The following is a 62,527-nucleotide window of genomic DNA, read 5'->3' on the forward strand; positions in this document are numbered from 1 at the left end:
TAAATACCCCATATGTGGACATAAAGTGCTCTGCGGGCACACTACAATGCTCAGAAGAGAAGGAGCGCCATTGGGATTTTGGAGAGAGAATGTTTCTGGAATTAAAGGCCATGTTTGTTTACAAAGCACCCATGTTGCCAGAACAGTGGACCCCCCCCCCACATGTGACCCCATTTTGGAAACTAAACCCCCCCATGGAATGTAATAAGGGGTACAGTGAGCATTTACGCCCCACAGGTGTCTGACAGATTTTTTGAACAGTGGTCCATGAAAATGAAAAATTTTATTTTTCATCTGCACAGCCCACTATTCCAAAGATCTGTCAAATGCCAGTGGGGTGTAAATGCTCACTGCCCCCCTTATTAAATTCTTTGAGGGGTGTAGTTTCCAAAATGGGGTCACATGTGGGAGGGTCCACTGTTCTGGCAACACGGGGGCTTTGTAAATGCACATGGGCCCCCGACTTCCATTCCAAACAAATTCTCTCTCAAAAAGCTCAATGGGGCTCCTTCTCTTCTGAGCATTGTAGTTCGCCCACAGAGCACTTTATGTCCACATATGGGGTATTTCCATACTCAGAAGAAACAGGGTTAAAAATTTTGGGAGGCTTTTTCTCCTATTACCCCTTGTGAAAATAAAAAATTTTGGTTAACACCAGCATTTTTGTGAAAAAATCTAATTTTTCCTTTTTACGTCCAAATTTTGTGGAAATTTGTCAAACACCTGAGGTGTTAAAGGGGTTATCCAGCATAAGGTGATTTTAGTACGTACTTGGCAGGCAGTAATGGACATGCTTAGGAAGGATCTGCGCTTGTCTTGGGCTAAATGGCTATGCTGTAAGATTACCATAACACTGTGGCTAGCTTTCTGTGAACTTGTATTTCCTGTTTAAAGTTTTCTTGTTTGCCTACAAATCCCATGATTCCATTTTCCTCCTTCCCACACATCAGCTACTCCACCCAGACCTGTGGTCTTCAATCAGGGTGCCTACAGCTGTTGCAATAGTTGCAGATTGATCGCTCCACCCATTGAAGCAGACAGGCTCCCTGTCATCAGCTGACTAGTGATGTCAGGTCTCGGCCTCATTGCAAGCTGGGAAAAATCCGAGACAACAGTCATTTTGTATGCTGGTAAAAATAAATATTGGGGTGAAAATCACAGAAGAATTGTGAGAAAACCGTCACACACAGATACAGACATTATATTATGAACTGAAGCATAGTCAACTAAAAGAAATTCCTGGAATACTCCTTTAAGGCTCACTGTGCCCATTGTTACGTGCCTTGAGGGGTGTAGTTTCCAAAATAGTATGCCATGTGTTATTTTTTTTTTTTTTTTGCTGTTCTGGCACCATAGTGGCTTCCTAAATGTGACATGCCCCCCAAAAACCATTTCAGCAAAATTTGAGCATTGTAGCGCGCCCGCCGTGCACTTGATGTCCATATGGGGTATTTCCATACTCAGAATAGATGGGGTTACAAATTTTGGGGGGCATTTTCTCCTATTACCCCTTGTAAAAATGTAAAATTTGGGGAAAAAAAGCAGCATTTTAGTGAAAAAAAAAATCATTTACACATCCAAATTTAACGAAACGTCGTCAAACACCTGTTGGGTGTTAAGGCTCACCGTACCCCTTGTTACGTGCCTTGAGGGGTGTAGTTTCCAAAATGGTATGCCATGTGGGGGGTTTTCTGCTGTTCTGACACCATAGGGGCTTCCTAAATGTGACATGTCCCCCAAAAACCATTTCAGCGAAATTCACTCTCCAAAATCCCATTGTCGCTCCTTCCCTTCTGATCCCTCTAGTGCACCCACAGAGCACTTGACATACACATGAGGTATTTCCTTACTCGAGAGAAATTGGGTTACAAATATTGGGGGGCTTTTTGTCCTATTACCCCTTGTAAAAATTCAAAAACTGGGTCTAAAAGAACATGCGAGTGTAAAAAATGAAGATTTTGAATTCTCTCCTTCACTTTGCTGCTATTCCTGTGAAACACCTAAAGGGTTAACACACTTACTGAATGTCATTTTGAATACTATACTATAATTTGAGGGGTGCAGTTTTTATAATGGGGTCATTTGTGGGGTATTTCTAATATGAACACCCCTCAAATCCACTTCAAACCTGAACTGGCCCCTGAAAAATTCCGATTTTGAAAATTTTGTGAAAATTGGAAAATTGCTGCTGAATTTTGAAGCCCTCTGATGTCTTCTAAAAGTAAAAACTCGTCACTTTTATGATGCAGATATAAAGTAGACATATTGTATATGTGAATCAATACGTAATTTATTTGGAATGTCTGTTTCCTTACAAGCAGAGAGCTTCAAAGTTAGACAAATGCTAAATTTAAAATTTTGTCATCAAATTTTGGAATTTTTCACAAAGAAATGATGCAAGTATCGACGAAAATTTACCACTAACATAAAATAGAATCAGAATGAAAGGTAAAAGCATCCCAGAGTTATTAATGCTTAAAGTGACAGTGGTCAGATGTGCAAAAAATGGCCGGGTCCTACAGTGAAAATTGGCTGGGTCCTTAACCCCTTAAGGACCAAGGACGTACCGGTACGTCCTTGGTCCTGCTCTTCTGATATAACGCGGGGTTACACAGTAACCCCGCGTCATATCATGGCGGGCCCGGCGTCATAGTGAAGCCGGGACCCGCCTCTAATAGCGCGCAGCGCCGATCGTGGCTAAAAGTGAAAGTGAAAGTTCCCGGCTAGCTCAGTGGGGCTGTTCGGGATAGCCGCGGCTAATCGCGGCATCCCGAACAGCTGACAGGACAGCGGGAGGGCCCCTTCCTGCCTCCTCGCTGTCCGATCGCCGAATGACTGCTCAGTGCCTGAGATCCAGGTTTTCTTATGAGAAACCAGTGATCAATGATAAAGATCAGTGTGTGCAGTGTTATAGGTCCCTATGGGATAACAATGATCAGTATAAGAGATCAGTGTGTGCAGTGTTATAGGTCCCTATGGGACCTATAACACTGCAAAAAAAAAGTGAAAAAAAAAGTGAATAAAGATCATTTAACTCCTCCCCTATTAAAAGTTTGAATCACCCCCCTTTTCCAATAAAAAAAAAAAACAGTGTAAATAAAAATAAACATATGTGGTATCACCGCGTGCGGAAATGTCCGAATTATAAAAATATATCATTAATTAAACCGCTCGGTCAATGGCGTGCGCGCAAAAAAATTCCAAAGTCCAAAATAGTGCATTTTTGGTCACTTTTTATATCATTTAAAAATGAATAAAAAGTGATCAATAAGTCCTATCAATGCAAAAATGGTACCGTTAAAAACTTCAGATCACGTCGCAAAAAATGAGCGCTCATACCGCCCCATACACGGAAAAATAAAAAAGTTATAGGGGTCAGAAGATGACAATTTTAAACGTATTAATTTTCCTGCATGTAGTTATGATTTTTTCCAGAAGTCCAACAAAATCAAACCAATATAAGTAGGGTATCATTTTAATCGTATGGACCTACAGAATAAAGATAAGGTGTCATTTTTACCGAAAAATTTACTACGTAGAAACGGAAGCCCCCAAAAGTTACAAAACAGCGTTTTTTTTTTCAATTTTGTCGCACAATGATTTTTTTTCCCGCTTCACCATAGATTTTTGGGCAAAATGACTGACGTAATTACAAAGTAGAATTGGTGGCGCAAAAAATAAGCAATCATATGGATTTTTAGGTGTAAATTTGAAAGAGTTATGATTTTTTAAAGGCAAGGAGCAAAAAACGAAAATGCAAAAACGGAAAAACCTCCGGTCCTTAAGGGGTTAAAGGAGTAGTCCAGTGGTGACCCAGTGGTGAACAACTTATCCCCTATCCTAAGGATAAGGGATAAGTTTGAGATCACGGGGGGTCTGACCGCTGGGGCCCCCTTCGATCTCCTGTACGGAGCCCCGACAGCCCACGGGAAGGGGGTGTGTCGACCTCCGCACGAAGCGTCGGCCGACACGCCCCCTCAATACAACTCTATGGCAGAGCCGAAGCGCTGCCTTCAGCAATCTCCGGCTCTGCCATAGAGATGTATTGAGGGGGCGTGTGGGCCGCCGCTTCGTGCGGGGTTCGACACCCGCTATCTGGCCGGAGAGCCTGGCCCCCGTACAGAGAGATCACAGGGGGCCCCAGCGGTCGGACCCCCCGCGATCTCAAACTTATCCCCTATCCTTAGGATAGGGGATACATTTTTCACCACTGGACTACCCCTTTAACCCCTTCACGACCACGAACGTAAATGTACGTCCTGGTTTGGCGGGACTTCCCGCACCAGGACTTACATTTACGTCCTGTGTATGACCATGGCAGGTATTGCTGCTTGCATAAATGTCCGAACTATAAAAATATATCATTAATTAAACCGCACGGTCAATGGTGTATACTTAAAAAAATTCTAAATTCCAAATTGCGTATTTTTGGTCATTTTGTATACCCAAAATGTATGAAAAGCAATCAAAAAGTCTCATCAAAACAAAAATGGAACAGATAAAAACTACAGATCACAGCGCAAAAGATAAGCCCTCATACCGCCCTGTATGCAGAAAAATAATAAACTTATGGGGGTCACAAGATGACAATTTTACACATACTAATTTTGGTGCATGTAGTTTTATAATTTTTTTAAAGTAGTAAAATTAAATAAATCCTATATTAATTAGGAATCATTGTAACCGTATGGACCTACAGAATAAAGATAAGGTGTCATTTTTACCAAAAAGTGCACTGCATAGAAACGGAAGCCGCAAAAAATTACAAAATGGCGTTTTTTTCAGTTTTGTCCCACAAATAATTTTTTTTGGTCTCGCTGTAGATTTTGTGGTGAAATGATAGATATCATTACAATGTAAAATTGGTGGCACAAAAAACAAGCCTCATATGGGTCTGTAGGTGGAAAACTGAAAAAGCCAGAAATTTTCCAGTTTTTCACAATATTTTGGAGTTTTTCACAAAAAAATGCTGCATGTCTTATATAAAGTACATTATGTCGCGAAAGAACAATCTCAAAATCGCTCTGCTTAGAAAAAGCGTTCTAAAGTTATTACCATTTAAAGAGATACATGTCAAATAAAAAAGAGCCGGTCATTAGGGTAAAAAGAGGGTCCGTCCTTAACCCCTTAAGGACGCAGGGTTTTTCCGTTTTTGCATTTTCATTTTTTCCTCATCACCTTCTAAAAATCATAACGCTTTAAATTTTGCACATAAAATTCCATATTATGGCTTATTTTTTGCGCCACCAATTCTACTATGTAATGGCATTAGTCATTTTACCCAAAAATCTACGGCGAAGCGGAAAAAAAAATTGTGCGACAAAATCAAAGAAATTTTTTTATTTTGTAACTTTTGGGGGCTTCCGTCTCTACGCAGTGCATATTTCGGTAAAAATTACACCTTATCATTATTCTGTAGGTCCATACGGTTAAAATGATCCCCTACTTATATAGGTTTGATTTTGTCGGACTTCTGAATCATAACTACATGCAGGAAAATTTATACATTTAAAATTCTCATCTTCTGACCCCTATAACTTTTTTATTTTTCCGCGTATGGGCCGGTATGAGGGCTCATTTTTTGCGCCGTGATCTGAAGTTTTTAGCGGTACCATTTTTGCATTGATAGGACTTATTGATCGCTTTTTATAAATTTTTTCATGATATAAAAAGTGACCAAAAATGCACTATTTCGGACTTTGGAATTTTTTTGCGCGTACGCCATTGACCGAGCGGTTTAATTAATGATATATTTTTATAGTTCGGACATTTCCGCACGCGGTGATACCACATATGTTTACTTTTATTTTTAGTAACACAGTTTTTTTTTTTTTTATGGGAAAAGGGGGGTGATTCAAACTTTTAATAGGGAAGGGGTTAAATGACCTTTGTTAACTTTTTTTTAAACTTTTTTTGCAGTGTTATAGCTCCCATAGGGACCTATAACACTGCACACACTGATCTCTTATACTGATCATTGTTATCCCATAGGGACCTATAACACTGCACACACTGATCTCTTATACTGATCATTGTTATCCCATAGGGACCTATAACACTGCACACACTGATCTCTTATACTGATCATTGTTATCCCATAGGGACCTATAACACTGCACACACTGATCTTATACTGATCATTATTATACCATAGGAAACTATAACCCTGCACACACTGATCTCTTATACTGATCATTATTATCCCATAGGGGACTATAACACTGCACACACTGATCTCTTATACTGATCATTGTTATCCCATAGGAGACTATAACACTGCACACACTGATCTCTTATACTGATCATTATTATCCCATAGGAGACTATAACACTGCACACACTGATCTCTTATACTGATCATTATTATCCCATAGGGGACTATAACACTGCACACACTGATCTCTTATACTGATCATTGTTATCCCATAGCAAACTATAACACTGCACACACTGATCTCTTATGCTGATCCCTGCAAAGCCATAGTTTTGCATGGATCAGCGAGATAGGGGCTTGATTGCTCAAGCCTGTAGCTCAGGCTTGGAACAATCAAACGACAATCGGACACGACGGAGACAGGTAAGGGGACCTCCGCTCGCGTCCTAGCTGATCGGAACATTGCGATGTGCCGATCAGCCCGACTGAGCTGCGGGGAAGCGTTTACTTTCATTTTTAGACGCGGTGATCAACTTTGATCGCTGCGTCTAAAGGGTTAATAACGAGCGGTGCCGCATGCTATTAGCCCAGGGTCACGGCTATCGTCAGCAGCCGGGACCGACCCGGTGTGATGCGGGGTAACACCGAGACCCCGTTTTAAACACCGGGACCGGGCGAGGGGCGTACAGGTACGCCCTTTGTCCTGAAGGAGTTAAGGGGTTAAAGAAGTACTCCGGTGGAAATTATTATCAACTGGTGCCAGAAAGTTAAACAGATTTGTAAATTACTTCTATTTAAAAATCTTAATCCTTCCAGTACTCATCAGCTGCTGTATGCTTCACAGGAAGTTCTTTTCTTTTTGAATTTCCTTTCTGTCTGACAACAGTGCTCTCTGCTGACACCTCTGTCTATGTCAGGAACTGTCCCGAGTAGGAGAAAATCCCCATAGAAAACCTCTCCTGCTCTAGACAGTTCCTGATATGGACAGTGGTGTCAGCAGAGAACACTGTGGTCAGACAGAAAAGAACTACACAACTTCCTGTGGAGCATACAGGAGCTGATTTTTTAATAGAAGTAATTTACAAATCTGTTTAACTTTCTGGCACCAGTTAATTTAAAAGAAAAAAAAGTTTTCCACCGGAGTACCCCTTTAAGGAGTTAAACCTTTTAGACAGCATCGGGACTTTCTCAGATTTTTTTTTCCATTCAGCTTTGCATCAAACTGGAAAGGGTTTCATACACCTTAACCCCTTAAGGACCAGGCCATTTTATACCTTAAGGACCGGAGCGTTTTTTGCAATTCTGACCACTGTCACTTTAAACATTAATAACTCTGGGATGCTTTTAGTTATCATTCTGATTCCGAGATTGTTTTTTCGTGACATATTCTACTTTAACTTAGTGGTAAAATTTTATGGTAACTTGCATCCTTTCTTGGTGAAAAATCCCAAAATTTGATGAAAAAAATGAAAATTTTGAATTTTTCTAACTTTGAAGCTCTCTGCTTGTAAGGAAAATGGATATTCAAAATAAAACATTTTTGGGTTCACATATACAATATGTCTACTTTATGTTTGCATCATAAAATTTATGAGTTTTTACTTTTGGAAGACACCAGAGGGCTTCAAAGTTCAGCAGCAATTTGGAAGTTTTTCACAAAATTTTCAAATTCGCTATTTTTCATGGACCAGTTCAGGTTTGAAGTGGATTTGAAGGGTCTTCATATTAGAAATACCCCATAAATGACCCCCATTATAAAAACTACACCCCCCAAAGTATTCAAAATGACATTCAATAAGTGTATTAACCCTTTAGGTGTTTCACAGGAATAGCAGAAAAGTGAAGGAGAAAATTCACAATCTTCATTTTTTACACTCGCATGTTCTTGTAGACCCAATTTTTGAATTTTTGCAAGGGGTAAAAAGGAGAAAATTTTTACTTGTATTTGAAACCCAATTTCTCTCGAGTAAGCACATACCTCATATGTCTATGTTAATTGTTCGGCGGGCGCAGTAGAGGGCTCAGAAGGGAAGGAGCGTCAAATGGTTTTTGGGGGGCATGTCACCTTTAGGAAGCCCCTATGGTGCCAGGACAGCAAAAAAAAACACATGGCATACCATTTTGGAAACTAGACCCCTCGGGGAACGTAACAAGGGGTAACGTGAACCTTAATACCCCACAGGTGATTCACGACTTTTGCATATGTAAAAAAAAAAAGTTTTACCTAAAATGCTTGGTTTCCCAAAAATGTTACATTTTTAAAAAGGATAATAGCAGAAAATACCCCCCAAAATTTGAAGCCCAATTTCTCCCGATTCAGAAAACACCCCATATGGGGGTGAAAAGTGCTCTGCTGGCGCACTACAGGTCTCAGAAGAGAAGGAGTCACATTTGGCTTTTTGAAAGCAAATTTTGCTCTGGGGGCATGCCGCATTTAGGAAGCCCCTATGGTGCCAGAACCGCAAAAAAAAACCACATGGCATACCATTTTGGAAACCAGACCCCTCGGGGAACGTAAAAAGGGGTAAAGTGAACCTTAATACCCTACAGGTGTTTCACGACTTTTGCATATGTTAAAAAAAAAAAAAAAAAATGTTTACCTAAAATGTTGGTTTCCCAAAAATTTTTGATTTTTAAAAAGGGTAATAGCAGAAAATACCCCCCATAATTTGTAACACAATTTCTCCCGAGTACGGCGATACCCAATATGTGACCCTAAACTGTTGCCTTGAAATACGACAGGGCTCCAAAGTGAGAGCGCCATGCGCATTTGAGGCCTAAATTAGGGATTGCATAGGGGTGGACATAGGGGTATTCTACGCCAGTGATTCCCAAACAGGGTGCCTCCAGCTGTTGTAAAAGTCCCAGCATGCCTGGACAGTCAGTGGCTATCTGGTAATACTGGGAGTAGTTGTTTTGCAACAGCTGGAGGCTCCGTTTTGGAAACAGTGGCGTACCAGACGTTTTTCATTTTTATTGGGGAGGGGGGCTGTGTAGGGGTATGTGTATATGTAGTGTTTTTTACTTTTTATTTTATTGTGTGTTAGTGTAGTGTAGTGTTTTTAGGGTACAGTCGCACGGGCGGGGGGTTCACAGTAGTTTCTCGCTGGCAGTTTGAGCAGCGGCAGAAAATTTGCCTCAGCTCAAACTTGCAGCCGGATACTTACTGTAAACCTCCGCCCATGTGAGTGTACCCTGTACATTCACATTGGGGGGGGGGGGAACATCCAGCTGTTGCAAAACTACAACTCCCAGCATGTACGGTCTATCAGTGCATGCTGGGAGTTGTAGTTTTGCAACAGCTGGAGACACACAGGTTGTGAAACACCGAGTTTGACAACAAAAGTGTTTTGCAACCAGTGTGCCTTCAGCTGTTGCAAAAGCTACAACCCCCAGCATGTACGGACAGCGGAAAGGCATGCTGGGTGTTGTAGTTATGCAACAGCCGGAGGCATACTACTTTGGCTGGGGATGCTGGGGATTGTAGTTATGCAACAGCTGGAGACACACTGGTTTGCTACTTAACTCAGTGTGCCTTCAGCTGTTGCAAAACTACAACTCTCAGCAGTCACCGACAGCCAACGGGCATGCTGGGAGTTGTAGTTATGCAACCAGCAGATGCACCACTACAACTCCCAGCATGCCCTTAAGCTGTTTGTGCAAGCTGGGAGTTGTAGTTACACAACAGCTGAAGGTACACTTTTCCATAGAAAGAATGTGCCTCCAGCTGTTGCAAAACCATAAGTCCCAGCATGCCCATAAGTGCATGCTGGGAGTTGTGGTGGTCTGCCTCCTCCTGTTGCATAACTACAGCTCCCAGCATGCCCTTTTTGCATGCTGGGAGCTGTTGCTAAGCAACAGCAGGAGGCTGTCACTCACCTCCTGCTGCTGCTTGATCGCCGCACAGGTCAGTCCCGCCGCCGCCGCCGTCGTCGCTCCTGGGGCCCCGATCCCAACATTAACGCGGGGGATCGGGGTCCCCAGCACCAGGGGTGCACGTCCCACACCCGCTCACGTCCTCCGGAAGAGGGGCGGAGCGGGTGCGGGAGCGACACCTGCAGCAGGCGCCCTGATTCGTCGGCCGGTAATCCGGCCGACGAATCAGGGCGATCGTGAGGTGGCACCAGTGCCACCTCACCCCTGCAGGCTCTGGCTGTTCGGGGCCGTCTCTAACGGCCCCGATCAGCCAGTAATTCCGGGTCACCGGGTCACTGGAGAGCCGATTGACCCGGAATCGCTGCAGATCGCTGGACTGAATTGTCCAGCGATCTGCTGCCATCGCCGACATGGGGGGGCATAATGACCCCCCTGGGCGATATGCCGCGATGCCTGCTGAACGATTTCAGCAGGCATCGGGCACCGGCTCCCCTCCGGCTAGCGGCAGGGGGCCGGGAAAGGACAGGACGTACTCCTACGTCCTCGGTCCTTAAGGACTCGGAAATGGGGGCGTAGGAGTACGTCCATTGTCCTTAAGGGGTTAAAGGGGTACTCTGGTGAAAAACAATTTTCTTCATAACAACTGGCTCATGAACGTTAAACATATCTGTAAATTACTTCTATTAAAAAAATCTTAATCCTTCCACTACTTATCAGTGGCTTCCTCTGTATGCTCCAGAGGAAGTTGAGTTGTTGTTTTCTGTCTGACCACAGTGCTCTCTGCTGACATCTCTGTCTGTCTCAGGAACTGCACAGAGCAGGAGAGGTTTGCTATGGGGATTTGCTTCTACTCTGGACAGTTCCTGTCATGGACAAAGGTGTCAGCAGAGAGCACTGTGGTCAGACAGAAAAGAACAACTCAACTTCCTCTGTAGTATACAGCAGAGGATAAGTACTGGAAGGATTAACATTTGTTAATAGAAGCAATTTACAAATCTGAATTCGGGTAGAAAACAGACATGGTCGCACATCTACAATCTTGTATAATGATCTGATTGCTTCTCAGCATAATATCAAAAACTAACAGGTTGTTATTATACATTTTTGATCAAAAAGTACAAGCCACTCGCCACGTCAAGGCCACCTATCCAGAGTGGGTCCCTAACGTCCCTAGCATAAAATGGCGCAGCACCGGGTGGCGACCACCTCCGCCGCGACACCAGTGCCCACGGGGGGGAAACGACCCACTGGCAGAGCGGCCCCAATGCCACTCAAACCAGTCTATGGGCCGCACCCCCCCGCAGAGACAGCGCCACAGACACCGCACAGCACCACACCAGTGTGAACAGGGGGTTACAGCTCACTTACCATGTTCTCCCAGTCAGACTGGGAGGCTGCTAGGAAAGAAATGGCCCATGTGCAGCTAACTACTACTTATATAGGGTTGGGCTGAGGGGGTGGGGAAGAGTGCAGACACATGTTCAAACAAAAAAAAGGAGGGGATAGAAAACACAGTGTGAATTCGGGTAGAAAACAGACATGGCCGCACATCTACAATCTTTGATATTATGCTGAGAAGCAATTAGATCATTATACAAGATTGTAGATGTGAGATCATGTCTGTTTTCTACCCGAATTCACACTGTGTTTTCTATCCCCTCCTTTTTTTTGTTTTAACATGTGCTGCACTCTTCCCCACCCCCTCAGCCCAACCCTATATAAGTAGTAGTTAGCTACACATGGGTCATTTCTTTCCTAGCAGCCTCCCAGTCTGACTGGGAGAGCATGGTAAGTGAGCTATTACATCCCTGTTCACACTGGTGTGGTGCTGTGCGGCGTCCGTTGCTGCCGTGGCGCCGTGTCTGTGGGGAGGTGCGACCCATAGACTGGTTTGAGTGGCATTGGGGCCGCTCTGCCAGTGGGTCGTTCCCCCCCCCCCCCCCCCCCGTGGACACTGGTGTCGCGGCGGTGGTGGTCGCCTCCCAGTGCTGCGCCATTTTATGCTAGGGACGTTAGGGACCCACTCTGAATAGGTGGCCTTGAAGCGGCGAGTGGGCTTGTACTTTTTGATCAAAAATGTATACTAACAACCTGTCAGTTTATGATATTATGCTGAGAAGCAATCAGGTCATTATACAAGATTGTAGATGTGCACCATGTCTGTTTTCTACCTGAATTCAATTTACAAATCTGTTTAACTTTCTTGAGCCAGTTAATAGGAAAAAAAAATGATAAAATCTTAACAATATATATATCTGGGAAAATACAAAGGGAGGCATTCATCATTGTAGGTGTAAGTGAAGCATTTGTGCCAAAGTAGCGCCAAATATAGATGGAAAAAAAGGGTAAACACAATGAAAAACACCATCCAAAATTCTTCCCAAAAAGAGAAGCGTCCAAAACAGGGACAGTAACAAAAAGCCGACTACATAGGACGAAATAAACTGTAGGGGTGTGGTTTACTGGAGCCTTATATCCCTTATGGGAGCCTCCTATAAAGGGGTACTCCACCCACAGACATCTTATCTCCTATCCTGTGGATCGCTGGATTCGGCATTCTTAACCCCTTGGGGACCAAGCCCATTATGACCATAAGGACGGAAGCATTTTTTTGCAAATCTGACCACTGTCACTTTAAGCAATAATAACTCTGGGATGCTTTTACTTATAAATTTGATTCCGAGATAGTTTTTTCGTGACATATTCTACTTTATGTTAGTGGTAAATTTTTGTCGATACTTGCATCATTTCTTGGTGAAAAATTCAAAAATTTTATGAAAAATTAGAACATTTTGTATTTTTCTAACTTTGAAGCTCTCTGCTTGTAAGGAAAATGGACATTCCAAATGAATTATATATTGATTCACATATACAATATGTCTACTTTATGTTTCCATCATAAAGTTGAGATGTTTTTACTTTTGGAAGACATCAGAGGGCTTCAAAGTTCAGCAGCAATTTTCCAATTTTTCACAAAATTTTCAAAATCTGAATTTTTCAGGGACCAGTTCAGTTTTGAAGTGGATTTGAAGGGCCTTCATATTAGAAATACCCCACAAATGACCCCATTATAAAAACTGCACCCCTCAAAGTTTCCAAAATGACATTCAGTAAGTTTGTTAACCCTTTAGGTGTTTCACAGGAATAGCAGCAAAGTGAAGGAGAAAATTCAAAATCGTCATTTTTTACACTAGCATGTTCTTATAGACCCAGTTTTTTTATTTTTACAAGGGGTAATAGGAGAAAAAGCCCCCCAAAATTTGTAACCCAATTTCTCTTAAGGAAATACCTCATATGTGTATGTCAAGTGTTCGGCGGGCGCAGTAGAGGGCTCAGAAGGGAAGGAGCAACAATGGGATTTTGGAAAGTGAATTTTGCAGAAATGGTTTTTGGGGGGCATGTCACATTTAGGAAGCCCCTATGGTGCCAGAACAGCAGAAAAACCCCCACATGGCATACTATTTTGGAAACTATACCCCTCAAGGCACGTAACAAAGGCTCCAGTGAGCCTTAACACCTCACAGGTGTTTGACGACTTTTCGTTAAAATCGGATGTGTAAATGAAAAAAAAAAATGTTTACACTAAAGTGCAGTTTTTCCCCCAAATTTACCATTTTCACAAAAGGTAATGGGAGAAAATGCCCCCCCAAATTTGTAACCCCATCTTTTCTGAGTATGGAAATACCCCATGTTAGGATGTAAAATACTCTGCTGGCGCAATACAATGCTCTGAAGAGAAGGAGCGCCATTGGGCTTTTGTAAAGTGAATTTGTTTGGAATGGTAGTCAGGGGCCATGTGCGTTTACAAAGCCCCCCGTGTTGCCAGAACAGTGGACCCCCCCCCACATGTGACCCCATTTTGGAAACTACACCCCTCACAGAATGTAATAAGGGGTGCAGTGAGTATTTACACCCCACTGGCATTTGACAGATCTTTGGAACAGTGGGCTGTGCAAATGAAAAAAAAAAATGTTTCATTTTCACGGATCACTGTTCCAAAAATCTGTCAGACATTTGTGGGGCGTAAATTCTCACTGTACCTCACTGCACTTACATTACATGAGAGGTGTAGTTTCCAAAATGGGGTCTCATGTGGGTGGGGTCCACTGTTCTGGCACTATGGGTGCTTTGTAAACACACGTTGCCTTCAATTCTGGACACATTTTCTCTTCAAAATCCCAATGGCGCTCCTTCTCTTCTGCGCATTGTAGTTCGCCAGCAGAGCACTTTACATCCACTTATGGGGTATGTTCTTACTCAGAAGAAATGGGGTTACAAATTTTGAAAAATGAAAAATTTAGGGTGACACCAGCATTTTAGTGAAAACTTTTATTTTTTTTCATTTTCCCATCAAAATTTAATGAAAATTCGTCAAACACATGTGAGGTGTTAAGGCGCACTATACCCCTTGTCACGTTCTGTGAGGGGTGTTGTTTCCAAAATGGGGTCACGTGTGGGTATTTATGTTTTTGCGTTTATGTCAGAACTGCTGTAAAATCGGCCACCCCTGTGCAAATCACCAATGTAGGCCTCAAATGTACATGGTGCGCTCTCAATCCTGAGCCTTGTTGTGTGTCCGCAGAGCATTTTACACCCACATATGGGGTATTTCTGTACTCAGGAGAAATTGCGTTACAAATTTTGGGGGTCTTTTTTTCCTTTTACTGCTTGTGAAAATAAAAAGTATGGGGCGCCACCAGCATGTTAGTGTAAAACATTTTTTTTCTTACACTAACAGGCTGGTGTAGACTCCAACTTTTCCTTTTCATAAGGGGTAAAAGGAGAAAAAGCCCCCCAAAATCTGTAAGGCAATTTCTCCCGAGTACGGCGATACCCCATATGTGATCCTAAACTGTTTCCTTGAAATACGACAGGGCTCTGAAGTGAGAGAGCGCCATGTGCATTTGAGGACTGAATTAGGGATTGCATAGGGGTGCACATAGGGGTATTCTATGCCAGTGATTCCCAAACAGGGTGCCTCCAGCTGTTGCTAAATTCCCAGCATGCCTGGACAGTCAGTGGCTGTTCAGAAATGCTGGGAGTTGTTGTTTTGCAACAGCTGGAGGCTCCGTTTTGGAAACACTGGCGCACGATACATTTTTCATTTTTATTGGGGGGGACAGTGTAAGGGGGTGTATATGTAGTGTTTTACCCTTTATTATGTGCTAGTGTAGTGTAGTGTTTTTAGGGTACATTCGCACTGGCGGGTTACGGTGAGTTTCCCGCTAGGAGTTTGCGCTGCGGCGAAAAATTTACCGCAGCCCAAACTTGAAGCAGGAAACTTAATGTAAACCTGCCTGTGTGAATGTACCCTGTACGTTCACATGGGGGGGGGCAAACCTCCAGCTGTTTCAAAACTACAAATCCCAGCATGCCCAGACAGCAAAGAGCTGTTTGGGCATGCTAGGAGTTGTAGTTTTGCAAGATCTGGAGGGATACAGTTTAGAGACCACTGTATAGTGGTCTCAAACTGCAGTCCTCCAGCTGTTGCAAAACTACATATTCCAGCATGTCCAAACAGCAAACAGCTGTCTGGGCATGCTGGGAGTTATAGTTTTGCAACATCTGGAGGGCTACAGGTTAAAGACCACTGTATAATGGTATCAGACTGTAACCCCCCCAGATGTTGCTAGGTGCCTATCGCCGACATGGGGGGGGTCTGATGACCCCCCTAGGCATTTGCGCGGGGTGCCTGCTGATTGATATCAGCAGTCACCCCGGTCCCCGCCGGGGACGTGGTGTGGCGTGGTGTGACGAAGGGGCGTGGCGTCTCTGGACGCCCAAACCCAGCGTTCTAAACATACTGTGTAGAATGTCGGGTGCTGCAGGGGATCCAGCAATGGGACCCCATGATCAGACATCTTAACCCCGATCCTTTGGGTAGAGGATAAGATGTCTGTGGGTGGAGTAACACTTTAATTATTCTAAGGTCCTGCTAGTACACAGGGGCGGAGTTACCCCATCATTGTACTGCTGACTAGATAATAGGGAACCTATATTATGTGCACATTAACTATTTATTATTGGGAGGACAGGGAGAAGGTTCCATGATGTCACATGCTGCACTTATAATGTTCTACTAAAAAGACTATAAATATGGGCACAATTATTAATAAAATCTGTGTTATTCTCTGCAGATTCTTGTACCAGGAGATCAGAGGAGAATCTTATATCTTCAGATTATAAAGCAGATGATGATATCACACAAGATACATATGAAGAACATTCCATTATCCCAGATACACCCTCAGCCCTTCACAGCCAAGATCTGTCATCTCATCCTTATATACAGGTCCTGTCTTCTCATTCATCACAGGATGTTCAGCAAAATAAAGGTCACAGAAGGGGTGTTGGACATCAAGGAGCTCATACAGGAAATAAACCATATTCATGCTCAGAATGTGGGAAATGTTTTACTAGGAAATCAGATCTTGTAAAACATCAAAGAACTCACACAGGGGAAAAGCCATTCTCATGTTCAGAATGTGGAAAATGTTTTAATGTTCAATCAAATCTTGTTCAACATAAAAGATCTCACATAGGAGAGAAGCCATTTTCATGTTCAGAATGTGGGAAATGTTATACTCGTCAGCCAAGTCTTATTAGACATCTAAAAACTCACACAGGGGAGAAGCCATTTTCATGTTCAGAATGTGAGAAATGTTTTGCTCAGAAATCAGATCTTGAGCAGCATCACAAAATTCACACAGGAGAGAAACCATTTGTATGTTCAGAATGTGGAAAGTGTTTTAATAGTATATCACATCTTATTCAACATAACAAAACTCACACAGGGGAGAAGCCTTTTTCATGTTCAGAATGTGGAAAATGTTTTACTAAAAAATCATATGTGGTTGAACATCAGAAAATTCACACAGGAGAGAAGCCATTTCCGTGTTCAGAATGTGGAAAATGTTTTACGTGGAAATCAGATCTTGTTGAACATCAGAAAACTCACACAGGAGAGAAGCCATTTCCGTGTTCAGAATGTGGAAAATGTTTTACGGGGAGAACAAATCTTCTTCTACATCAAAGAACTCACACAGGAGAGAAGCCATTTTCATGTTCAGAATGTGGGAAATGTTTTGCTCAGAAATCATATCTTGTTCAACATCAAAGAACTCACACAGGGGAGAAGCCATTTTTATGTTCAGAATGTGGGAAATGTTTCTCTCTCAAATCAAGTCTTCTTCATCATCAAAGATTTCACACAGAGGAGAAGCCATTTTCCTGTGCAGAGTGTGGGAAATGTTTTACTCAGAAATCAGACCTTGTTGTTCATCAAAGAACTCACACAGGAGAGAAGCCATTTTCATGTTCAGAATGTGGAAAATGTTTTACTAAAAAATCATATATTGTTGAACATCAGAAAATTCACACAGGGGAAAAGCCATTCTCATGTTCAGAATGTGGAAAATGTTTTGCTCAGAAATCAGATCTTGAGCAGCATCACAAAATTCACACAGGAGAGAAGCCTTTTTCATGTTCAGAATGTGGAAAATGTTTTACTCAAAAATCATATGTTGTTGAACATCAGAAAATTCACACAGGAGAGAAGCCATTTCCATGTTCAGAATGTGGAAAATGTTTTACGTGGAAATCAGATCTTGTTGAACATCAGAAAACTCACACAGGAGAGAAGCCATTTTTGTGTTCAGAATGTGGAAAATGTTTTACGGGGAGAACAAATCTTCTTCTGCATCAAAGAACTCACACAGGAGAGAAGCCATTTTCATGTTCAGAATGTGGGAAATGTTTTGCTCGGAAATCATGTCTTGTTCAACATCAAAGAACTCACACAGGGGAGAAGCCATTTTTATGTTTAGAATGTGGGAAATGTTTCTCTCTCAAATCAAGTCTTCTTCATCATCAAAGATTTCACACAGACAAGAAGCCATTTTCCTGTGCAGAGTGTGGGAAATGTTTTACTCAGAAATCAGGCCTTGTTGTACATCAAAGAACTCACACAGGAGAGAAGCCATTTTCATGTTCAGAATGTGGAAAATGTTTTACTAAAAAATCATATCTTGTTGAACATCAGAAAATTCACACAGGAGAGAAGCCATTTCCCCGTGTTCAGAATGTGTAAAATGTTTTACCTGGAAATCGGATCTTGTTGAACATCAGAAAACTCACACAGGAGAGAAGCCATTTTCATGTTCAGAATGTGGGAAATGTTTTACTCGGAAAGAAAATCTTCTTATACACCAAAGAGCTCACACTGGAAAGTAATCTTCCAACTTGTGAAATAGAACAAATACTACAACCATTGCAGTCCAAGTCACAAGAGAGAGCAATAAACTAACATTGAAAAAGTATAATTATTCATTAAAAAATACTCAACCAGGTCGGGGCGTGTATGGCCATGGTGGTGTAGAGACGCACGTGTACAGAGCTCCTGCCTTATTCCACAATCAGCACTTTCATAATGGAGCGATCCACCAGAAACAAGAAGGGGAACACTCCTGCCATCCCCCTGTCCCCTCTGCTGGACTTAGAAACCTAACTACACCAACAAAAAAAGATACCAGTATACTGATTTGAATACAAAAATAGTGAATAATCTTTATTCAAGTGCATTATAAAATCATACATAAAATACAAGGTACTATACAGATGAAAGCTACAGAAAGAGGTAGTGATACTAAATCCACAATGGTAAACAGTACAGACGGCAGGAATACAGTCCACAGATGTCAAATTGCAACATGCCCATAGATAGTAAAATTAAATAATGAAACATACATATAATGAGTGTACAGAGCTGGTATATATCCTCAAACGGGCTATGAGTAAAGTGCACGTAACAAATTATATAGCACCTAGCCCTGTTCAGAGGTAAATCAGCAGCATTATATAATAGAAAAGAGGAGAGCATGAAAAACAGAAAAAAGTAACAAATACCTGCCATACACCAATAAGGGAGATCACTACCTGTACCCCAACGCGCGTTTCGCGTATGGGCTTCGTCAGGGGGCGACGAAGCCCATACGCGAAACGCGCCTTGGGGTACAGGTAGTGATCTCCCTTATTGGTGTATGGCAGGTATTTGTTACTTTTTTCTGTTTTTCATGCTCTCCTCTTTTCTATTATATAATGCTGCTGATTTACCTCTGAACAGGGCTAGGTGCTATATAATTTGTTACGTGCACTTTACTCATAGCCCGTTTGAGGATATATACCAGCTCTGTACACTCATTATATGTATGTTTCATTATTTAATTTTACTATCTATGGGCATGTTGCAATTTGACATCTGTGGACTGTATTCCTGCCGTCTGTACTGTTTACCATTGTGGATTTAGTATCACTACCTCTTTCTGTAGCTTTCATCTGTATAGTACCTTGTATTTTATGTATGATTTTATAATGCACTTGAATAAAGATTATTCACTATTTTTGTATTCAAATCAGTATACTGGTATCTTTTTTTGTTGGTGTAGTTAGTTTATGATAGGATCCAGTTTACGCAATTGCCTGTTAGCCAATTGTGTTTGTTCAGTGACAGAAGCACTTAGAAACCTACTTTACCCGGTCACAGCCTTCCAAACCGGGTACCTCACTGCCCGCTCCTGCAGCCGGCACCATCTTGAAGCCGCCGCCATGCGTGCTCACAGATCCAGCTCAGCACCGCACACCTCCGGCACTGGGGTCCTGCAACGCTGCCCATAGCGCACCATCCCCACTCCCTACCTGCTACCCGTCGGATCTCCTGCTGCCTCTCCGGGACTTGGCGCTGCTCCGTCCCCTGGCTCCGGTGACCTGCGACCTCCTGCGCCTCCCCAGCACATCGCTCCCCAGCTGCTACTCCGGCCTGGCCTTGCAAGCCTCCTCAGTGTCCGGTGAGTGTCAGCTCTGTCTCGGGGTGGGACCTGTTCTCTCTGGTGCCCTTGACTATGGAAGTAGTCCCCCTGCCTGGCTGCAATACTGGGGATACTCTACTGGTGCCTCCTGCTAGTCCCCCCTTGGGGCCCTCTCCCCCCCTGTTCTAAATAAGGACGCTATGCTGCTGAAGGGGGCTTCTAGCCTGGCCCCATGTGGCTCTCCAGCCTCCCCCGAGATGCTACCTGCCTTGGCTCCCCCTGTCTCCCCCCTGGGTGGCGTTCTGCCTGCTGAGCCCCCCTCTCCCCAGTGGTCCACTGGTTCTTCGTGGGAAGGAAATATGGTCCCTGCTGCCAAGTCACCTCCTGGGCCTACTGCCCCTTCTCCTACCCTCACCTCCCCCTGCGTGGGACCTCTGATTGACTCTCCTCCATGTGTGCTACTCCCAACTGTGCCGGAAGCACCTGCATGTAGCTTGGATGGCACCCCTATGCTGTTTCGCTCCCAGTCTCAGCCTCCTGACCCCTTGCCTTCCTCCAAGAATCCTTGTCAGGACCAATTGAGATATGCTTGGGCCACATCCTCCACCTCTGTACCTGTCACTCTGGCTGACCTGCAGGCCTTGACCCGCTCTCTGCCTACAAAAGATGATATCTTTGCTCTTACTAGACGGGTAGTTGATGAGTGTAAACAGGAATTTGCGCAGCTCAAGAGTGACTTGTCCTCGGTCACTGTCCAGGTGGATGCTATAGAAGTGGCTCAGGACTCCACTTTGGCCTCTCTTCAAGCCCTAGAGTCTGTTGTCAGTGGCCACACGGATCACCTTTTTCTATTTCAACAACACCTTGATGACATCGAAAACCGCAGCAGACGGAATAATATACGAATCCGTGGTCTGCCAGAGGCGGTATCCCCTGGGGAGCTGTGGGATGCCCTTACCGTTATCTTCAGTGATCTCCTGGACTGTCCTCCTGATTCACATATAGAAATGGACAGAGCCCACCGGGCGCTGCGCCCTCCTAGTGCTGATGATCGGAATCCTAGGAATGTTATTTGCCGCATCCATTTCTACACTCTCAAAGAAGATATCTTGTACTGTGCTAGATAGACTGAGGCGGCGGATCACCTACAAGGATGTACCTATACAACTGTACCCTGATCTCTCCCGCCATACATTGGCTCAACGTGCTGCTCTTAAACCACTTCTGCAAGTCCTTCGGGACCACGGGCTCTCATATCGGTGGGGATTCCTTTTCCCTCACGGTTCGTCAGCAAGGCCGTGTCTTCACTCTACGATCACCTGACGATCTACCAGGCTTCCTATAGGACTTAGATCTCCCAGATGTTGTCCTCCCGGACTGGCCTAAGCTACAGCCTTCTCAGTTCAAGAGACCGCTTCGCCCTGGTACTGCTTCACCTGCAAAGACTATCCGCTCTGGTCCTTCTCCAAGTGATTCCCGCACTAGGGGTCCTCCTGCTGTATCCCGAGCACCTCCTGAGAAGTCGATTCCTGTTGTTCCGGCTGCTTCCAAGGCAGGGTCGTCTGATGAGTCATCCTTATGATATTGACTCCCCCCCCCCCCCCTTTTTTTTTTTTTTTGTTGCATTATTTTTTTTCAGATGTTGCCTTATCTACTTGTACCTTTTAGCCTATGTTCTCTTCCTGGCTTTGGGGACTCAGTGTTCCCAATTATGGGGAGGGGGGGAAGGTAGCTGAATGTTGATGTTTATACTTACGGTTTCTATTGGCAGTCCCTCTCTGTCCTTGGTTAGGGCTTTAGTCCTGCCCTCTCCCTGGTTTCCCCCTATTGCACATTTCCCTTTCTCTCACTCAGTAAGGCACCTCTTTCTGACCCTTTGCATGCGCTATTTTACCTCCCTCATTCTCTTCTTGTATTCTAGGTAGCGTGGGAGCTCCGGTGTTTATGCTGACTGACCTACTCTTTCCCCCAATAGGTGTAGGATCCCTGCAGTGGGGTTTTTTCTGACTCCCTGGAGTGTTTTCCTTTCTTTACCTCTTTGGATAGTCATTAGTTGTTGCAGCGGTAGTTCTCTTTTCTACTACCGCTTGTTAGTGTTTTCCTCTCCCTCTCCTCTTTTTTGTTGTGGTCTTCTGTATCTTTGTATGTCCTTTTGGTGTTCCCATTCCCTACCTTGTGTTTCTGCGCCCACGTTTCAGTTCTCCAAACACCCCCTTTGTATTCCTTTCCCTTTCTCTTTTCCCTGCCTTCCTTGCTACTGGGTTCCCTCTTTCTTTCTCCCACCTCCTTCTACTAACCTCTCCCTCTTTTCTCCTCTCTCTCTGCTTGTCTCATGGCGGACTTCAAGATTGCCTCTTTCAACGCGAACGGCCTGAATCCTCCGGAAAAGAGAGCCCAGGTATTGCATCACTTTCACAAACAAAGGACCCATGTGGTGTGTTTTCAAGAAACTCACTTCAAGGTAGGACACAAACCCTCTCAAACACCCTCACTACACAACATGGTTCTGTGCCAACAACCCTCTTTCCAGGTCCTGTGGGGTGGCGATTGCAATCCATAAGTCCCTCCCCCACCAGGTCCTGAATTGTACGGTTGCTCCGGATGCCCGCTACCTCATAATCTTATTGTCAGTCGGGGGTCATGTCCTCACGATCCTCAATGTGTACTCCCCTAATCATAGCCAGGTCTCCTTCCTGTTGGACTTTAGAGACGTTGCCCTTCCCTTACTCAAAGGCACGGTTCTCCTGTGTGGCCACCTGAATCTCACTTTGGATCCCACATTGGACATCTCCACTGGCCGTTCCTCTATGGCTTACTCAGCCATTAAATGGGTCAAGAAGGCATTCAATTTATTGCAACTCTGTGACACATGGCGGATGCTTCATCCGGCTGACAGGGACTATAGTTTCTACTCTACCCCCCATGGCTCTTATAGTCGTATTGATTATGTTTTACTCCAACATAGTGCCCTCCCGTGGCTTGTTTCTTCCTCCATAGGCAGTATTCTATGGTCGGACCATGCTCCGGTGATCAGCACTTTACGTCTGCCTTTCCTTTCTAAAGGGGAATGGACCTGGCGATTAAACAAATCCCTTTTGCTCGACGCTGTGTGTGTACTGCCGAGGTGGAACAAACAATTTCCGATTTTATTTTAGATCATTCCCAGGTCTCTACTTCTCCTATGGTGAAATGGGAGGCTCTTAATTTTGTGTTACGGGGGTCTTCATTAAACATGGTGCACGCCTTAAGATGGAACATGCTGGTACATTGCGACAGGCCTTACACCGTATTGCTGAGTTGGAACTGGCCCACAAACGTGCACTCTCTGCTCCTGTTCTTGTCGAGCTTCTTTTGGCACGCCAGGAGGCTAGGCGCTTGCTTGATGCCTCCTCAAAGCGAGCCCTTCAAATGTGTTGCAGCAAATTCTATGACTTTGGCGACAAAAGTGGACGAATGTTGGCCAGAGCCCTTCGGGAACGCGTAGCTAGATCTCACATCCCCTGTATTAAGACCCCGTTAGTTCCAGTTGTACATGAGACCCCGTCCATAGCGGAGGTGTTCCATGCCTACTACTCTTGCTTATATAGCCTCCCCTCTCGTACAGATACTAGCTCTCGGTCAGACTCTTTCCCCCTCACCACACTCCCTCAGATTCTGATGGAAATGCTGGAGACCTTAGAGGCCCCGTTTTCATCTTCCCAACTCCAGGAGGTCATTATGTCCTGTCCAGGAGGAAAGAGTCTGGGCCCCGACTGCTTTACTGCTGCGTTTTACAAATCCTATAGCGAGCGTTTAGCTCCCCTGATGCTTGCAGCCTTTAACGCTGTCTCCCCAGATGCCCCCTTCTCTCCCCAATCTACCCTGGCGCATGTCGCGGTCCTACCTAAACCGGGAAAAAGGCCTGTAGCAGGTCAGTGCTAGCTACAGGCCTATTTCTCTGCTGAATGTAGATCTGAAGATTTTTTCCAAATGAAAGGAGTACTCTAGTGCAGAGTATTCCTGTTCCGTCCTTCCCGGGCTGCAAAATAAATGAAAATGAACCATCACTCACCTCCCTAAGTTCCCGCGGAGCGTCACTACAGCTGATCGGTCCTCCGGTCCATCTCCTTCATACTTCCGGGTGTAACGAAGCGTCACATGGCGCTCAGCCTATCCCCAGCTGCCGCGATGTTCTGCCTCGGCCGGCGATAGGCTGAGCGCCATGTGACGCTTCGTTACACCCGGAAGTATGAAGGAGATGGACCGGAGGACCGATCAGCTGTAGTGGTGCTCCGCGGGAACCCAGGGAGGTGAGTGATGGTTCATTTTCATTTATTTTGTAGCCCGGGCAGGACGGAGCAGGAATACTCTGCACTAGAGTACTCCTTTAATTGCTATTCGCTTAGGTCCTCTCCTGCCAGACCTGATTCACCCTGACCAGGCGGGCTTTGTCCCGGGGAGGGAGGCCCGCGACAACACTCTGAAAACCCTAGATATTATCCACCATGCTAAGTCCCGGGGGATCCCACTTATGATTCTATCCTTGGACGCTGAAAAGACCTTCGACCATATATCTTGTTCCTCTTTAAAGCAAGCCCTATCTACGATCGGTCTTGGCTAGTGTTGAGCGGCATAGGCCATATTCAAATTCACGATATTTCGCGAATTTATGGACGAATATTCGTCATATATTCTCTAAATTTGCATATTCATAATATTCTCGTTTTTTTTCCGCCTAGGCGAAAATTTGCATATGTGAAAATTTGCATATGTGAAAATTTATGAACTTTACATGTATATTGCTAATCTCCAACAACTGTATTTGCATCATTCTCATTGGCCCACAAGCTAAAAGAAGGGAGGGATCAATATTCGCGAATATTCCCATATGCGAATATTCGCCCGGAGGTCCCACACAGTAGTATTAGAGCCTTCTTACACCACACAAGCTGGAAGCAGAGAGGGATGATCACTGTGATGTGTACTGTGAAAAAAAAAAAAAGCAAATATTCGTAATTTCGAATATATAGTGCTATATTCGCGAATATTCACAAATTCGCGAATATGTTATATCCGCAAATAGAATTCGAATTGCGAATATTCGCAAGCAGCACTAGTCTTGGCCCTATTCTTACTTCCAAAATTCTTTCCCTTTATCAGACCCCTTTTGCGCGGCTTAAAATTAATGGTACCCTGTCTAGGCCCTTTACCATACACAACGGTACTAGACAAGGGTGTCCACTGTCCCCGCTGTTGTATGTCTTGATCATGGAACACCTCTTAACGGCCATTCGCCAGAACCCTGACATCTCGGGCATCTCCATAGGTAATACTGAGTATAAGTGTTCAGCGTTTGCTGATGACCTTTTAATATATATAACTAATCCCCATATTTCACTCCACTCCTTGATGGTGGAGCTGTCTGGGTTTGGTGCGTGGTCCAACTTTAAGATTAATGTGGCTAAATCTGAGGTGCTTAATGTATCCTTTCCCCTGGCCTCGGTTAACCTTGTTAGACTTAATTTTCCTTTTGCATGGCCTACCACGGGTCTCTCCTATCTGGGTACGAAGATTCCCGCCGACCTATCTCTCTGTTTCACTGTAAATTTGTCCCTCTCCTATCACAGTTTGATGCTCTCTTACAGTCTTGGCGGAGGAAAAATTTCTCGTGGTTCGGAAGAATCAATATACTTAAAATGACTCTATTACCTAAAATGCTCTATTTAGTGCAAACTATCCCCATCTGTATTCCCTCCTCATTCTGGCGTGATATGCAGAGTAAATTTGGCTCCTTTGTGTGGGCCTCGGGTCGCTCCCGGATATGGCGGGAAACACTGTACTGTCCGAAAGAGAGTGGAGGTGTGGGCTTGCCTAATTGCCGCATGTACTGTATGGCGGCGATGCACGCCCGTTTGTTGGACATGTTGCATAATATTGATTCTAAACTCTGGGTGCGTATAGCACATGATGTCTCACCCATGGCAGTTGCTGGTCTTCCTTGGACTTGGCCCCCACCTCCGTCCTCTTTGCCCTTGCTTTCATTTACCATGCGTTAGACGCTTTCTGCCCTTAAGAGTTCTCCGTCCAATGGATCTCTTGTAGATCCCTTGGTCCCGATGTTGCCCATCACCAATCACCCAGATTTTCCCCCAGGGGCATTATCCCATTCCTTTCTGGGGGGGATGGGGGGGGAACTCCGCTGCGTTTTACACATGTGCTCTCTCCATCTGGTGTACTACCTCTATTTGACGTCTGCCCTGATGTGTCTTCTAGGCCCTGTAGTCCATCTGAGTATATACAGTTGAAACATTTCTATGCATCTGTCTCTCGCTCTGCCCGCCTACATCGGGACCTCACTCCATTTGAACACCTATGCCTCACTCCTCCTGTACCTCCTCATACCATTGGCTTCCTCTATCAGCTATTACTAACCAGATACTCCTCTTCCTTACCTTCCTTTTGCTCAGCCTGGGAGACCGAATAGGCAATTTACTCCGGCTCAGTGGCGGAAATGTTTCCTTCTCACACACAAATCTGTTATTGCTAACAAGGCTCAGGAGACTAATTATAAGATCTTATCTCGTTGGTACCGCACCCCAGAGATGCTGCATGGCTGATATCCTTCAGTTTCTGAACTATGTTGGCGTTGTAACAACGCGATCGGCACTTTATCCCACATTTGGTTTGTCCATGCGCCCTTTGTAGACTGCGGTACGCACCACTGCCCGTAGGGTTACCGGTGTGTCTATACCAGATTCCCCAGAAGCAACTTTGTTGTTTATGTTCGATGTCTCCTCTTCCTCTTATAAGAAGTCTCTTTTGCGCTACCTTCTGCAGGCAGCCAAATCGTTCATTCCTCGCAAATGGAGATCGTCGGATCCTCCCACAGTTAGTGAGTGGATGGCGGAAATTAACCATCTGCAGCGTATGGAGGAACTGATTGCTTTGTCCCCTGCAGAGAGCGAGCGCTATAGTAAAACCTGGTTCGATTGGCTGTCTTTCCAATCTACGCCGGAATATCGCACATTGTTGGCCTCTGGGAACCCAGTAGTCTCCTAAGTGTTCTCCGTCTTTTCTCCCCGTCGTGTCTTTGCCCTTTGTTGTCTAGTGGTGTCGATCTCTGTAGACCCCGTGTTCCTTGTCTGATTTCCCTCTTTTGGGTTCTCTCTTTTCGTATCTATTGTCTGGCTTTTAAATAAAGTAATTGGTCTCACCCTTCCTTTTTTCTGTCTTTTCCGTAAACAGTTGCTTTGCCCCATTTTTATTTTTTTACCTATGCTGTATTTGCATTACTGTTATTTCTACTCTCTTATACCCGATTGGTACTAGGTTCAGCGTACTACTTCCACTTGCTTGGATATTGAATGTAAACTACATTACTTATGCTTGTTTTGGTTTTTTTCAATAAAATTTTATTTGGTTTTCATAATACAACAAGGGTTCCGGGAAGTTCCCAGAGAGGATATATAAGTGCCGTAGTAAATAGCATATACATCATATCAGCCAAAACACCGCTAACAAAGTACAGCAGATATTACATGTTTGCTATGACATCCCCAGTCCCTCCCACCCTCACCCTCCCCCTCCCCCTCCCCTTATAACATCCAACTCAGCCCCAATAAACACAACAAAGCTAATGTGGGTCTCCCATTCCCGACTCTTATGCTTGTTTTGATCCATTGTCCTTGTTGACACCAGCGATTTTCTCTGTTATTGTTTGTCTCTTTATTTAAAACAAAACTTTGAATAAAAAAAAATAAAAATACTCAACCAGGTACTCGAATATTTTACCTTAATGTATATAAACTGGTCCCAAACCTTGTTAGGGTGCATTCACACCACGTTTTTGCAATACAGTTCCCGTATCAGGTTTTTGATGAAAAACGGATTCCTCAAAACCAGACTAAACTGTATGAAAATGTGTGTACAAAATTTTACCCGTACAGAGTTAAAAACCATATACAGTTTGAAAAATGATGTCCGGTTGCATCAGTTTTTTAAGAAAAAAGTGTATGTTTTTAACTTTTCATTCCATTATGAATAAAGTTTCACTTGTTTGATTTTCCAATAATAAAACTGTGCAAAGTCAAAAACCATATGGTGCAAACGGGATGGAACCGTACGCACATACAGTTTCCAATTGACTCCCATGTTTTAAAAAAAACGTATACGGTTTAATACAGTTTTTCACCCGGACCAAAAACTGTGGTAGGCTACGGTTTTGGGTATGGGAAAAAACTGACATAACCGCACAGGATGCAAAACAGACACAACTGGATGCATCTTTTGGCATACGGTTTTCAATGGAGAGTCAATGCGTACGGCTTTCAATACGGTTCTGTGCGGTTTTCACATTGAAAACGTATATGGGAACTGTACTGCAAAAATGTGGTGTGAATGCAGCCTTACAAATGTTTAATAAAAATTTGCTTTTCAATATTAGTTTCTTCTCCATCCAATGGTTCTATTCCATGGGGAGCTGCTACTGATTCCTGAACTCAATAAGGTGGTCATGGCAGTCTGTAAGGCAATGTTTCCCAACGAGGGTGCCTCATAGCGATGGATGTTTACAGTGGGGAATCCACCATGGAGGGGGTTGGCGTGATGGCACAATAGGGCGTGGTGTTACATTACGTCTCCCGCCACGGGAACCCAGACATATTGTTTAGAATTCTGGGTGCTGCACGGAGATTGCAGGGGGTCACAGCAGTGGGACCCCGGCGAGCAGATATCTTTAAAGGGGTACTCCGCTTCTATACATCTTATACCCTATCCAAAGGATAGGGGATGTCTGATCGTGATGTAATGGCACGGTCCTCCATTCATGTCTATGAGAGGGGGCGTGTCTGCCGACATGACCCCTCCCATAGTCATGAATGGAAGGGGTGTAGTGTGACATCATGAAGAGGCGTGGCTGTGATGTCACAATCATGGCCTCCGGCATCGAGCGTTCTGAAGAAAATGTTCAGAACGCTGGAGTACCGGAATACCCCTTTATGAACAGTGACCAACGGCAGCTGCTGTGGGACAAGACGGTCCTGCAACACACCTATGGACTGTCGCCAACACACTCATGGGTCACGGTACCCAGTTTGGAAAGCTCTGCCCTAGGTTTTGGTGGGGAAATGATGTTGCTGGTGGGGGGCGACGACTAGGAGGTTGGTCAATGATGTGGCACAGGGCCTGATAAAGGGGGGGGGGGGGGGGAAATGATATGTCACTGGAGGGTTCACAGGGAAGGAACAACGTGGCATTGCAGGGATAGAGGGAAAATGAAACGGCCCAAGGGGTATGAAATGGTTCAGGGGGTGATGAGGGGGGGGGGATGAAAATGCACAAGGTGGTGAGAACCACATTTATAGTGCTGATACTGGTATCATGAAGTAGGACACACAATGAAAAGTGGACACGGGCCTGTCACTTATGTGGGGTCTAAAACTATATAAGTGGGCGTGACTAGCCACTCCCTCCTGCCCCTCCATTCTTCCAGCCCCTCAGCCATTGCCTGTGCCCCTGAACTTTTAAAGGAGTACTCCAGCCCTAAGACAATATATCCTCTATCCAAAGGATAGGGGATATGATGTCTGATCGCGGGGGTCCCGGCGCTAGGGACCCCCGCAATCTTGCATTCAGCACCCACCTCTTTGAGCTGCATGCCGCACTGCCAGCTCACAAACTGCTGGGTGCTGACCAGGGGGCCGGAGTATCATGACAACTCCGCCCCCGTGTTACGTCACGCGTTCCTCCCATAGACTTGCATGGTGCTGCGTCACACAGGGGTGGAGTCATGACGTCACGATACTCCGGCCCCGTGGTCGGCACCTGGCAGTTTGTGAGCTGGCAGCGCAGCATGCAGCTCAAAGAGGTGGGTGCCGATTGCAAGACTGCGGGGGTCCCCAGCGGCGGGACCCCTGCGGTCAGACATCTTATTCCCTATCCTTAGGATAGGGGATAAGATGTCTTAGGGCCGGAGTACCCCTTTAAAGACGTAACAAGGCCCCTGGTACTGGCGAAGGATGAATGGGTAAATTTACAGACTCATCTTGACAAAACTCTGCTGCCATCTACCGGGATGATAATGAGACAAGGGCGAGAAGAGGACAACGATCCCAAACACACAGGGAACTCTCAAATGGTTCCACAGAAAATAAAGCTCTAGAAAGGCCGATCACATGACCCATTGAAAATCTATGGAAAGAACTGAAGATTGTGATTCGTAGAAGAGGCCCGCAGAACCTTCAGGATTTGAAAACAGTTTGTGTGAAAGAATGGGACAAAATCCCCCCAGAACAATGCAGAACACTACAGTCTCCATACAGGAGGAAGAAGACGTCATCAACAACAAAGGGTCTGTACAAAGGATTACAGAAATATCCGGAAGTCTTCAATACTTTTCCCTGTATCATTTCACATTATTACACATCATTTCTGATCTTATTTGTTTATTATGAAGAAATCAATATCATACAACAAAAACATGAAAAAAAGCACTACTGTGTGGGGTATAACAAATCAATAAATATTAGAAATGTATAGGATTGCCCGAAATTGGGTATTCATGTAAAAGATAATAAATGTATATATGCAACTCAACCCCTAGCCACGTGTACAAAACAGCCTCTTTGTTAGACTCCCCTGACGAAGGTCAGCAGCCCGAAACACGTGTAGGGGTGGCGGCATCCTGGGACTTGCAGTACTTTCTCCATATTACTGTGGTATGTATATGTTACTTATCGGTTACTATATGATCAATGTTTAGGCCTTATCTTGTTTGCACTTGCACTTTAACCGGAATTGCCAGCATATGCACTTATTGTACTTTCCTGCCTACTTATTGTACACACGAACTTAATGAGATTTAACAGTATTTACACATCCATTGCCATTGTCCCAGGTATCCCGCCTGTCTGTGCCGTATTCCTCCTTTTTTAACAAATTGCACTATGTTTTTAATATTATGAAATAAAGTTTATATTTGATATTTTGACCTATAATTTTTGAGTAGCTCCTTTTTTCTTTGGGTTCATTATGAAGAAATCAATTAGATTATTACCAACATCTGCTGAAAGTTTCACATGAATAGCAAATTATATATATTTAGAGGAAAATGGTGACGTGTTCAATACTTTCAATTTCACTTGCTGTACAGCTTAACTACATGTACATTACACATATACAGCTCTACTGTGTACACATACAGCTCAACTACATGTACATTACACATATACAGCTCTACTGTGTACACATACAGCTCAGCTACATGCACATTACACATAGCTCTACTGTGTACACATACAGCTCAACTACATGCACATTACACATATACAGCTCTACTGTGTACACATACAGCTCAGCTACATGTACATTACACATATACAGCTCTACTGTGTACACATACAGCTCAGCTACATGGACATTACACATATACAGCTCTACTGTGTACACATACAGCTCAGCTACATGTACATTACACATATACAGCTCTACTGTGTACACATACAGCTCAGCTACATGCACATTACACACATACAGCTCTACTGTGTACACATACAGCTCAGCTACATGTACATTACACATATACAGCTCTACTGTGTACACACAGCTCAGCTACATGTACATTACACACATACAGCTCTACTGTGTACACATACAGCTCAGCTACATGCACATTACACACATACAGCTCTACTGTGTACACATACAGCTCAGCTACATGCACATTACACATATACAGCTCTACTGTGTACACATACAGCTCAGCTACATGTACATTACACATATACAGCTCTACTGTGTACACATACAGCTCAGCTACATGTACATTACACATATACAGCTATACTGTGTACACATACAGCTCAGCTACATGCACATTACACATATACAGCTCTACTGTGTACACATACAGCTCTGCTACATGTACATTACACATATACAGCTCTACTGTGTATACATACAGCTCAGCTACATGTACATTACACATATACAGCTCTACTGTGTACACATACAGCAAAGCTACATGTACATTACACATATACAGCTCTACTGTGTACATATACAGCTCAGCTACATGCACATTACACATATACAGCTCTACTGTGTACACATACAGCTAAGCTACATGTACATTACACATATACAGCTCTACTGTGTACACATACAGCTCAGCTACATGCACATTACACATATACAGCTCTACTGTGTACACATACAGCTCAGCTACATGCACATTACACATATACAGCTCTACTGTGTACATATACAGCTCAGCTACATGTACATTACACATATACAGCTCTACTGTGTACACATACAGCTCAGCTACATGCACATTACACATATACAGCTCTACTGTGTACACATACAGCTAAGCTACATGTACATTACACATATACAGCTCTACTGTGTATACATACAGCTCAGCTACATGTACATTACACATATACAGCACTACTGTGTACACATACAGCTCAGCTACATGTACATTACACATATACAGCTCTACTGTGTACACATACAGCTCAGCTACATGTACATTACACATATACAGCTCTACTGTGTACACATACAGCTCAGCTACATGTACCTTACACATATACAGCTCTACTGTGTACACATACAGCACAGCTACATGCACATTACACATATACAGCTCTACTGTGTACACATACAGCTCAGCTACACGCACATTACACATGTACAGCTCTACTGTGTACACATACAGCTCAGCTACACGCACATTACACATATACAGCTCTACTGTGTACACATACAGCTCAGCTACATGCACATTACACATATACAGCTCCACTGTGTACACATACAGCTCAGCTACATGCACATTACACATATACAGCTCTACTGTGTACACGTACAGCTCAGCTACATGTACATTACACATATACAGCTCTACTGTGTACACATACAGCTCAGCTACATGCACATTACACATATACAGCTCTACTGTACACATACAGCTCAGCTACATGCACATTACACATATACAGCTCTACTGTGTACACATACAGCTCAGCTACATGCACATTACACATATACAGCTCTACTGTGTACACATACAGCTCAGCTACATGCACATTACACATATACAGCTCCACTGTGTACACATACAGCTCAGCTACATGCACATTACACACAGCTCTACTGTGTACACATACAGCTCAGCTACATGCACATTACACATATACAGCTCTACTGTGTACACGTACAGCTCAGCTACATGCACATTACACATATACAGCTCTACTGTGTGCACATACAGCTCAGCTACATGCACATTACACATATACAGCACTACTGTGTATACATACAGCTCAGCTACATGTACATTACACATATACAGCACTACTGTGTACACATACAGCTCAGCTACATGCACATTACACATACAGCTCTACTGTACACATACAGCTCAGCTACATGCACATTACACATATACAGCTCTACTGTGTACACATACAGCTCAGCTACATGTACATTACACATATACAGCTCTACTGTGTACACATACAGCTCAGCTACATGTACATTACACATACAGCTCTACTGTGTACACATACAGCTCAGCTACATGCACATTACACATATACAGCTCTACTGTGTACACATACAGCTCAGCTACATGCACATTACACATATACAGCTCAGCTACATGTACTTTACACATATACAGCTCTACTGTGCACACATACAGCTCAGCTACATGCACATTACACATATACAGCTCTACTGTGTACACATACAGCTCAGCTACATGTACATTACACATATACAGCTCTACTGTGTACACATACAGCTCAGCTACATGTACATTACACATATACAGCTCTACTGTGTACACATACAGCTCAGCTACATGCACATTACACATACAGCTCTACTGTGTACACATACAGCTCAGCTACATTACACATATACAGCTCTACTGTGTACACATACAGCTCAGCTACATGCACATTACAAATATACAGCTCTACTGTGTACACATACAGCTCAGCTACATGCACATTACACATATACAGCTCTACTGTGTACACATACAGCTCAGCTACATGTACATTACACATATACAGCTCTACTGTGTACACATACAGCTCAGCTACATGCACATTACACATATATACAGCTCTACTGTGTACACATACAGCTCAGCTACATGCACATTACACATATACAGCTCAGCTACATGTACTTTACACATATACAGCTCTACTGTGCACACATACAGCTCAGCTACATGCACATTACACATATACAGCTCTACTGTGTACACATACAGCTCAGCTACATGTACATTACACATATACAGCTCTACTGTGTACACATACAGCTCAGCTACATGTACATTACACATATACAGCTCTACTGTGTACACATACAGCTCAGCTACATGCACATTACACATATACAGCTCTACTGTGTACACATACAGCTCAGCTACATGTACATTACACATATACAGCTCTACTGTGTACACATACAGCTCAGCTACATTACACATATACAGCTCTACTGTGTACACATACAGCTCAGCTACATGCACATTACAAATATACAGCTCTACTGTGTACACATACAGCTCAGCTACATGCACATTACACATATACAGCTCTACTGTGTACACATACAGCTCAGCTACATGCACATTACACATATACAGCTCTACTGTGTACACATACAGCTCAGCTACATGCACATTACACATATACAGCACTACTGTGTACACATACAGCTCAGCTACATGCACATTACACATATACAGCTCTACTGTGTACACATACAGCTCAGCTACATGTACATTACACACATACAGCTCAGCTACATGCACATTACACACATACAGCTCAGCTACATGTACATTACACATATACAGCTCTACTGTGTACACATACAGCTCAGCTACATGTACATTACACATATACAGCTCTACTGTGTACACATACAGCTCAGCTACATGCACATTACACATATACAGCTCTACTGTGTACACATACAGCTCAGCTACATGTACATTACACATATACAGCTCTACTGTGTACACATACAGCTCAGCTACATGTACATTACACATATACAGCTCTACTGTGTACACATACAGCTCAGCTACATGCACATTACACATATACAGCTCTACTGTGTACACATACAGCTCAGCTACATGTACATTACACATATACAGCTCTACTGTGTACACATACAGCTCAGCTACATGTACATTACACATATACAGCTCTACTGTGTACACATACAGCTCAGCTACATGTACATTACACATATACAGTTCTACTGTGTACACATACAGCTCAGCTACATGTACATTACACATATACAGCTCTACTGTGTACACATACAGCTCAGCTACATGTACATTACACATATACAGCTCTACAGTGTACACATATAGCTCAGCTACATGCACATTACACATATACAGCTCTACTGTGTACACATACAGCTCAGCTACATGTACATTACACATATACAGCTCTACTGTGTACACATACAGCTCAGCTACATGTACATTACACATATACAGCTCTACTGTGTACACATACAGCTCAGCTACATGTACATTACACATATATACAGCACTACTGTGTACACATACAGCTCAGCTACATGCACATTACACATATACAGCTCTACTGTGTACACATACAGCTCAGCTACATGTACATTACACATATACAGCTCTACTGTGTACACATACAGCTCAGCTACATACACATTACACATATACAGCTCTACTGTGTACACATACAGCTCAGCTACATGTACATTACACATATACAGCTCTACTGTGTACACATACAGCTCAGCTACATGTACATTACACATATACAGCTCTACTGTGTACACATACAGCTCAGCTACATGCACATTACACATATACAGCTCTACTGTGTACACATACAGCTCAGCTACATGTACATTACACATATACAGCTCTACTGTGTACACATACAGCTCAGCTACATGCACATTACACATATACAGCTCTACTGTGTACACATACAGCTCAGCTACATGCACATTACACACAGCTCTGCTGCAGACATATATAACACACACATACACAGCTCTGCACCACGCACATCACACACACACACAGCTCTGCTGCATACACATAACTTCAGCTCATCCAGCAGCGATCACAACCAGCACAGCAGAGTCCTGCATACACTGAGCAGAGGAGCCTAGAGCAGCAGCCCCTGATCATGTGACTCCTCCTCCTCCATGTGACTGATCACATGACGGTGACATCATCGCAGGTCCTGTAAGCACACGGCTCCTGTACAGTCTGCAGGTGGAGGTATATACGGTTGTGGTGACATCAGGAGCGCTGGGGGAGGGGACATTACTATTAACCCCTTCAGGTACACAAGGTTTTATGGGTAGCTCTCACCAAACCTCTGTTTTTCTTTCTGTCATTGTCTATTACCCATCTATCCCTAACCCCCTCCCTGCCTTTAATTTTAGTTTTTTACTATATTAAAAATGGCTTTTTGTCTGCCTGGTTGTGTGCTCAGTATCAGGCAGACTTCCCCAGCAGGTACGATGTCACTGATGCCTGCTGGGGGGCCGACTTCTGCCCTTAGTTCATCTACACAGGGTGCCTCCAGCTGTTTCATTACTACAACTTCCAGCTTGCCCTGACACCTATTGGCTGTCAGGGCATGCTGGGAGTTGTAGTGGTGAAACAGTTGGAGGCACCCTGTGTGGAAAACAATAAGTTAGGGCCATGGCCGTGGCGCTACCTCCTCCGCTTGCCCCCCCCCCCCCCACCCCTACCTGTTGAAAGCTCCGCTCTCCCCCAACCCTGCTCTCCCCAAGACATACCCAAGTGCAGAGTGTACCCGTCATGCAGGAGACATCCCCGGCGTGCAGCAGATATAATAGTGTAGAAGACATCCCCGGCGTGCAGCAGATATAATAGTGTAGAAGACATCCCCGGCGTGCAGCAGATATAATAGTGTAGAAGACATCCCCGGCGTGCAGCAGATATAATAGTGTAGAAGACATCCCCGGCGTGCAGCAGATATAATAGTGTAGAAGACATCCCCGGCGTGCAGCAGATATAATAGTGTAGAAGACATCCCCGGCGTGCAGCAGATATAATAGTATAGAAGACATCCCCGGCGTGCAGCAGATATAATAGTATAGAAGACATCCCCGGCGTGCAGCAGATATAATAGTGTAGAAGACATCCCCGGCGTGCAGCAGATATAATAGTGTAGAAGACATCCCCGGCGTGCAGCAGATATAATAGTGTAGAAGACATCCCCGGCGTGCAGCAGATATAATAGTGTAGAAGACATCCCCGGCGTGCAGCAGATATAATAGTGTAGAAGACATCCCCGGCGTGCAGCAGATATAATAGTATAGAAGACATCCCCGGCGTGCAGCAGATATAATAGTGTAGAAGACATCCCCGGCGTGCAGCAGATATAATAGTGTAGAAGACATCCCCGGCGTGCAGCAGATATAATAGTGTAGAAGACATCCCCGGCGTGCAGCAGATATAATAGTGTAGAAGACATCCCCGGCGTGCAGCAGATATAATAGTGTAGAAGACATCCCCGGCGTGTGAGGCCAGGGAGCCGATGCGCTCTCAGTGCTCGCTCCCACCTGTCTGATTGACAAGCAGGGAGCCAGCGCAGGCTGAATGAATTCGGACCGATTGCCCGGCATCGGTCCGAATTCATGCGTGACGTGACGCCAGCCAGCAGTCGGCCACTAGGAGGGAGACCCCCTAGTGGCCGGTTTTTAAAATTAAATTAACTATTTTAATGAAGAAAAAAATAATGGGTGCATATTAGAGATATGTTGTAGTACTTAAGTACTACAACATATAAAAAAAAAAAAGTTTGGTGACAGTGCCCATTTAAGGAAGAAGATCACAAGATCCAGAACTTTCTGTATATTTGCCTCTTTCCTTGTTGTTTCTATTAGCAGCCGCCATTTCTCATCTCCTCTTCTTCCCTTCAGGTTTCTCCAATCCAGGATCCTCTGCTGATATCTTCTATATAAGAGAATTCTCCTGGATGACCCATCAACCATGGAGAGAGACAGGAACAAGATGGCCGACAGGATCATAAACCTCACCCTACAGATACTCTTCCGGCTTACTGGAGAGGTGAGGGATTCTGGGAGTGATGTCACATGACCTCATTCTTATCTATGTAATAACTGATGGATATGACTGGAGAGGTGAGGGATTCTGGGAGTGATGTCACATGACCTTATTCTTATCTATGTTATAACAGATGGATATGACTAGAGAGGTAAGGGATTCTGGGAGTGATGTCACATGACCTCATTCTTATCTATGTAATAACAGATGGATATGACTGGAGAGGTGAGGGATTCTGGGAGTGATGTCACATGACCTCATTCTTAATTATGTAATAACAGATGATATGACTGGAGAGGTGAGGGATTCTGGGAGTGATGTCACATGACCTGATTCTTATCTATGTTATAACAGATGGATATGACTAGAGAGGTGAGGGATTCTGGGAGTGATGTCACATGACCTCATTCTTATCAATGGAATAACAGATGGATATGACTGGAGAGGTGAGGGATTCTGGGAGTGATGTCACATGACCTCATTCTTAATTATGTAATAACAGATGATATGACTGGAGAGGTGAGGGATTCTGGGAGTGATGTCACATGACCTCATTGTTATCTATGTAATAACGGATATGACTGGAGAGGTGAGGGATTCTGGGAATGTATGTAGTGATATTAATGTGTCTCTCCATACACAGGATTACACAGTAGTGAAGAAGTCCTCTAGTGGGCGCTGTCGGGCCCCTGTGTGTGAAGGATGGGGAATAACCCTGAGTCCAATCCCGGGGGCCCCACCTCACTCCCTGATACATGAGGAAATGGATGAACAGAAGATCCGAGAACTCATCAACAAGATGATGGAGCTGCTGACTGGAGAGGTGACCCTGCTGGGACATTATACAGTAATGGAGGGGTCTGGTGATGACTGGAGAGGTGACCCTGCTGGGACATTATACAGTAATGGAGGGGTCTGGTGATGACTGGAGAGGTGACACTGCTGGGACATTATACAGTAATGGAGGGGTCTGGTGATGACTGGAGAGGTGACACTGCTGGGACATTATACAGTAATGGAGGGGTCTGGTGATGACTGGAGAGGTGACCCTGCTGGGACATTATATAGTAATGGAGGGGTCTGGTGATGACTGGAGAGGTGACACTGCTGGGATATTATACAGTAATGGAGGGGTCTGGTGATGACTGGAGAGGTGACACTACTGGGAATGCTGGGACATTATACAGTAATGGAGGGGTCTGGTGATGACTGGAGAGGTGACACTGCTGGGACATTATACAGTAATTGAGGGGTCTAGTGATGACTGGAGAGGTGACACTGCTGGGACATTATACAGTAATGGAGGGGTCTGGTGATGACTGGAGAGGTGACACTGCTGGGACATTATACAGTAATGGAGGGGTCTGGTGATGACTGGAGAGGTGACACTGCTGGGACATTATACAGTAATGGAGGGGTCTGGTGATGACTGGAGAGGTGACACTGCTGGGACATTATACAGTAATGGAGGGGTCTGGTGATGACTGGAGAGGTGACACTGCTGGGACATTATACAGTAATGGAGGGGTCTGGTGATGACTGGAGAGGGGACACTGCTGGGAATGCTGGGACATTATACAGTAATGGAGGGGTCTGGTGATGACTGGAGAGGTGACACTGCTGGGACATTATACAGTAATGGAGGGGTCTGGTGATGACTGGAGAGGTGACACTGCTGGGACATTATACAGTAATGGAGGGGTCTGGTGATGACTGGAGAGGTGACACTGCTGGGACATTATACAGTAATGGAGGGGTCTGGTGATGACTGGAGAGGTGACACTGCTGGGACATTATACAGTAATGGAGGGGTCTGGTGATGACTGGAGAGGTGACACTGCTGGGACATTATACAGTAATGGAGGGGTGTGGTGATGACTGGAGAGGTGACACTGCTGGGACATTATACAGTAATGGAGGGGTCTGGTGATGACTGGAGAGGTGACACTGCTGGGACATTATACAGTAATGGAGGGGTCTGGTGATGACTGGAGAGGTGACACTGCTGGGAATGCTGGGACATTATACAGTAATGGAGGGGTCTGGTGATGACTGGAGAGGTGACACTGCTGGGACATTATACAGTAATGGAGGGGTCTGGTGATGACTGGAGAGGTGACACTGCTGGGACATTATACAGTAATGGAGGGGTCTGGTGATGACTGGAGAGGTGACACTGCTGGGAATGCTGGGACATTATACAGTAACACCACTGGAGGGGTCGGGGTGATGACTGGAGAGGTGACACTGCTGGGACATTATCCAGTAATGGAGGGGTCTGGTGATGACTGGAGAGGTGACACTGCTGGGAATGCTGGGACATTGTACAGTAATGGAGGGGTCTGGTGATGACTGGAGAGGTGACACTGCTGGGACATTATACAGTAATGGAGGGGTCTGGTGATGACTGGAGAGGTGACACTGCTAGGACATTATACAGTAATGGAGGGGTCTGGTGATGACTGGAGAGGTGACACTGCTGGGACATTATACAGTAATGGAGGGGTCTGGTGATGACTGGAGAGGTGACCCTGCTGGGACATTATACAGTAATGGAGGGGTCTGGTGATGACTGGAGAGGTGACACTGCTGGGACATTATACAGTAATGGAGGGGTCTGGTGATGACTGGAGAGGTGACACTGCTGGGACATTATATAGTAATGGAGGGGTCTGGTGATGACTGGAGAGGTGACACTGCTGGGACATTATACAGTAATGGAGGGGTCTGGTGATGACTGGAGAGGTGACACTGCTGGGACATTATACAGTAATGGAGGAGTCTGGTGATGACTGGAGAGGTGACACTGCTGGGACATTATACAGTAATGGAGGGGTCTGGTGATGACTGGAGAGGTGACACTGCTGGGACATTATACAGTAATGGAGGGGTCTGGTGATGACTGGAGAGGTGACACTGCTGGGACATTATACAGTAATGGAGGGGTCTGGTGATGACTGGAGAGGTGACACTGCTGGGAATGCTGGGACATTATACAGTAATGGAGGGGTCTGGTGATGACTGGAGAGGTGACACTGCTGGGACATTATACAGTAATGGAGGGGTCTGGTGATGACTGGAGAGGTGACACTGCTGGGAATGCTGGGACATTATACAGTAACACCACTGGAGGGGTCGGGGTGATGTCTGTATCATTATGTGTCAGGTTCCTATAAGGTGTCAGGACGTGGCGGTCTATTTCTCCATGGAGGAGTGGGAGTATGTAGAAGGACACAAGGATCAGTACAAGGATCAGGTGATGATGGAGGATCAGCAGCCCCTCACATCAGCAGGTAATAGACATGACTATATACACACGTCCTCTCATTATTTGTATGTAAAGAATGAATTCAGTCTCTGTATGTGTTCCCTACAGTCAGATCCAGTAAGAGAACAGCACCAGAGAGGTGTCCCCGTCCTCTTCTCCCACAGGATGATCAGGTAGATGGAGATATTCCCTATGATCTGTAGAAGGGCTGTGAAGCTCTTGTGGTCAGTCCCCTCACCCTCCATGACTCCTCATCTCCTGCTCATCTATAACATCCCACGTGACTTCTCCTACTGTCTGATGACTTTTACAATATTTCTTCTACATCTTATGAATCAGGGTGAAGATCCGAACAATATTAATGCTCGAGAGACAGATGTGAGCGGTGATGAGCAGTATAAGGAGAACATTCCTACAGGGAAAGATCTGATCTGCATTAATGCTACAGACATAAAGGAAGAAAGAGAAGAGACAGATGTGAGCAGTGATGAGCAGTATAAGGAGAACATTCCTACAGAGAAAGATCTCATCTATATTAACGGTACAGACATGAAGGAAGAAGAAAAGACAGATATAAGCAGCAGTGAGCAGTATAAGGAGGACATTCCTATAGGGAACGATCTGATCTATTATAATATTAGAGATTTAAGGGAAAAAAAAGAAACAAATGTGAGCGGTGATGAGCAGTATATGGAGGACAATCCTACAGGTAACCGCCCAGGTGAGTAGTAACCATGAAATGCAGAGAACAGTCACAGATTCTGCTTAGTCACCGACTTTAATAGTTTTTAATGGAATTTTTTTAAAGGGGTATTCCGATGGAAAACTATTTTTTTTAAGCAACTGATGCTAGAAAGTTAAATTACTTCTATTTAAAAATCTTTAGCCTTCTGATTAGGGATCGACGATATCTTTTTTATTAGGGCCGATACCGATAATCGGTGGAGGTTAGGGCCGATAGCCGATAACTTATACCGATATTCCGGTATAAGTTATCGGCTATTTATCCCCCCGCGACTCCTCTGTAGATCATTGATTTAAAGCGGGCGCTTTAAATCAATGCACTGCAGTGGCTTTTGCGGTGCCACAGACCGCCGCCGCCACCCGCTTCTCTCCCCCTGCCTGTCCGGGGGTCCTAAAACCTATCACCGCCACCGCTCCCCCCACCACCGCACCGCGACTGCCGCCACCGCACCACACCCGCGATCGCCACCCCCCCCCCTTACCCGCCGCACCGCGACCAACCCCCCGCACCGCAGCGGCACCATTGCCTCCCCAATCTCCGGTTTTATAATTACCTGGGTCCACTCCACATCTGGCTCCGATGGCGTCCTCCTGAACTGTCACTGTGCACACTGAGTCACGTCACTCGTCATTGCGCATAGCGTAACGCAGAACGCAGCAGGAGCAAGAAGTAGCGTGGGCTCCGGGAACAGGTAATTATAAAACCGGGGATGGGGGAGGCAATGGGGGCGGTGCGGTGGGGGGTGCGACGCGGTGCTGCGGTTCGGGGGGGCGGTCGCGGTGGGGGCGTGGCATTATCGGCAAGGTAATTGCCGATACCGATAATGCCCAAAATCGTGATTATCGGCCGATAATATCGGCCATACCGATAAACGGTCGATCCCTACTTCCGATACTAATCAGCTGCTGTATGCTGCAGAGAAAGTTGTGTAGTTCTTTTCAGTCTGACCACACTGCTCTCTGCTGCCACCTCTGTTCATGTCAGAACCTGTCCAGAGTAGGATAGGTTCGCTATGGAGATTTTTTTCCTACTCTGGACAGTTCCTGACATGGACAGAGGTTTCAGCAGAGAGCACTGTGGTCAGACACAAAAGAACTACACAACTTCCTCAGGAGCATACAGCAGCTGATAAGTACTGGAAGGATTAAGATTTTTAAATAGAAGTAGTTTACAATTCTGAATAACTTTCTAGCATCAGTTGCTTAAACCCTTAAAGGGGTAGTCCAGTGGTGAAAAACTTATCCCCTATCCTAAGGATAGGGGATAAGTTTGAGATCGCGGGGGGTCCGACCGCTGGGGCCCCCTGCGATCTCTCTGTACGGGGCCCCGGCTCTCCGCCGAGATAGCGGGTGTCGACCCCCGCACGAGGCGGCGGCCGACACGCCCCCTCAATACATCTCTATGGCAGAGCCGGAGATTGCCGAAGGCAGCGCTTCGGCTCTGCCATAGAGTTGTATTGAGGGGGCGTGTCGCCCGCCGCCTCGTGCGGAGGTCGACACGCCCCCTTCCAGCAGGCTGTCGGGGCTCCGTACAGGAGATCGCAGGGGGCCCCAGCGGTCGGACCCCCCGCGATCTGCAACTTATCCCCTATCCTTATGATAGGGGATAAGTTGCTCACCACTGAATCACCACTGGACTACTCCTTTAAGGACTCAGGGTTTTTCCGTTTTTGCACTTTCGTTTTTTCCTCCTTACCTTTTAAAAATCATAACCCTTTCAATTTTCCACCTAAAAATCCATATTATGGCTTATTTTTTGCGTCACCAATTCTACTTTGCAGTGACATTAGTCATTTTACCCAAAAATACATGGCGAAATGGAAAAAAAAATCATTGTGCGACAAAATCGAAGAAAAAACGCCATTTTGTAACTTTTGGGGGCTTCCGTTTCTACGCAGTGCATATTTCGGTAAAAATGACACCTTATCATTATTCTGTAGGTCCATACGATTATAATGATCCCCTACTTATATAGGTTTAATTTTGTCGCACTTCTGGAAAAAATCATAACTACATGCAGGAAAATTTATACGTTTAAAAATGTCATCTTCTGACCCCTATAACTTTTTTATTTTTCCACGTACAGGGCGGTATGAGGACTCATTTTTTGCGCCGTGATCTGAAATTTTTATCGGTATGATTTTTGTTTTGATCAGACTTTTTGATCACTTTTTATTCATTTTTTAATGGTATAAAAAGTGACCAAAATACGCTTTTTTGGACTTTGGAATTTTTTTGCACGTACGCCATTGACCGTGCGGTTTAATTAATGATATATTTTTATAGCTCGGACATTTACGCACGCGGCGATACCACATATGTTTATTTTTATTTTTTTACACTGTTTTATTTTTTTTTATGGGAAAAGGGGGGTGATTCAAACTTTTATTAGGGAAGGGGTTAAATGACCTTTATTAACACTTTTTTTTTTATTTTTTTTGCAGTGTTATAGGTCCCATAGGGACCTATAACACTGCACACACTGATCTCTTATACTGATCATTGTTATCCCATAGGGACCTATAACATTGCGCACACTTATCTATTACATTGATCATTGTTATCCCATAGTGACCTATAACACTGCACACACTGATCTCTTATACTGATCATTGTTATCCCATAGGGACCTATAAAACTGCACACACTGATCTCTTATACTGATCATTATTATCCCATAGGGACCTATAACACTGCACACACTGATCTCTTATACTGATCATTGTTATCCCATAGAGACTATAACACTGCACACACTGATCTCTCATGCTGATCACTGGTGTGTATTAACACGCCTGTGATCAGTGTTATCGGCGCTTGACTGCTCCTGCCTGGATCTCAGGCACGGAGCAGTCATTCACCGATCGGACATCGGGGAGGCAGGTAAGGGCCCTCCCGGTGTCCTGTCAGCTGTTCGGGACGCCGCGATTTCACCACGGCCGTCCCGAACAGCCCAACTGAGCAGCCGGGTCACTTTCACTTTAGAAGCGGCGGTCAGCGATCGGTGATGTGTGGTATTAGCCACAGGTCCCGGCCGTTGATGAGCGCCGGGACTGACGCGATATGATTAAGGGGTCATTAAGGGGTTAAAAAGAGTACCCCTTTAAGCCCTGTGTCCTGTCAGTCTTTTCTGCTGTATATTCCTTTATTCAGTTGGAATACAAGGATTCCTGATCTCCCTCCATACTGATAACGCTCTATCCCGGGGGAATCCTCTTTGGAGACTGATAAATGTATTATCTACGACTACAGAGACATTTCATCTCCCTGTCCGTTTTCCCTCTGCGGCAGAGCAGCTCATGTCCATGTAACAGGGGACGAGAACTGTGGCCAAGAATTCAATAGAGTTGTGTATTGTAGCAGCAGAAGTGTGCTGGGATAAGGAAGCGCTGGTGGAAACGTTCTCTCGTGGACTCTCCGATATTATACAAGATGAGATTGTGGCCTCCTGGATCATCTGAAATGGTGAAACCAATGCAGCTCAGGACCACCCCCCTTTCCGTGGAGGAGAAGGAATATATTAGGGGGAGGGGATGTGTCTTTATTGTGTCCCTTTGCTCAGATCATGCCAAACCTGGTGAGGAAACACTTGGGGTCCTGCTAGGGACAGATATTGGGTGGGCTTTCTTCATCCCCAGAGTTCCACAAAGACAAAGCTATGATTAGGATTATCCTATCGTGGTATATTTCCTCTGTGGTCACGCAGGTCCTCGTGGTCTCCAGTGCTGATGGGTATTTTGATGATGTGTTTGTAGCCAAAAACTCTATTCCACTCCAGCTTTGAGTCCTCTGGCCATGGAAGTGATTTATAGAAGACCCTACAGCCCCCTCACCTTATCCATGAGACAGTTCCCTTGTCTGTGGTGTTGGGGGCACTTTACCAGGGGACCCTCTAGTTCCAGGTGATTATCTCTCGGCATTATCCTGTTGTGCTCAGTTCTCTTTGTTTCCAGAGACATAATCCCCGTTTGGACTGGGTCACAGCTGAGGTTTGTCTTGGTCCCCTCAGTTTGCTTCTACCTGTATATATAGATCAGTTTGGTTGGTTTGTATCTCCTCGGTCTGTCGTATAATTGTACACGACAAAGATCTTCTCTTCCTAAAGTATACCAGGAGTACAGCAATGTGTTTGATAAGATGTAGGCGGGGGGCACTACCTCCCCACAGACCCCATGATTGTACCATTGAGCCTCAACCAGGTGCTATACCCCCAAAGGGCCGAGTCTACCCTCTGTTTGTGGCAGAGAACCAAGCCATAGAGGAGTATGTTACAGACGGACTGTCCCAGGGGTTCATAAATAAATCTAGTTGAGGCCCTGTATCAATTGCAGGGGCCTCAATCACATTACAGTCTTATCCAAAGTAACTTATAGAGAATCTGACCCCTTGTTCTCCCACACTAAAGCCAATATACGGGGTTATAGTGGGGTAAACAGCTTTACAAAGAGGGGTCACTTACTCACATCCGTGTAGTATATGCAGAGTTCCGGCGCTGTAATCTTTAGCTGCATTGCTACGTTGTGAGAGATTGTTCTGTATTACAAACTGGAGAAATGTGAATTCCACGAAGGTCACAAACGTTTTCCACCCTGAAAGCTGCCGTCACCACAGCTCCCATCCTGGGTCACCACAACCCAGCTTTCCCGTTCATACGATGCGTCTGAGACAGAATAGGTGTCTCACCTTCCTACCCCAGAGAGACCATTTTATCCTTATAGCTTTATTACCAGGAAACGTTCCTCAGTGGCCATCATTTGTCCCTCAAGGAGTGGCCGCACTTGTCTGTGGGTACTACCGGACCTATTCTAATTCTTATGGACCACAAACACTTCATTTACCTCCCTGCGGCCAAATGTTTATCTCTAGGACAGGCTAGGTGGGCTCTCTTCTTCTTCTCCCCATTTTATTATGTGTCTCCTTTCTCTTGGCACTAAGAACACTAAGGCCGGGTTCAAATGGCTGAAAAATGTGCGGAATGAACACCCAAAAAAACGGGCGGACATTTGGCACATTTGAATGATCCGACAGGCGGTAGGACCGTTCTGAAATGCGGCGTCTCATAGACTGTAATACATTTCCGAGCAGAATCTGCAGAAAGAATCGTCAAGTCTGATCTGTAAATTCCGTTGTGTGCACAGTGCAGCAGAATCTTATTGAAATCGCCTCGACAGAACATATACTAAAATCTTCTTAAAATCAAGCGGACTCTGCTGCAGCCCCTCTTTACCTGGTGGATCTTGGCTGCATTCTTCAGCTGAGTGCCGCTGCTAGTAGCTGACATGGAGCAATCTCTTATACTGTATATTAACCACTTAGATGCTACAGTCAAAGCTGACATCAGCATTTATACTTGTAATAACGTGAGAAAAAACCTTGAAGAGGTTCTGCTGATTCCGTAACAAACCAAAACCAGAGATGCAAAAGTATAAAACACTGGAAGGTTTATTTGAATAAAACAAATAAAAGATTACGCATTTCGAGAGAGCCACACCCTTCTTCAGATCAGTATACATACAGTGAATACAGTCAGACTTTTAATAGGTCCAAACAAGGCGCCAACAACTTAGTGGGAGGGGCCTGAGAAAACACTCATCACATGGTATACAGTTAAAACAGTACAAATTAAACATCAGTTTTAAAAATACACTTAGTTAAAATAAGAAATAGGAGGATGCATGAATAATGTATTAATAATAGGTAGGTGTCAGGATTCGGCAGGCTGGTGGTGGATCCTCTGTGTCAATGAGGGATTGGCGTGGACCGTACTGGAGGATCGGTTCTAAGTTGCTACTGGTTTTCACCAGAGCTCGCCGCAAAGCGGGATGGTCTTGCTGCGGCGGTAGCAACCAGGTCGTGTCCTCCGGTAGCGGCTCAACCTCACTGACTGCTGAGACAGGCGTAGTACAAAGGAGAAGGCAGAAGCGTGGTCGGACGTAGCAAAGGTCAGGGCAGGCGGCAAGGTTCACAGGCGAGAGGACAATAGCAACGGGCAAGGCAAAACACAACTGTAGGGAACGCTTTCAAAATGACACTAGGCACAAAGATCCGGCAAGGGCAGGAAGGGGAAAAGCTCTTAAATAGGCAGGGACACAGTAGCGGAATCAGGAACCAGCGCATCAATTATTGGTGCGCTGGCCCTTTAAATTTATCATAGACGGCGCGCGCCCTGGGGAGCGGGGCCGCGCGCGCCGGAATGACGAGGACGGGGCCGCAGCGCGCCGGAGCGCAGGTGAGAAGGACGCGGCGCATGAGGGGTGGCCAGCCGCCACGCGAGCCGCGTCCCCAGTACAATAGGACCCGCGCTCCCAGTCTCTGACCGGGAGACGCCGGGGACCGGGGGCAGCGGAGGTAGGCAGCGGGCGCTCCGATCCGGAGGCGGGGATCGGAGCGCTCGCTGTAACAGTACCCCCCCCTTAGGTCTCCCCCTCTTCTTGGTACCAAGAAAGTTGAGAACGAAGCTGCAGTCCAAGATGTTACTCTCAGGCTCCCACGACCTTTCCTCAGGGCTGCAGCCCTCCCAATCAACCAAAAAAAATCTTTCCCCCCGGGAGATCTTAGAAGCTAGAATTACTTTGACCGTGAAGATGTCAGAGGTACCAGCAACAGGGGTGGGAGAAAGAAGTTTGGGAGATAAGCGGTTAAAGACAGCGGGTTTAAGGAGGGAGACATGGAAAGAGTTATGGATACGAAGGGAGGGAGGAAGATGGAGCTGGTAGGCAACCTGATTAATGCGGCTTTTGACCCTGAAGGGACCCAAGAAACGAGGGCCCAGCTTGTAACTTGGTACCTTGAATCTGACGTACTTAGAAGAAAGCCACACCTTGTCCCCAGGACGGAATTCTGGAGGAGATCTGCGACTCTTATCAGCCTGGATCTTCATACGTGTCGAAGCCTTGAGGAGAGCTGAGTGGGTCTCTTGCCAAATGGAAGAGAAGTCTTGAAGAAGATCTTCGACAGCAGGTACAGAAGAGGAAGTGGTGGTTAGAGGCAGAGGTGGCAGGGGATGACGACCATACACCACGAAAAACTGAGATTTGTTGGAGGCGTAGGATGGCTTGAAATTATAAGAAAACTCCGCCCACGCGAGTAGATTCGACCAATTGTCATGACAGGAAGACACAAAATGACGATGATAGTCTCCCAGGATTTGGTTGATTCGCTCCACTTGACCATTAGACTGTGGATGGTACGAGGAGGAAAAGTCCAATTTGACTCCGAGTTGACCACAGAGAGCCCTCCAGAATTTTTAACAAACTGCACTCCACGGTCCGAGACGATGTGTCTGGGAAGACCGTGGAGGCGGAAGATGTGAAGAAAAAACTGTTTGGCTAGTTCAGGCACGGACGGAAGACCAGGCAGGGGCACAAAGTGAGCCATCTTCGAGAACCGATCCTCCACAACCCAAATGACTGACTTGAGGAGGGAAGATCAGTAATAAAGTCCATGGCTATGTGAGACCAGGGGGTCTCAGGCACAGGAAGGGGCAGAAGAAGGCCCGCTGGTTTCTGACGGGGAACCTTGTCACGGGCACAGACCATGCAGGATTGAACGAATTTGGTGACGTCTCTCTCCAGAGAGGGCCACCAGTACCTTTGAGAGATTAGTTGAAGAGTCTTCTTGACCCCAGGATGACCAGCAAAAAGGAAAGCATGGCCCCACTTGAGAATCTGTAGCTGTTTACGAGGAGGAATGTAGATCTTGCCAGGAGGCAGTAGGCGCATGTCCGTGGGAGCCACAGAGATGAGACATTCAGGTGGGATAATGTGCTGGGGAGAAGGTAGGTCCCCAACAACGTCAGAAGAGCGAGAAAGGGCATCAGCCCTAATGTTCTTGGCAGCAGGACGGAAATGAATCTCAAAGTTGAAGCGGGCGAAAAACAGGGACCAACAGGCTTGACAGGAGGTTCAGTCTCTGGACAGACTGGAGGTATGCTAAGTTCTTATGGTCTGTGAAAATGTTCACTGGGTGAGGAGCACCCTCAAGAAGATGTCTCCATTCCTCTAGGGCCAGCTTAATAGCCAACAGTTCTCTGTCCCCAATGGAGTAGTTCCTTTCAGCGGAGGAAAAAGTTTTAGAAAAGAAGCCGCAGGTTATGGTCTTACCCTTGGACGACTTCTGGGTAAGCACAGCTCCGGCTCCCACTGAGGATGCGTCCACCTCAAGAAGGAATGCCTCTTCAGCCTCAGGAGGCCAGGTCTTAGGATTAGCTCCTTTTCTGGTTAATGCCACTATGGGAGCCACCAGGGTAGAATAATGTGGAATAAATTGCCTGTAGTAGTTAGCAAAACCTAAGAATCTTTGTATGGCCCGGAGTCCAGTGGGGCGTGGCCAATCCAGAACTGAGGAAAGCTTAGCAGGATCCATTTGCAATCCCAGAGCAGAGATGATGTAACCGAGAAATGGCAAGGAGGAACGTTCAAAGAGACATTTTTCGATCTTGGCATACAGGCGGTTTCTTCTAAGACAAGTGAGGACTTGACGAACATGAGCCCGGTGCTGGTCCAGGTTAGAGGAGAATATAAGGATATCATCCAAATATACTACCACACAGGTATAAAGCAAGTCCTGGAAGATATCGTTAACAAATTCCTGGAAGACCGCAGGAGCATTACAAAGACCGAAGGGCATAACCAGATACTCGAAGTGTCCATCCCTGGTGTTAAAGGCGGTCTTCCATTCATCTCCCTCTCGGATGCGGATCAGGTTATAAGCCCCACGAAGATCCAATTTGGTAAAGATCTTAGCACCTCTGAGACGATCAAACAGTTCTGAGATCAGGGGCAGAGGATAGTGGTTCTTGATGGTAATCTTATTAAGTCCTCTGTAGTCAATGCAGGGGCGGAGAGAACCATCTTTTTTAGAGACAAAGAAAAAAACGGCTCCGGCAGGGGAGGAAGACTTCCTAATAAACCCTCTTTGAAGGCTTTCTCGCAGATAGTAAGACATGGCTTGAGTCTCAGGAGGAGAGAGAGGATAGATTCTGCCCCGAGGTGGAGAAGAACCAGGTAGCAGGTCAATAGGACAATCATAAGGCCTGTAAGGTGGAAGAGTCTCTGCTTGTTTCTTACAGAAGACATCTGCAAAATCGTGGGAAGACTTGGGAAGACCCGGTGGCGGAAGCACTGGCGGGACTCATTTAATAGGAGCAGGCTTGAGACATCGGTCAGAGCAGGATGAACCCCAGCGAAGAATCTCCCCGGTGGTCCAATTAAGGACAGGACAATGGCGTTGCAACCACGGAAGACCCAGCAGGAGCTCTGAGGAACAAAAAGGAAGGACAAAAAACTCCAAAGCCTCTGTATGAAATATCCCAATGTCCATCCGAAGAGGCTGGGTACGGTACTGAGCCGTGGCAGAAAGTCTCTCTCCATTTACAGTAGAGATGAGGAAGGGTTTAGGCAGACGGACTATGGGAATTCGGTACTTCTCGACCAAGGAGGCATGGATAAAATTGCCAGCAGACCCGGAGTCCAAGAAGGCGGCAGCCGTAAAGGAGGACTTGGACGGTAGGAACAACTGCACAGATAAGATGAGTCGTGGAGAGGAAGAATCCACACCCAGCAACGCCTCTCCCACGTTTACTAGGTGCGGGCGTTTCCCAAACGTGGAGGACAAAGAGGACAGTCTCTCAGGAAGTGCTCGGTACTGGCGCAGTACAGACATAGATTCTCGTCTCTATGACGGCTTCGTTCTTGTGGGGTCAGGCGAGACCGGTCCACCTGCATGGCTTCCACGGCGGGAGGCCCAGGAACAGGTTGAGGTGGACGGAAAAAAACGGGAGCCAGACGAGGAAAACGTCTTGGACGAGTCTTTTCTTTCTCCTGGAGGAGTTCCTCTTGTCTTTCAGAAAAACGTTTATCAATCCTGGTGGCCAGCAAGATGAGGTCACAGAGGGTAGAAGGCAGCTCTCGAGCTGCAAGGACGTCCTTAATATCAGAATTAAGTCCTTTCTTGAAAGTAGCGCAGAGGGCTTCATTGTTCCAATTAAGTTCTGCGGCGAGTGTGCGGAACTGTATAGCATAGTCCCCCACAGAGGAACCTCCTTGGGTCAAGTTCAGAAGTTCAGTATGGCAGTCTCTGCGGAGGTAACCCGGGCGGGTTCCTCAAAAACGTTACAGAATTCCCGGCAGAAGTTCTGTACAGAGGTGGTGGCAGGATCAGCGCGGTCCCAAAGTGGTGTAGCCCAGGCCAGGGCCCTCCCGGTAAGCAGACTAAGGATAAAGGCAACCTTGGCTCGCTCAGTTGGAAACTGATCTGAGAGTAGCTCGAGATGGAGGGAGCACTGAGACAGGAACCCTCGGCACTGCTTGGGGTCTCCGTCGTATTTGTCCGGCAAGGACAAACGGATTCTGGATCCGGAAGCAACTGCAGGAGGAGAAGAAGCGGCAGAAGCAGACGGAGGTACTGGCTGTTGCTGAGACGGCAGAAGCTGCTGAATCATAGTGGTTAGCTGAGCCAGCTGTTGACCTTGCTGGGCGACAATGGTGGTGAGGTCCGCCAGACTAGGCAATGGAACGTCAGCGGGATCCATGGCCGGATCTTACTGTCAGGATTCGGCAGGCTGGTGGTGGATCCTCTGTGTCAGTGAGGGATTGGCGTGGACCGTACTGGAGGATCGGTTCTAAGTTGCTACTGGTTTTCACCAGAGCCCACCGCAAAGCGGGATGGTCTTGCTGCGGCGGTAGCAACCAGGACGTGTCCTCCGGTAGCGGCTCAACCTCACTGACTGCTGAGACAGGCGTAGTACAAAGGAGAAGGCAGAAGCGTGGTCGGACGTAGCAAAGGTCAGGGCAGGCGGCAAGGTTCACAGGCGAGAGGACAATAGCAATGGGTACGGCAACGGGCAAGGCAAAACACAACTGTAGGGAACGCTTTCAAAATGGCACTAGGCACAAAGATCCGGCAAGGGCAGGAAGGGGAAGAGCTCTTAAATAGGCAGGGACACAGTGGGGGAATCGGGAACCAGCGCATCAATTATTGGTGCGCTGGCCCTTTATATTTACCATAGACGGCGCACGCGCGCACTGGGGAGCGGGGCCGCGCGAGCCGGAATGACGAGGACGGGGCCGCAGCGCGCTGGAGCGCAGGTGAGAAGGAGGGGGACGCGGCACGTGAGCGGTGGCCAGCCGCCACGCGAGCCGCGTCCCCAGTTCAATAGGACCCGCGCTCCCGGTCGGTGTCTCTGACTGGGAGACGCCGGGGACCGGGGGCAGCGGAGGTAGGCAGCGGGCGCTCCGATCCGGAGGCGGGGATCGGAGCGCTCGCTGTAACAGTAGGATTGAAATAATAAACAGAATAGAAAATTGGGCCAGTGGTGGCCACATCTGGGCTGCTGAGAACATCCGGATTTCAGATTTAAACAAAGCTGACGTCAAGAGAAGCGCATAGCCATGTGATGATGCGCTTGTGAAAACCACTGCTTAGCACAGAGAGGTGTAGTCACGGATGCTTCGCTATGGAGCGGCCGTCACATGACTACAGGTGCCCAAACATCAGAGTGGAGACCCCGGCAGGAGAAAGCTAGACTGTCAGTAAATGTCAGCGTGGACTGTGAGCGTCGGCATCAGCAGTTGTGAGCTATGCGCGGCGTCAGTGATCGCTGGCAGCAGTTCAGCAGCTACGTCATAATAAACTAACTGTGCTGGGAACAGTTCGGCAGTTATGTATGTGCAACACTGAATATATTGTGTAGGGGACTGCATGGTGACATAACCAGCTAATGTGTGTGCGAGAGGGGGAAGTACTATAAGAGACAAGAATGTAAACAGTATACACAAGAGGCAATACAAAGAGCTGGTAATAGGAAGAACATAGTGCTATATTACCATGATACTGAAAATGTAATATAAAGCAATATAATACTTATAGAGAAAGGCGTGATGAGCCATAATAGAGAAAGATAATAAGAAAGGGATACTAAAATCATATATATAGTCATACGGGCAACCAGCAGGTGTATAAGAGGTGTATATAGGGATATAAATACATGAAACATACTTATATATAAAAATACATATATATATATTACATAAAATATATAAAAACATATAGAAGAGGAAGCGATAAATAGATAAATAAACATAAGTATGGGCGTGCACACTGACATGTATGTGGATGTTCAGTGTGAAACGACTGGAGGCCAAAATCAGAGCACAGTGCAATTATTATTCGCACATGTATTTGGATAATAAAGGGAGTGTTTATAAGAGAAAACATCAGGATGGTTAATGTATTAAAGGTTACACTAAATCATTTCATTCAGACCCCGGGGACAGGGTGCGGAGGGTTTGTCTTCTCCTTAGTGAGTTATATCTCTGGTTCACATCTTTAGCCACCTGTTCAATGGGAGTTGCCCATATGGAGTTGAAATGGCCATTGTGGCGTTCTGTTATGTGAAACACTATGCAGTAGGAACCCATGTGCTGTGTTGCTGCCGTGTTTGTTCAGGCGTTCCCTGAAACAGCCAATGGTCCTACCGACATATTGTAGGTTGTCCGGGCATTGGAGCAAATAGATGATATATTGTGACCCACAGTTAAGAAATTACTTAATAGGGAATGATTCCCCAGTAACAGTAGAAGAAAAGGTTTTACATACCAGTCATACCTGCTGACCGTATTCTAGCCCTATATGTACTAGTGTCACCTGAGTGATGGGTGTTTTGTGCCTAAAAAACTCAGGCTACCTCTGTTATGTGTGCACCATGATCCCAAAGCAGCCGGACACCTCGGGAGAAATCAGTTATTGTGGGCCCTGTTACGAAAATTCTGGTGGCCCCATGTTCTGACCTCTACACAGTGATCATTAGGTTTGAGACAGAACACAAGGTAGGATGAGGAGATTGTTCCATTGTGTAATATTCTGGACAAGATGTAACTATGAATATATGAAACGTTTAACCCCTTAATGACCCATTATGTTTATTTACCCCCTCTATACCTGGTGGCTCTTGGCCACATTCATCAGCTGAGGGCCGCTGCTAATAGCGGACACGGAGCAATCTCTGGTGCTGGCTATTAACCACTTAGATGCTACTGTCAAAGCTGACATCAACGATTAAACAGCCTTAGTGAGAATCATTGGCGGAGCAGTGGTCTGGATTGGCTCCTCACGAAGTGAACATGGGGGGCTCATCCATTGTCATGGCAGCCCAAGGCCTTTGCTAGGACTCTGTCACTGCCGGGATTCTGCTATTGATACAGCCTGTCTATGGTCGGCTCTAATGGATCAATGCAGTAAATACATACTGTACTGATCTGTATGAGCAATCCAATGACTGCTCATACAAGTCCTATAGAGGGACCAAAAAGTGTATAAAATTCTAAATATGTTTTTAAAAATGTAAATGACCCCCCTCCAATAATATTTTAACATTTTTGTTTTAAAAATTTAAAAGCTATTTTTGTTGTAATTGTTTTTAAAAAGTAGTAAAGCGTAATGAAAACTATGCAAATTAGATATCGCTGTGATCGTATGGACTGGACTTATATTTTAATGCTTGTTGATATAATGTAAGATCAGTCCCACAAAAAACAAGCTCTCAAATGCAGTGTAGATGGATACATTTTAAAAGTTGTGGCTATGAGGAGAGGAGGAAAAAATTAAGACACAAAAGTTAAAATTTCCTGGGTTGTTAAGGGGTTAATACTGATAATAAAATCTGTGTTATTCTCTGCAGATTCTTGTAGCAGGAGATCAGAGGAGAATCTTATATCTTCAGATTATAAAGCAGATGATGATATCACACAAGATACATATGAAGAACATTCCATTATCCCAGATACACCCTCAGCCCTTCACAGCCAAGATCTGTCATCTCATCCTTATATACAGGTCCTGTCTTCTCAGTCATCACAGAAAGGTCACAGAAGGGGTGTTGGACATCATCAAGCTCATACAGGAAAGAAAACATACTCATGCTCAGAATGTGGGAACTGTTTTACTTTTAAAACAGGTCTTGTTGTACATCAGAGAACTCACAAAAGAGAGAAGCCGTTTTCATGTTCAGGATGTGGGAAATGTTTTACTCAGCAATCACATCTTGTTACACATCAAAGAACTCACACAGGGGAAAAGCCATTTTCATGCTCAGAATGTAGAAAATGTTTTACTCAGCAATCACATCTTGTTTCACATCAAAGAACTCACACAGGAGAGAAGCCATTTTCATGTGCAGAATGTGGGAAATGTTTTGCTCAGCAATCAGATCTTATTAAACATCGGCGAACTCACACAGGGGAGAAGCCATTTTCATGTGCAGAGTGTGGGAAATGTTTTACTCAGCAATCAACTCTTGTTAAACATCAAAGAACTCACACAGGGGAGAAGCCATTTTTATGTGCAGAGTGTGGGAAATGTTTTGCTCAGCAATCAGATGTTGTTAAACATCAAAGAACTCACACAGGGGTAAGGCCATTTTCATGTTCAGAATGTGGGAATTGTTTTACTGACAAATCAAGTCTTGTTAGACATCTAAGAATTCACACAGGAGAGAAGCCAATTCAGAGCAGTAAATGATGCAGATAACACATCTATATATTATCCATGTACATAGGATATCTGACATTTATACATACAGTGATCCCCCGACTTATGATGGCCCCGACATATGATCATTTCAACATATGATGGCCTCTCAGAGCCCATCGTATGTTGAAGGCAGCCTCGACATATGATGCTGCTGTGTGTCGGGGCCATCGTACAAACAGCTATCTGACAGCACTGACAACTTCAGCAACTGACAGATAGTTGTTTAATGTGCCCCGTTCTGCCTCCTATTACTCACATGCTGTCCTGCTAACTCACGGAGGCTTCCACTGTGAGCTCCGTGTAAGCCCCGCCCCCCCCAGTGCAGCCATAGCCAATAGCCTGCAGCATCTTGCTGCAGGCATCCAATGAGCTGCTGGCTGCCCTCCCCTTCCTTTCCTATAGAGCTGTAGTCGGCAGGATGGTAATGGAGGACATTCTGTCCCCCCCTGAAGGTATTTAAAGAACTGTACAGTCCTGTATGCGATGTCACACATCACATACAATACATATACACACTATACACCCCATACATCAATGTTTCCCTATCAGTGTGCCTCCAGCTGTTGCAAAACTATAACTCCCAGCATGCCCAGACAGTGAATGGCTGTACATGCATGCTGGGAGTTGTAGTTGTGCAACAGCTGGAGGCACCCTGGTTTGTTAAACACTCCCCATACACTCCACATACAATGGCCATCCCAGAACCAATTAGCAGTTTCCCATAGAGATATGTATTCAACATACAATGGTTCCGAGGCCCCAGAACCAATTACCATTTTTACATAGACATATGTACTCGACATATGATGGTTTCAACATATGATGGTTCTCCTGGAACCAATTAATATCATATGTTGAGGGACCACTGTATATCATATACTGCATCTCCAAACTTGTTACCAATTGTCAATAAACGTTTTCTCTCTTATATGATTTATTATTCTTATATTCATCTCTGCACACTGGACTTATAATAAATGTAATATTGTCTCTGACGTTGTATATAGGGAATGTAACGCGTCAGTGTTGTCCCCGCCCCCTTCTCATTATGATTATAGAGACTTTAATTCAAGGCATCAGACAGGATCCGCGCGTCTCCCTTGAAGGTCGTCTCTTCTAACCATAACTGTTTATTAGATTTTTTCAATTTTATAAGAACAGCAATAAAAGTAAGTTTAACTACATTGCACAGGTGTAACAGACATGAGTAGTGCAGTACCCTCAGAGTCAAGAAAGTAAAACACAATAAACAGGTCATAATAGCAAGGTCATAAATGACTTTGATATCAACCTCTTCACTAGCATCAAATACCGGTATAAATAGGACAGAGCATACAACCACCCATGTGCACCGACAACACAAGACCAATAAGCTGACACACAAACAAACAGACAAGCAGAACAAAATATAACAATACAACACACGAAAAGGGGGAAGAGGGGAGGGGGCCACGAAAGACAAAGAAAAGGAAAAGATAGAAGACCTGCAGACACATGTGAAACCCCAGGAAGCTCACTCCAGACCAGCTGAAAGACGAAGAGGACCAAGGGTATTAGTAAGGGACGCCAGGGAGTACCATTCAGTGTGACGGAAAGGTAACACTATGGCATCAATTGGGTTGTGGTATAGTGAGCGGACAGGAAAGTACACCACTTTGCAAAGAATTTCCTTGCATTGTGTTCTCTGTGTCTTTCTGTGTCCAGTCTGTCCACCTAAAAGAAAGTCTTAATTTCTACCACATCGGCTATGACCGGCATGGGAGTCTTTATCCAGTCACACATAATTATGCGCGTACTTTGCAACAGAAAGATCAACAGACTGAGGAGTAAATGGAACCCGAACGGTCCAATACCTAGTGATATAGTCTACAACGTCCCCCCAAAAGCTCTGCGACTTGGAACAGGACCAAATGCCATGATAAAAATCCCTGTCGGGAGTATTGCATTTCGGACAGGCAGTATGTCTGTCTGGGAATGCAGAGGTAGCCGGGATATTAAAGCCCAAGTAGCCAAAGTGCATTAGCTTAAAAAAACGTTTCGCGCCAGCGCTCATTGATGACATTATCCTTCACTTTTCACCAACCCCCCAATATCCGCTCGCGTACATCAGGATCCTGAAGAATTGACTCCTATTTAGCAAAAAGTGTATGTTTGGAGACCTTTAAAAGACGGTCATTAAAGTATCTATACAAAGCCGAAATAGACGCCTTCCTAATTTATGGACCTACCTTGTCTTCAAAAGAGGAGGAAGACAATTCGGAGGACAGTTCCTGAGCCGGGACTTGCAAAAAGAGAGAAGTTGAGACACTTGGAGAAAATGAGAAGGCGGCAGAGAGAAGTTAGTAATTTCCTTCGGGCGGAGCCACCGTCTTTCCTCAGCATGCATCAACTGTCTTGCCACATTTATCCCCTTCCTACGCCAAACCTCAGACAAACTGTTCTCTCTGCCGTGGAGAAATTCTGGATGACCCCAGAGATTGAGACACCCAGATATCAAAAAAGGTAGACCATAGGCCCTACAAACAGCTTTTTACGTTAACATCGTGTCCATAATTACTAATGAACGCATTATATGGGTGGGAAGGCATGGGATGCGGATATGGAGGCACGAAACCAAATTCCAAGGAGAAGTGAGATCCGCCTCCAGAGAATTGTTGGAATGAAAACTAGACTCATGGAGCCAGTCTATGACATGTCTAGAGAGGCATAAGAGTTATAGCCATATAAAGCATGTGAAGGCTGAGTTTAGAGTAGTCACAGCCTTATGTTTAAATAAAACAAGCAGGGTTTGTAACTGGTATAAGAGTTGAGGAAAGCTGATCATTTTGATCAAATGACATTTGCCTAGGAAGGAGATTGGTAATTGATGCCAGCGACGAAGCTCATCCTGGATCTGCTCGAACAAAGGGGGATAATTCAAGGTGTAGAGGGAAGAGGGGTCTCTACCAATTTTTATACCTAAGTAAGTGATATGGGGCTTGACAAGATCCCCGGGTATGCCCAGGGTATTCCAATAAGAGGTAGACCTAGAGGGTCCCAGCGGGAGTAGTTCACTTTTTAGTTGATTGATTTTATACCCAGAGAAGGTACCAAAATGAGCTAAAGTGGACATCAGGGGGGGTGTAATGGGCACTCGGATTGGCTAGGAAGATCAAAACATCATCCACAAAAAGGGTCAATTTGACTGTTTTGCGCTGGATTGCAATGCCCTGATACAAATCAGAGTCCTCCAGGTGACGGCTAAAGGTTCCAGATTGAATAAAAGAGGGGACAGGGGACATCAATGTTGCATCCCTTTAAAAAGAGGGAAGGAGGGAGATAATATGCCTGGTGTGAATTTGTGCCTGGGGGGGAAGCATAGAGACCCCCTAAAAATTTATGGAAATGACCAGTAATGCCAACCTTGTCCAACACCATCCCAAGCCAGTCCCACCTGACATTATCGAATGCCTTTTCGGCATCAAGTGCCAGAAACAGTGGTTGTTCCCCAGGCTCAGGACGGTGCTGCATCCTATCCAGGACAGTTAACACTTTGCAGATATTAGTCACTGATGACCCAAAGCCCACTTGGGAAGGACCTATCAACAAGAGCAGAAACACACTTAAGCGATCAGCAAGCATTTTAGACACTAGCTTAAGGTCTTGGTTAATAAGGGATATGGGATGTTAGGATTGGGGCAGGAGGGGATCCTTGCCGGGCTTTAGAAGGATATTAATGACGGCTGTGTTTGAGTGCAAAGGCCAAGAGCCAGAATGCAGGAGATGGTTAAAGTAAGACGTTAATGGGGGCGTCACTTCATCAATCAAGACCTTATAAAATTCACCGGAGAAACCATCAGGGCCCGGCCCTTTCGCATTATGGAGACCTTTAATGTTCTGCCGAACTTCATCTTCAGTGAAGTCCCCATTAAGAGCATCTCGGTGATCGGAGGACAGTGAGGGCAATTGAACCGACTCCAGAAATGTCTTACCAAATACCATATCCACAGGGGAAAATGTCATAATATCCTGGTACGTAGCGCACCGTGATGTACGTTTACGTCACGTACATAGGTGAGTGCAGGCGCTTCCTCTCACTTCATAGTCGGCGGGTCATGCAGCTGATGTCCGCCATTAACCCTTCAGATGCTGCAATCGATCAATTGCTGGACTATTGTATTGTATGCAGAGGAATCGTGGGGGGCATACAATACAATAGTCCAAATGGTGGCCAAAGTCGCCCCTCAAATCAGACTATATTAGAAGAGTGCAGATATCACTGATCAGGGCTATCCTATGGCAGAGCACTGAACAGTAAAATTATGTTTTCTTTACATTTTGTCCCACAAATAATTTTATTTTTTCATATCATCACATCAGCACCACAATGAGATTGCCCCCATTGATCCTAAAGGAACAGGAAGCAGAAAGAGGTTAAAAGGCCCCTCCCCGGACAACCCCTCAGTGTTTCCTGTTCCTTTAGGAAGCATTGAGGTTTTACATCCTGGTCCTGGGGCTGGTGTCAGGATCGGTGTGGGCCAAGCCAGGCGGCAGAGGTCGGTCGTCCTAGGATTTCCCCCTCTCAGATGCCGCTCCGGGTTGCGCGCTCTGCGCTAGTCTCCCGGACCCTCCAAGTCCCTGCCGCGGCGCTCGGGGAGTTTAAGCAGCGGGGAGATAGGCGTGCGGGACCTCGGGCGCACGCGCGTGTCCCCCCTGGTCTTTTCTGTTCTCCGGCGGTTCCGGCGCTGGCTTGTGACATCACGTTGCGCAGGGTGCTGGGATTGCCAGAGACCGGAAGTTCCGCCTCCTCTCTCAGCGCGGATTTTGAATCATGGCCGGGCGGTGCTGCACGTGGGGACGCCGATTGGAAGGCGCCAAAACCCGAATCAGCTGGGCTATTTAAAGGTAAGACTCACCCATTTTATGTCTTATGCTAAAATGGACGCTACCTCTGCAATTCGCTCTGAGTCTGCGGAGTTAGGGAAGTCGATCAGCCCAGTGAGTATCTGGCCCTCAAGTCAAGCCTAAGAAATGTGCCATATGATTTGAAAAAATTACCTGAAGGACATCTAAAATCCTTATGTAATTCCTGTACGGCCCAGATTGGTCAGCAGGAGACTCCGTCTTTTATGTCCATTCCAGCAGTCCCATGGTGCCAGAGTCACACAAGAATCCTTCAGAAACACATTCTCAAAGTCTGGAACCGCTCGCAGAGTTCGCTGGAGAAGAAGACGAAAATTCCTCTTTCTGTCAAAAATTCTCTCATTTGGTGCATGAAGAGGAAAAACCTGGAAAAAGGAGTATCCTGGGTTCCCCTTCCTGTGGTGACAGTCACAACAGACGCCAGTCAAAGAGGTTGTGGCGCATGTTCAGAATTCTTACCTACAGGACACTTGGTCAGAGGAAACTCGTCTGCGCTCCTCCAACTTCATAGAACTGAAAGCCGTATTCAAGGCGCTGAAGGCTTCTCAACACCAAATCTGGAATCATCATGTGAAGGTTTACACCGACAACGCTACCACAGTAGCCTTCCTAAATCATCAGAGAGGAACAAGACACAGCCTTCTACAAGCCTTGACAGAAAAGATGTTTCTTTGGGCGAAAGACAAGATATTGTCACTTTCTGCTGTGCATCTCAAGAGAAGCGAAAACATCCAAGCAGATTATTTAAGCCGACATCAGATCAATCCAGGGGAATGGGAGCTCAATCCACAAGTTTTTCAAGATCTTGTCCTGAAGTGGGGCATTCCAGAAGTGGATCTATTCGCCACAAGGAAAAATGGGACAGTAAACAAATTCTTTTCCCTGTTTCCAGGCGATCTCCCGGAGAAAGTAGATGCACTTCAACATAGCCTATGCGTTCCCTCCTTTCCCTCTGATCAGCAGGTCTCTACAGAAGATATGGATAGAGAAGACCAAAGTGATATTCATAGCCCCAAGGTGGCCCAAAAGAGGTTGGTACACTCTACTTCAACATCTCTCCATAGATCACCCTTACCCTCTACCAGTAAGAGAAGATCTCCTGCAGCAGGGTCCTCTACTAT

General features: G+C 45.4%; 1 protein-coding gene across 1 annotated transcript; it reads left to right on the forward strand.

Annotated features, from left to right (window-relative positions):
* Positions 1 to 16,313: 16,313 nt before the first annotated feature.
* LOC130297976 (oocyte zinc finger protein XlCOF6-like) lies at positions 16,314 to 57,398 on the forward strand (the record flags this gene model as incomplete). Its single annotated transcript, XM_056550852.1, has 2 exons — positions 16,314 to 18,094; positions 55,886 to 57,398. Coding segments are annotated over 2 exons (2,388 nt in total), but the record flags the coding sequence as incomplete, so codon positions are not given.
* Between the last annotated feature and the right edge of the window lie 5,129 nt (positions 57,399 to 62,527).

This window comes from Hyla sarda (genome assembly GCF_029499605.1).
Source record: "Hyla sarda isolate aHylSar1 chromosome 1 unlocalized genomic scaffold, aHylSar1.hap1 SUPER_1_unloc_13, whole genome shotgun sequence".
In the NCBI taxonomy this organism is placed as follows: Eukaryota; Metazoa; Chordata; class Amphibia; order Anura; family Hylidae; genus Hyla; species Hyla sarda.